Consider the following 72,089-nt stretch of genomic DNA (forward strand, 5'->3'; position numbering starts at 1 on the left):
GATTCAAAGTTAAAAAAAAGAACTGAGAGAACCAGAGACTAGAGAAGCAGCCGCCTTTGCTGGAAATTTCTCCCTCCCTATCAGACTGTGTTTTCTCAGCTCTGAGGGAGGCAAGCGTCTAGGTGGGCTGTACCATCAGGGAATCTGCTAGAAAGATTCACTAACCAGGAAGCTGAGAAAGAAACATAGAAGGATTACCAGCTGTAGGAGCTGTTTCTGCTGATTCTGGGGCAGCTTCAGTAGTAGCTAAAAGAGAAAATCCAAGGCACCATGTTAGTGCAGGTGAACACTTAAAGAACACTCATGGGCCACAAGCGGAGTGGGTACCGGGTCTCCTTTGTGCTCGAGTGAAGGTGCAGCAGCCCCGCCACAGGCACATCAGCATTTCTAAAGATGGAGCCCAAACCGGGCCGCATCTCTGAACCCCTTTCCCTCACCTGGGCGAGACCCTGGCTTTTTGACACTAATTGGAAGCATCTACCTGAGCTTCTCCAGGGGGGAGCCACCGACAGCCACTCAGGGGATCTGAAGCTACAATATAGGTCAGACGAGCGTTTGATGCCATTTTATTCAGAGTTTTTATCTTGAGACGTGACTTGTTTGATATATCAAACACTCATTCTTCAAATTAAAAAAAAAAAACAAAACTACTGTCTGTCAGTCCAGTGGTTAAGACTCTGCGCTCCCAAGGCAAGGGGCCTGGGTTTGGTCCCTGGTCAGGGAACTAGATCCCGCAAGCATGCCGCAACTGAGTTCACGCGCCACAACTAAGAAGTCTGTGTGCCGCAACTAACACCCAGCACAGCCAAATGAATAAATAAATATTAAAACAAACAAAAAAAATCCCAAACCGCTGAATGACAGAGTAGGATATATCCTCGCCCCGTCTTCATCTTCACATGTCCTCTGAGGGGGGAGTGGGTAGCTCCCGGCTGTGGAGAGATCTGGGAATGGGGTGGAGGGTCACAGATGCTTGTGGCATGCACATCTAGTGACAAAAGATAACAAAATCAAAGGGTGTATAAATGTTCATTCAGCTTTTCTCGAATGGCTACATAAAATTGCCCCTATTGGCAAGAAAGTCCCAGTTTTGGCCATCAACAAACGAGGAGGGTATTTACATACAGCTTTCTCTGAGAAATATCTTTATGAGAAATTTATGAGATTGACACACATAGAAAAATCCTTCCTGGAAATTAAACACCATCCCAGAGCAGGAGCAAAACGTCCTGGTTCCCACATATGTCTTCGCTCACAGGATCTCCTTTCTTAGGGTCAGGGTTAGCGGCTGTGATACTGGATACACTTGAGACCAGTGTGACCAGCGCCCTCGGTTGTCTGAATCTGACAGGTTCCTGGGACATGGGACTTTCTGTACTAAAACTGGGAAAATTCCAGGCAAACTGGGACAGGTCACTCGCCTGCCCTGGAACCCAAAGCCATCCAGGGTCGGCCTGCGTGGTGGACAGAGCTCTGCTGCTTGGGGAGGAACCCTGGTCTCAGGGAAGTTCAGGTACCTGAGCAGATGGCCCCGGCATCCTCGTGGTGTCCACAGTTGTGGACGGACAGGCCGAGGTGCTGGCACCGGCCCAGGCTGGTCTCACTGCCCGTGCACTGCACGTTGTCCAGGAAGATGGGGCCAGAGCCATCACCAAACAGACTGCTGCTCGGGGCCGCCAGCGCCACCCCGCAGCCCAGCTGCCGGCACAGCACCTGGACGGCGGGCAGGTCCCAGAGGTCGTCACACACCGTCCCCCAGGTGTCATTGTGGTGGATCTCCACGCGGCCCTCACACCTGCTCCTCCCGCTGGCCAGCCTCACCACAGGAAGATCTGCAGGAGCCCAGAGCCAGGTCGGCTTCAGAAGGTTCTTTCCATTCTCAAAGGAGTTGACTTTCCAGCTAGAGAATTCCACCCCAGTCTGCGTGCGCTTTGCATACATCCGGGGAAATGACATATGCAGATGAAAGGATAGGACTGCTTTTTATATCTGAAAGTTAGCACAGGTTCTACAATGATTCTCCTCACTGGGCAGTTTCTTTATGGGGACACAGGCCACATGCTGGCTTTGTAGAAGACACACACATGTAAAAACAACCTTCTGCCTTCATCCTCTTTGGGGTGTCATTTCTCACGTTGTTTCTCTCAAAATTAAACACAGTTCAGCTGAAGGCTTAGGATTCAGACTTGGCACATGCAGCCCAGATCTCTCAAAGTGCTGGTAGGCCAAAAATTTCATTTGGATTTTTGCGTACGCTCTTACAGAAAAACCCGAATGAACTTTTTGGCCAACCCAAAATATTACGAAATTCTCAGGACAAAATCATTTTCACTTTACTTGAATTTGAAAACTATAAGGCACTTATTGGAGAAGGATGGAGAAGGTCAGGGGTTAGGAGAGCAAGCAGAGGAAGACATGGTGTCACTGCTCAAGGATGTAAGGGATTTTGGCCAGTGGGCACTGACTCCTGAATTGTAAGCAGATGAAGCTGATCCTCAGATTCTGAGCCCCAGAGATTGGGGCTGGTCCACGGGGCCCCCTTTGAGAAGCACCCGCCAGAGCACCATGTGGCTTGGGGCCTTAATAAGGCCTCTCCCTGACACCACTGCGGGCGGGCGGGTGACTTGTTCTCCTTGAAAACATCCCTATGTGAGAGGAATCCACCCTTTAACCATCTTCCCTTAATGGGTAGTTTTGATTCCATATAGCACCAGGGCCGTGAGAACAAGGTTGGCTACATTTCTCTTGACCACAAATGGGGGGACCTCAGCCTAAGAAAAACAGGTACAAAATGTAAGAATGGAAACAGTACCTATTGGATGAAAAACACGTGGCTGTTCCCCAGGAGTCGAAGAAACTATACATATAAGAAAGAAAATATGTCACCACGAGTACCTTCCAAACAAGCACAATGAAATTTCATACTCAAGCACCATCCAAATCACACATATGAATTTCCTTTAAATAATCCCACCCAATCTCTAATCAAATACTTACCATTTAGAATATGATGGTAGGGACTTCCCTGGTGGCACAGTGGTTTAGAATCTGCCTGCCAATGCAGGGGACACAGGTTCGATCTCTAGTCAGGGGAGATCCCACAGGCCAAGGAGTAACTAAGCCCATGTGCCACAACTACAGAGCCTGAGCTCTAGAGCCCACAAGCCACAACTACTGGGCCCACTTGCCACAACTACTGAAGCCCACGTGCCTAGAGCCTGTGCTCCGCAACAAGAGAAGCCACTGCAATGAGAAGCCTGCGCACTGCAACGAAAAGTAGCCCCTGCTCACTGCAATTAGAGAAAGCCTGTGCACAGGAATGAACACCTAATGCAGCCTCCCCTCCACCCAAAAATATGACGGTAGCTCATAAATGTGTACACATCATTCTGATTAGGAATAAGAAAATGAAAGAAAACTGATGTTGAGATCATGAAGATGTGGCCCCAGAGGCCGGGGACAGCTTCCTAGAGCCACGGAGTTCAGAGGCAGCATCTTGGAGACCAGGTGGGGCTCCCAGGGGAGGAGCTGCTGCTGAATAGACCCAGCTGCCCAGGCCTCTGCGGCATGAACTGACACCCTGGGTCAAGAACTAGGGTCTCAAAGTCCCACTGAAATGCAGATCTCACATGCAGAAGGAATGACACATCAGTGTGCTGACACCCCGGACAGCCTTTCCTCTGGGTGCAGAGCACGGCGCCATGGGGATGGGGAGCAGCTCTGGGTCTTCACCTTCTAGGAGGGTGGAAAGGTCTGGAGCTCAGAGTGTCGTTGTCAAGGAAAGTTAAGGCTGGTAAGGGAGACCCAGTGTGGGGACCCGATGGCTAGTCACCAATCAGCAAGTAAAATGGATGTGAACGCACAGATACCTGGAGGCCCAGCAGCTGCAGAATCTGCAGAGATAAAGGAAACAGGAGGCTGGATTAATGGTAGAAACCAGGTTGGTGGAGTGGTTCAAAGATCACTGTCTCAGTTTACATGCTGCTCAACAAGCCTGGTAAACAATTGTTCTCAAGCAGCCAGGGCTGCCCCTCTGGGTTTTCACAGCCAGGTGCGGACGGTTTCACCTGGCTAAAAACTCTGAGCTAGTGATTCTGACAGAGTTTGCCTTAGTAACCAAAATGCCACCACCAACAACAAAATAATTAACATGTGTGCACATTTACGATGTGCCATGTCCTTGATTGTGTTTTACACAAAATGGCTCATTTAACTCTCCCAGCAGCTTTATGAGATAAGTACCATTATTTTGTTTATCTTACAACAATGAACACTTGCAGACACTGGAGTTGGATGGCGTCCTCCCATTTATTAAACAGCTGGCATATTTTTCAAAGTTAAAATAGAAATCTGCTATCCTGAACACGGGGGAAGGTTTAAGGCATGGAGGCATACCAGATTCTACGTGCAAATTCCAGGCTTGGCCTGGGCAGCCGCACACCTGCCCCAGAAGGCACCTGTGCTCACCTGAGCAGATGACGCCAGCGTCTTCGTGGTGCCCGCAGTTGTGGGTGAACCAGCCGCTGTGAGGGCACTGCCCCAGCGAGGACTCGCTGCCCGTGCAGTTGACATCATCCAGGAGGATGCTGCCTGCCCCGGGGCTGAAGCTGGCCCCCAGGAGGGCAGACACGGCTGGGCCACAGCCCAGCTGTCTGCAGACCACGTGGGCATCCTCGATGGACCAGCTGTCATCACACACGGTGCCCCAGGTGTCGGCATGGTAGATCTCCACTCGGCCCTCACACCGGCTCGACCCATCCGCCAGCCGCAGGCCTGGACCTTGGGGGACATTCCAAACAATGACCTCCATCCAGGCGCATCCACAGAGGCCACTGGAAGAGCCGGTATTTCCTGGAAATTGTGCACTGACCACGGATAATAACAGATCTACTCCCCCCTTCATTTCATTCTGTTTAATTTAATTTTTCCCTGGGTATTACTCTGTTTTTCAGGGTTACAACTCGTAAAGAAATGGTTTTGCTCCTTAGCCAGCTGGCCCAGAGCCCTGCCTCTTCTCTTTCACTGTGTGTTGTGAAGTCTTGGTTTCTGGCACTCACAGGGTTGGTTGGATTTTTCATGAGAAGCTATCACACACTAATTGGGGTGTGTGTGTGTGTGTGTGTGTAAGATTGTGTGTCCCGCGCACATTGATCAAGTGACAAGAACAATAATTCCCATCTACTTTATTCCCAGGATCAGGTGTCCCCACATGTGAAGATGCTCTGAGGAATATAAAGGGGAGTCATTACAGGCTGGTCCCCACGGTCAAAGGACAGTGTTACAAAAAAGAGTAGAGCCTGGATCCGCTCAGAACACAGCCAAGGGGAGCTCAGAGCAGGCCTGGGTGAGAGGTGGGGTCAGACAGGTACTCCCATCCCAGCCTTCCTGGGCGCCGGCTTCCAAACCAGTCCCCCCAAGACATTCTTGCATCTCACAGCTTCTTTCCTCTCACTTTCCAATCACAGCTATTCTAGGTGAACATGGACATCATCAGCCCTTCCTCCAGCAGCAACCATTTGTATGGCCTGAGGCTGCAGAAGAAGGTGCTTCCAGCAGGGACATTTTCTCCCACGGTAATGCCGGAGTTTTCCTGAGCTAAAACTCTACAAAGGGAAGGCACCTAAAGAGAGAGGAAAGATTACCTGTCGATGTGGACACCTCTGTTGGCTTTGGGAAAGATGCTAAGGACAGACAGAAAGTGAAAAAAAAAATTATACAACAACCTAATTAAGTGTCAAACATACTTAACTCTCAATCAGAGGTTGGTGGGTTCTCTGCCTTGTAGATTATCTAGTTTCTGATTCTAAGTTGATTCCCTTCCCAAGTCTTTTCTCTGTGGGGAGTACTCCTTCCATCACCCAACTGGTGTGTCTACAGGAATACAAGCCAACTCATATAAGCTCAAGAAAATCAAAGCATAAGGGATTGATAGATTTAAAAAAATAGGTATATTTAAAAGTCAACAAGCATGATTTGAGGATCACTGCTATTCAGTGTAACCTACTCTGCTGCTTCATTTGAAGTTTGGGGTCATTTCTCTTTTTTTTCTAACTCTTCTCCACATATTATATTTTATTCTTAAAAACCATGGAAAAGCAGCTGACCTACTTTGAAAGGTGACAACGATTGGGCCAGTCATAGAGTCAGGGAAAGACTAAAAAAGTGATTTCGGCTCCTTCATTCTTTACAGTTTTGGCCAGCAGAAGTCATAATACAGAGACAAATCCCCGCAGGCCCGTGGGAGAGGTGGAGGGAGAAGAGAGAAGATAATAGCTGACATCTGGCTGGGGTGCCCCACAGGGCAACACCACCCTTCCCACGCCACTCAGAGAGATCCACTGAGCCCCAGCACGGCTTTACAGGGCAATGCTCTTCTCCTCCTCCTTGGTCAGAGGAGGAAACTGAGGCATGAAGAGGTTCACAGACTTGCTCAAGGTCACAGCTATTAAAGGGGAAGCCAGGACAACACACCCAGGGCATCTGGTGCCTAAATCACAGTGCTACCACCCAGGGTGACTTTGCCAAGGCAAGTTATAGCTACTCAATTCAGAACAACTGCAATTACCGGAAGCTGGGTGACTCACAGCAGCCGATGGTGTCGAGTGAGGCAGGGAGGCTACGAGAAACATAAATCAAAAGTTGAGGGCAGGTTGGTTCCCTTACTTCTTCTTAAACCCAAGGGGTAGAATTGCTTACTCAAAACAGAAAGGTATATGTCTTGTTAGGGGAGAAACTGTCCCCAGTCTCAGGCATCTGAGAATGGTCCTGAGTTGTCATGGTTACAAGGTCCAGATGTCCTAGTTCACTTCTGTTCTGTTGCCAGAGACTGCAATGTCATTTCTGTGGAATTTTTTTTTGGGGGGGGTGCAGTGCAAACTGAGGTCACAGTGATGGTTGCCTTGCATGGAGCACCTATCTTGCCAGTTGGTTTAGTTTTGTAATTCTTCATAGGCGTGTGGGTCTTGGCTCCCAGGGCAAATGTCAGTCTGTAAAGGGCAGAACCACGTACGTCTCAAGGACATACACTGGCAAGGTCAGCACTGGGAAGGAGGAGATGGGCCATGGAGCTGGGCCAGGACCTTTCCATCACCTCTGTCCCATCCCCCACAGCTCTGGCCCAGGGCCCTGGCTCCAAACCTCCCTGCTCTGCAGGCCCCCAACCCTGCCCTCTGATGGCTTCAGCTCCTGCTTTGCTGAGAACATTGACTCTGCCCCTTCACTTCTCTCCTCCTCTCTGAACCTTCCAGCACTTCCACCCCCTGCTTGTCCTTTCATCCTGTCTCAGGTCGTTGCGGCCAGTCTAGCTGACAAACCAGTTTACTTCTTCCCAGCCAAACCCAGAAGGATATGGAGATAAAGGGGGGCTTTTGACTCCAACTACTGAATCTATCTGCAGAGACTCAACTGGGATAAAACTGAGGAATAAGAATCATGTGCTAGGAGATGGGTTCCCAGCTCTGTGACTTACAGAGGATCTCTAGTTATTTGTAAAACTTGGGCCAGGGGTGGGGGCAGTTGAACCAAAGAGATGGTTCCCAAAGGCATCACTCATCACTGGTGGACTGTGAGATAATCTGAGGTAGCTCGTCTGCTATTTTGAGTCACATATTCATTGCATTAAATTGTAAACATTTACATGTAGTTCGGTTCTGCTTCAGGATATTTTCAGCCATACGTGGGTGTGAATTGATTAGGTAGTTCATTGTGTAGTTTTAAACATTTTAACATTGTTGTATTGCCGTATTTATTTATTTATTAAGCTCTTTATTGGAATATATTTGCTTTACATTCTTGTACCAGCTTTTGAGGTACACCAAAGTGAATCAGCTATATTTATACATATATTCCCTTATCCCCTCCCTCCCGCGACTCTCACCCCCACTCCCTGTCCTGGCCCTCTAAGGCATCACCCATCATCAAGTTGATCTCCCTTTATTATACAGCAACTTCCCACTAGCTAGCTATTTTACAGTTGGTAATGTAATTATGTCTATGCTACTCTCTCACTTCCTCCGTATTTTCTATTCACCGCAAGTTATCCTAACTCTCCATTCATGGTGGTGATAGAAAGTTTCCTTGTAAAATGAATTTGTTTAAGTGAACGAAGAAGAGCTGATGTAAAGAAAAGTATTTGGAAAATTCTAGTGTGGGTAGTAGGTGCGTATGGCAGGAACAGTGCAGGGCTGGAGGGCTGGAGGTATGGAGACAGTGGTACAGGGACCGTGCAGGACTTCCTCGCGGCTCTAAGTTGGGTGAAGACTCATGGAGCAGGAATGTTATTTTGCCGCCCCCCCAGCATCAGGCCCACCTGAGCAGACAACGCCGGCATCCTCGTGGTGGCCACAGTTGTGGGAGAACCAGCCGCCGTGCAGACACTGCCACAGCCTGGCTTCGGTCCCCACGCACTCCACGTCGTCCAGGGCGATGGGGCCCAGGCCCCGGCCGAATCGCGCCCTTCCAGGGGCCGACACTGCCCCACCGCAGCCCAGCTGCCTGCACACCACCTCCGCGTCCTGCAGGTCCCAGCTGTCATCGCACACGGTCCCCCAGCTGCCGTTGAAGTGCAGCTCCACACGGCCCTCGCACCGCTGGCTGCCGTTGGCCAGTCTGAGCGCTACATCTGGGACACAGACACACCTGGGTCACTGCTCTGCCTTCGAGGAAGAGCTGGTCCTCTCCTCTGAGCTGACCAGGTTTCAAGGGCTCCTCTCTCATTCTGGGGAGGGAACTAAGGTGGGTTAAAGCACCTGCAAAGGTACTTTGGGTTTCATCTCTTAGGTTAATGTGATTTGCGGGGGGTGGAGGGTGGGGTGGTGTTTTTTAAAGCTCTTTCCCATACAGGACTGTCTACTTCACAGAGACCAGAGGAGGCCCCCAAGAACCCTGTGTGATGCAGGAAACACCAAGTGTGGGGACATTGCCTGTTGCTGCCCTTGGTCAGGAAGAGCATCCTTTAGGCAGCCGTTCCGAATGCAACAGGCTCAAAGACAAGTACTCCTCCCACACAGCGTCATGTGCTCTACCCGCAGAAGATACACATGGACACATGGTTTCACAGCAGCACTGGGTGTTCAACTGCTTTCTCTAGTCAGATCTGGGGGGTAAACTAAGGAGCTCGGGACCCCTTTCCCCGATCACAGAGTTGGCCGTCCACCCTCGCTGTCATTACCAACCACAGCCAGGGGCTAAGATGACCCGAGAACCTACCAGTATTGTTCTCGTCTTGCAGGAGAGACTCGTAGGTTGCATAAAAGCCGACGTTGGTGATGATGGTGTCGCTGTGGAAGACCACCGTCAGGCGATTTGCCGAGGAGGTAAACACTGGGGTTGTGCCGGAACAGAACCTCCCAAGTGAAAAAGATTTGCTCTCTGGGCCATCAAAGATTTCGATGAAGTCGTATGGACAGCCATAGAAGTTTTCCAATCTGTGAAGTCATGACAGCGTTCGGATCAATCCACTGGTTTTTACCCCAGGAAGCACTGCCCAGGTGGGTTCAGGAAGGGCTCTGGAAAAGCTGCCTGAAACCTACATCTCTTCACATGGGTCGGAGGAGACCGTGACCCTGTTAGTGCAGGCAGTACTGATTCTAAAAATCTTTTAATTTTTTAAAGTTTTGGGGCTTCCCTGGTGGTGCAGTGGTTAAGAATCCGCCTGTCAATGCAGGGGACACGGGTTCGAGCCCTGGGCCGGGAAGATCCCACATGCCATGGAGCAACTAAGCCCGTGTGCCACAACTACTGAGCCTGTGCTCTAGAGCCTGCACACCACAACTACTGAAGCTGACACGCCTAGAGCCCGTGCTCCTCAATAAGAGAAGCCACCGCAATGAGAAGCCTGTGCACCACAATGAAGAGTAGCCCCCGTTCACCACAACTTGGGAAAGCCCGCGTGCAGCAACGAAGACCCAGCACAGCTATAAATAAATAAATAACAAAAAGAAATCTTAAAAAAAATAAAAAATAAATATTATAAAGTTTTCATTCAGTTGTGTTTTCTGAATGTGCGTTATAGGCACAAGGAATACAGTTTAAGTGATACTGATGGGTACAGGGTGAAAAGCGACTTTCCTCCCACCTCTGATTAGTCCCCTACCCAGGAGCAGCCGCTATGAACAGCTTCTATTCATTTCCTTCCAGAGATAGTCCACGCACAAGTGTCAGCCCCTGCACTACAGGCCATGGTTTTCCTGCAGATCATTCTGTTCTACGCTACATGTGTGACAGCAATATACAGATGTACCAAAACCTACGTAACTGATCTCCTACTGCTGGGCAATGAGACTGTTTCTGATCTAGTGCTACTATAAGAATGGAACCAGGATTTTCCTCAGCGCTCATGAGACTTTATGGAAGTTGGGGGTTTTTTTGGGAGGGAGGGAGGTGATGTAGCAGGCAGTATAACCAAGCAAAGAAGATCGTAAAAGTAGGAGATATTTACTCACTTCATCACTTCGAAGGTAAGTTTGACATGAGCCCTGCTATCCACTTGTATGTCCCAGGCACACACCACATCTGTGGGGTATTTCTGGGGATACCAAGGGCTGGAGAAAGAGCCCGAGCTATCTGTGAGCAAACCGCCACAATGGAAATTTTCATCTGCAAGAAACAGTGAAGAAACTCCATCAGAAGAGGGCACCGACCTCCGCTGGTGTTTTTAGAGGGGTCAGGAGGGGGTGGGGTGAGAACAGACTACGGAGAACTTGTTCTAGGGCTGCTTTTGCCCGAAACTACAAAAAAAATTGCTTTGGAGGCTCTTGGAGTTTCCCATATTACTCTTCGTCAGATAAGATCATTACGTGTGTCCTTTCAAGTTTATAGGGTTCTTATGAGGAGAAATGATCGTGACATAAGGTTGAGACGGCTTTATGAACCTGTACGCACAGACAAGTCTGAACATGCGTTTTAATGAAAAGGATGCAAAGACCATGCAAACCAAAGGCTCCCTGCTCAGCACAGCATCGCTGTGGGGTCACAGAACCGCCTGTGCTAGAAGACCCCTCATTGTGTTATATCCAAATTCTAGCTGCATAAAGACCAAGAATACTTGAAGTATCCACTTTATGGCTGAAACATTGGATCTGAAGTGGGATTTTTAAAGGGTCCTCTGTGCCGGAGCTTCTCATATGTAGAAGGAAGAAGGAGCATTCATCTGGTTGCTGGAAGTGCTAAAACTGAAAACAAAGCAAATATAAAACCACGTGAAGCATTTAAATAAAGCTGAAGTACCTGTAAGGGAGCTGTCACCAGTGGAGCCTGTGAAAATAGAAAAAAAAAAAAAGATACTGTAAGCAAGGACTTTTGTTCAGAATACCCCTTTAAAACACTCAAAAATATCAACATGCAGAGCTGTGATTACTCTGTGCTGCAGTGGACAAAAATGACTGACGCCACAAGACTTTGGACGTTTGGACACCAAGTGTGCAGACAGGTGCAGTTTAATACAACTTATTTTACTATTACTTTTTTTTTTTTTTCACTTCGCTGTGCCAGGCCCTGAGATGCACATATGACAACGCGATCTTATTGAAGCCTCTTGCTGCCCAAGGAGGTAGGTACTATTACCTACAGTTTACAGAGGAAGAAACTGAGGCTCAGAGAGTTGGGATTCGGGGCTCACATCTCAGTCTTCTGACTCCAACGTCTGCACTTGGGGTACAGGGCAGACTTCCAAACTACAAGAGGGTGGCTGGAGTCTCAGCCATCTGGCACTTAGAAGTTTCGTCTTGCCTGGCCCATGCTGGAGCTCTTTGGCACAAGTGTGTCTGCAGTTTCCTTCACCATTTTTAAAGTGAATTTAAGGAGAGAGACATAGATCATTGTTTCAACTGAAACAGGTTTAAGGGAAAGGGGGAGTTTTTAGCTTGCTTCAGGCATGGCTAGATCCAGGGGCTCACGTGATATCCTCCCATGTGTCTGGCACTCAATTCTCTGTCCATCTCTCTTCTCCCCTCTGTGTGTTGACCTCTATTTAAGGCAAGAAGAATGGCCACAGGCAGCCCCAAGCCTCATCCCTATGGCTTGCAGTCCAAAAGGAAAAGGTGCTCTCTCTTCCTCTGTCTCTCCCTAACTCACTCACTCTCTATCTCCTCCTCTCTCTCATCATCGATACAGGAACCCAAAGAAGGATTTGGATTGGCTCTGCTTGAATCACATGTCCACCTCAGGGCCAATCACTGGGTCCGAGAGGAAGTGGCCATGGTGTTAGGATTGGCTCAGCCACGTGACAGACTCTCCCCGGTGGTGAGGAGGGTGGAAGACTGTGATTCATAGCCTCCAGGTACCACGGGGAGTGGGGGAGGCATTGGGTCCATCAAGGAAAGGATGCTGTGGTCAAAAACAATATATCCACCATCCTTAGAAAGATATGTTACAGGGATAACTAGTTTACAAGTTTTTAATGTACTTTTCAATTTGTTTCCCTGAGTACAGCTTTGCATCTGTAGAGCCCTAGGCATCCATTAGTCTGGGGGAGATTAGAATTTATTTCAGAAAATGAAAAGAGAAAGACAGAGGTGACGTTCAGCTTTTGACATTCAAAATGAGATGATGCTCCAGACCATAGCCTCGAGGAAGGATTTTTCCAGATTCCTCATCTTTTAGTTTATTAATTATTGTGCCGGACGACTCAGAACATGGAGCCTTCCCACGGGGTAGAGGGTCTGTTCCACCTACCGCAGGACCAATGGGCCACTTCTAAAGAGAGGATGTGGTGGAGAGAGAGTAGGAGAAATGCCAGCCCATTTTCTGACCTCAGGATTGTGAGAAGTGGGGGCAAAATGGAAAATCCTGCTCCTTTGAAGTTTCCCTACAACAGGCATCAATGGTCGTTATTTCTGAGCACAAACTATCTCCCTGGCACTGTGCAGGAGCTCATTCATTTAAAAAAATATCCCTATTAAACAAGAATTTCTATCAATCAGGATTCTTTTTTTTTTTAATGGGTTTTTAAAAATTTTATTTATTTATTTATTATTTTTTTGGGGGGTATGGGGATACGTGTATAAAAACAGATGATTGAACTTGGTGTCCCCCCCAAAAAATATTATTACTTTTTGATATAACTTCTTGAGGGCTGACCCTGGGATCCGATCCTATCCTATCCTATCCTATCCTATCCTATCCTATCCTATCCTATCCTATCCTATCCTATCCTATCCTATCCTATCCTATCCTATCATGGCACCTATAGCATAATCACCACTGCAGGCAGTTAGCCCTCGCTCACAGCAGATACTCATTGAGGGAACCCCAGTGGCCGAGAGATTACACTTCTGGTGAATCTGAATTTTCCTTCCCCCCGACATCTCTCCCCACCCTCTGCTACCCCCTCCAAGACCCACCAATTTGCCAACACTAATGAGCTACATTGCTCTTGTTAATTAACAAGAGGTAATTTAATTAGACTATGGCCCAATTACAGGATTAAACAGCAGCTAGTTTTCACTTATACCAGGGACCTGGCAACAGGTTGAAATGTTTGGAAGAGCCACACCTGCTGGTCCCACTGCTGGACGGCCATCAATACCTATTCCAAGACAGGAGAGAATAAGAACTGGATTGAGTAGGACAGCCACACGATTCACAAAAGGACATCAGGCATTTTTTTTGTTTGTTTTTAGGATCAAAGACCTAAGGTGGGCTGGTAGTTGTAGTTTGTGATGGTTTCTTTCCAGAAGGATTTGCCCTACTGCTTTTCCCCTTTCTTTGGAGAAGAAGGAGGCTGTCTTCTTTGGGGCCTCCCTCTACAAGCACGGCCGTGGCAAGATATGAGCCTCGGCCATGTGTCTCTTCAGGGGAACATCTTGGTGGAGGAAGATGACAGTGAGGGGCAGAGCAGGGGGAGGGGTGGGCTGGGGGCTGTCAGTGTCAGAGTGATGCCACTCAGGATGCCAGGAATGTAGGTGGACCCCGCAGGTCAGATTTAAAAAGCATCTCCTCTCTTAAAGGGAAAGGACGCAGATTAGATCTGACTTCCCTCCAAGGTCCATATTAGGATACCCACCAGTCTCCCTTTCGTCCTGCCGAATGGCACTGTACAGGGCAAGGAACCCTGTGTTAGTGATCGCGGCATCACTCCTGAACACTGCGGTCAAGATGTTTGAAGAGGAGCGGAATGTGAGTCCTGCCCCGGCACAAAATCTGCCCATGGAGAGTGAGGCCAACTGCTGTCCATCGAACACCTCGATGAAGTCGTAAGGGCACCCGTAGATGTCCTCTAATCTGAGGAGGTGAAGGCAGAGTTCAGCTCCCCAAGGAAGTCTGCAGAAATGTCTTACATAAAGTCAAATTTTGTGTCATATGCAGCCAGAAACTGCAGGCATCCTGCGCCTCCTTCCAACCACACATCTCACTAGTGGACTTGACCCCTCAGATACTGCCTGAGTCTGCCTTCCTGTCCCCCCTGTTGGGACTGGTCCCAGTCAGTCAGCCTCTCGTCGTGTGTCTCCTGGTCTATTTCAGCACCCCCCACCCCCGCCCCGGCCACAATTGGTATCTTGGCTTTTAGTGTGTCCCACCATCTTCCTTTTCTACCTTGAGTGTCTCCAGGATGTCCCCTCTTTATTCAAACTCTGCCACTCCCTAGGGTAATGGCAAGCATCCACTAGGGTCTCAATGAATAAAACTCTCAAAAAGACTCAGAGCAGGAAGAAATGGGGAAAGCCATAAAAGCGCCGAGGGCCTGTTGAGTAGGACTCTTCCCTCCAATGCCTCAAACTGCCTGGTTCAAACCAAATGTTTTCCTGGCATGTTTCATCTAACCTGGATGATCAGAGATGCTGTCCCTGGCATCCTATCTAAAGCTATCTTTGCCCCCTTCATTCTTTGCCTTGTTACCAAGTACGTATATATATTTTTCTTGATAGCACTTGTCCACGTATCACTAACTGAAACTGTCCACTGGTTATTGGTTATTCAAGCGTTCTTTGTCTCTCCATCTCGAATGCAAACTCCATGAGGGTGGAGATCTTGTCTTTTATAAACCCGTTCCTAGACCAGGGCCTGCAGAAAGTGGGCTCAGTTAATACACGTTAAAGAACATCAACATTTACCTAACATGATAAAAATGGAAGGTGTGCACGTCTGCATTTAAACAACAGTCAGTGGCCTTTGATGCATGCATTGTGTGTGTTCACTGCGTAATATACACAAGGGGCATGATGACATTGATACACAAACTACTGAATTTGAAAATCTGTTTTTTTGCAGAACACATCTGTTTCCATGAAATAAGAACCAAGTGCCTCAAAATAACTCATTTTTAAATTAAGAAGAAGTGATCACATTTGTGTGTAAGGTGACAACAGTGTGGCACTAACAGGTGACATGGCAGTGCACACCTTACATTTTCATCCTGGATTTCTCAGTCTCAGCACCATTGATACTGGGGATGGATAACTCTTTGCTGTGGGGAGGCTGTGTCATGAATTATAGGACACTTAATTGCTGGCCTCTACCCACTATATGACAATGGCGTTCCCTCAACTGAGACAGTAAAAAACATCTCCAGACACAACCAAATGTCCTGTGGGGAGGTACAGTCATTCCCAGTTGAGATTCACTGGCGCCAATAATAACTAACTTTATGTCATAAGAAATGAAAAGCAAATATCAATAAACTCAGACTTAAAAACATCAAAACACAGAAATCAGCAACTAAGTTCTGCCTCCAGGCCACACATTAAACAGTCCTTGACTTGTGTGCTCTGAAACTACAGCAGGAAATTTTTGTTGGAATACTAACCTTGAGATTGTGGGGACTGTGGGTCATTAGAGCTGTTTGTAATAACTGTTTTTCCAGAAGTGATAAAATGATACTCTGTATCCCAAAACACTAGAGCTGTGAAGTTCATAGCTTTGAAACATGTGGCACCAAATCTCACATTACTTTCAACAAATGTGTGTGCACTGAATGAATAATGTGTACACTTTCCTCATAATACACAAGGCTTTCTGATGTCAGCCACATCCTCCCCATTCTAAAGGAAACTCAGGCATCAGGTAAAACTAACTGCTGACCCACTGCATTTTTTTAAGGTTAATTTTTTATATAAATTTATTGATTGATTGATTGGCTGCATTGGGTCTTTGTTGCTGCGCGGGCTTTCTCTAGTTGCAGTGAGCAAGGGCTACTCTTCATTGTGGTGCATGGGCTTCCCATTGCGGTGGCTTCTCTTGCTGCAGAGCATGGGCTCTAGGCACCCTCGGGCTTCAGTAGTTGCGGCACACAAGCTCAATAGCTGTGGCTTGTGGGCTCTCGAGTGCAGGCTCAGTAGTTGTGGCGCATGGGCTTAGTTGCTCCACGACACGTGGGATCTTCCCGGACCAGGGCTCAAACCCACGTCCCCTGCACTGGCAGGCGGATTCTTAACCACTGCACCACCAGGGAAGTTCTGACCCACTGCAGTTGAAGGCAGCATTAACCATTCACACCCTTGACTGCTGTGGCCAATGAACGGAAAGCCGTGGCAGAGGTCTGGGACAGACTGTGTGATAATGACAGGAAGAGAGAGTGACTCAGATGTGACCCAGTGTAGAAAGAAGAAACCAGGGTTAAACATTATCAGGAAAAGTAGTATTTTCATAAGAAAATTACTCCTGTATATGCACGTGTATACGAATATATGTATGTATGTATACATGGATATAAATATGCATTACAATGGGATGAATGCCTTTAAAAATGGGTGAAGGTTGGCGAAAGAGTAGGAAGCACAATATATCTGGTATGAAGGATGAATGAACTGAGGGTATGTCATATGTAGAAGAAAAATCTTAGTAGGAACATGATGGAAGTTCTTGAAGAGAAGAGGAAGAGGATTTATTTTGTGTAGCACCAGAGGGAAGAAGAAAGATCAGAAAATGGTAACGAAGAAGAACAGATTAGGGTTCAGCCAGAGGAAGAGGCTGAGAGTAGAGGGGCAAGGTCCTCACATGTGGGTCACCCCAGCTGAGGCTTCCTCCAAGGCTGGTGTCAGGGATGCTCGTGGGGTCTTCTCCAATTGCACAGAAAATTGAGCTCAGTGATTATGAGACTTCTTAAGCTCAGATGACCAGACAATTTTCACCTAACATGTGGAAGGATTTGTCATGGGTGCTTAGACTGAATGTTTGTGTCTCCTCGAAATTCACATGTTGAAACCTAACGCTCAGTATGATAGTATTAGGAGGTGGGGCCTTTGGGAAATGATTAGGTTATGTGGGCAGAGCCCTCATAAAGAGGCCTGGGAAAGCTCCTGGTCCTTCCACTACGTGAAGTTATAGTGAAAGATGGCTGTCTATGAACTTGGGAGCAGGTCCTCACCAGACACTGGATCTGCTGGTATACTGATCTTGGGCTTTCCAGCCTGCAGAATTGCGAGACAATAAACTTCCATTGTTTATTAAGATACCTGGTCTATTATACTTTTGTTATAGCAGCTGAAATGACTCAGACACTTGGAAAGGTGACCTCTTGGGGGAAGCATGCTTTCAAATCCAATCTGGCCTTTGAAGCAGAGAGAGGCAAGGCTGCTTACCTCAGGCTGGGGATTGTCAGCTCTACGGTGAACTTCTCAGCCAGATGTATCACCCAGACACACTCCACGTCAGTGGGGTAGTTTGTCGGATACCAAGGACTGGAGAAGGAGCCCGACAGACCTGAAACAACTCCCCCACAAGAGTTACTTCCTCCTGTGAAAACATAAGAGAGACCTGTGGCTGCATTCTTCAGGCACACACCTTGCATTTTCCCAAGTACAGAATCTACAATTCCATCAAGCTCAAGAAGAGACACAAAATGGGAAGGGATCATGCTAGTGTAGACATAGCTGTGGCTTGACTGGTGTGTGGCTGTACCCCTGAGAGGGAGTGAGGGAGGAGGAAAGATGTATGACGGGTAGGCAGGACCCTAAAGTTGTCGGTGAGCCTGGAAATGGGTTGGATTTGTACGTGGCAGGTGTGGGGTGTCCAGTGACACTTCACTGATGCTCTTCGCGGCTTCCTGTCATGCAAACCAGCTCAATTGAGATGTAGACAATACACCCACTGGAGGGCCGTGTCCCACCACTTCCTTCCCCTCATGCAGCCAGGACAGCAGATGTCTATTCTACTTTTATGAACTATCACCGTGATTCCATCCTTTACAGGTTATACTTTTTTTATTTTTTAATATTTTTTTGTTTATGTATTCATTTTTATTTATTTGTTTTTGGCTGCATTGGGTCTTCATTGCTCTGCACGGGCTTTCTCTAGTTGTGTTGAGAGGAGGCTACTCTTCGTTGCAGTGCGTGGGCTTCTCTTGTTGTGGAGCACGGGCTCTAGCTGCACAGGCTTCAGTAGATGTGTCATGTGGGCTCAGTAGTTGTGGCTTGAGGGCTCTAGAGGGCAGGCTCAGTAGTTGTGGCACATGGGCTTAGTTGTTTGTGGGCATGTGGGATCTTCCTGGACCAGGGATTGAACCCGTATCCCCTGCATTGGCAGGCAGATTCTTAACCACTGCACCAGCAGGGAAGGCCCCAGGTTATACTTTCAATGGAAGAGAGTTACCTTGTGGGACAAGCACTTGGGGAATGGCAGTTGCAAAAATCAAAACTAAAGAAAATCAGGAAAGAGCTTAGCACAGTAAAATCACCTTATATCAATACCTAAGTGCAAATGAATGAGGCTGCTACTACTCTTGAGTCTTAATGGTGTGGACACATCTGTTCCTCTTTTCTCCTTGATCTGAGATATAGTCCCTCCCCTTCTTTCAGTGATTCACCAGGAAATCACAGTCACATGATTTGTTTTCTCTTCTGTGCTGCGGTCCACCAACCCAAGGGCTGTCCTGAGACTGACCAATCATGAGATGTCACCTACAATAACATCACTGGGCTTATGAGCATGCCATTGTGCCTGTAGAAATTTATCAGGTGCAAAAATACAGAGGGACAAGACCCGGAAAGCTGAGAGCCATGGTGGGGAAAGGTAGGTTGGACAAGTATTTCAATGATGTAAGACTGTCCCATTCCCATAGGCCCGCCTCTGCAGTGCACACCAGAAGGGAAACCTACAAGTGATGGCGACTTCCACCTAGGATGCCCTTGAAACCTGGACTGGAGTGGTAAGAGCCCCCCAACAAGTGTCCCTCCAAATGCACCATAGTTGTGCCAGCCCAGGATAGGGACAGCTGCAGCCACCTTGCCTGCCCCCCAAACACTGTAAGGAGCACCCCTGACCCTGACCTTCCCCAACCCAGGCCACCACTGAGGGCAGAGGGTGGCACCAGTCACTGGGTAAGGCTGGGGGGAGGATGCGTGGGGCCCAGGGTACCAGTGAGCAGGGAAGCAGGCAGCTGAGAACTTGTCCTGGAGAGGCAGGCGGATGCAGGAGGCAGGACCATACATGCTCTGATACAGCTGGAATCTTGAGTTGAGAGGTCACTGGTGCACATTGACTTTGAGCAGGTTATCTGAAGCTGTATCTTTCTCTCCTCCAGCTGTGTGGCTAAGCCAGGAGGCCCACAGAAAAGCCCCCAATGTTTTCACTTCCCCAGTCTGCTCTAGACCCACTGGGTGAGTTTGACATTCAATGCATCTCTGTTTACTTGCATACTTTCAGTTTCTAATTCGTATCCTTGAGAGGTAAACCTTTCCACCTTCTCTCCTCTCCGTATCAACCCTCTTCTCAGCTGCTGTGATGGAACCACCCTCTTTCAGTCCCCTGCTGCCCCTCCTTGATCAGCTGTCCAGAGAGGAGAGTTTCACATGCCATTTCAGTTGGGAAATGTGACTCTTAGCTCACTGACCAAGCCCTGGGTTCTCAGCCCTGGCTGCATGTTGGAATCACACAGGAAGCTTTAAATATCACTGATGACTGGGTGTGAACCCCAAGTTTCTGATGTGACTGTTCTGGGGTGCAGCTTGGACACTGGAAATTTTAAAAGCTCCCTGGGTGATTCCAGTATCTAGGTCACTGTCTACTTGTGTCTGGGTCCAGAGAGAGGTTAGATTCCTTAATGACTTTGCAGAGATATTGGAAATTCAGTGTCAGACCTACCTGGGGGTGCGGGAATCACATCTCCAGCCCAGTACACTGCATCTGCATGCATTAAAAAAGAGGTAAATTGAGGAAATCTAAGTTACATTTTATGAAAACTAGTGGTGGTTTTCTAGTGTGGGTAGGTCCCAAACAGGCAGACTTCATGTTACATAAGCAAGAACAGGGCATGTTTAGACTCTGGAGAGGCAGCTCCAAACCTGGGAGAGGCTGCAGAGAACAGGACGTGACAACTGTGTGGCCCTGGAGTGTGTGTACCTGGTGCTGCTCTGTGTACACCTTCCACCCATCCCTGAGATGCTGAAAGATCAGAAAGAACCTGCCGCAGGAGGGGAGGTACCTGAGCAGATGACGCCAGCATCCTCACGGTGACCACAGTTGTGGTCTGACCTGTTGGAGCTGGGGCACTGGCCAAGGTGGTTCTCGCTTCCTGAACACTGAATGTTGTCCAGAAGGATGTCTCCAGACCCCGGGCCGAAGTGGGCCTTTCCAGGGGCGGCAACGGCCCATCCACACCCCAGCTGTCGGCACACGACCTCGGCTTCGTTCAGGTCCCACAGGTCATCACACACGGTACCCCAGGCCCCCTCGTGGAGGATCTCCAGGCGTCCTGAGCACCGTCCAGAACCACCCACCAGCTGCAGCTTTGGTTCATCTTCTAAACAAAGGAGGACTTTATTTTTGAGTTTAGGGAGTTTTAAATAAGAAGGATTTCTAGCTCCCATATTTGTGGCTAAGGCAAATAAATGCAAGAATGAAGCCTTAAGGCTGTCTTGATTCTGTAATACGTTGGGCTGAAGGGCTTAAGAGTGAGACAGAGGTGGGCTGGGATCTTAGCTCTACCACTCCCCGGCTGTGTAAACTTTGACATGTTACTTCATCTCCCTGTGCCTCAGTTTCCACATCTGTAATATGGGGCTTCTATGTATCTCAGAGGTGACAAGTAAACAAGAGTGTGAATATAAAGCACAGTGCTCAGCCCCAGCACACCTTGGGTTCTGTAGATCTTGCTGTGTGGTTCTCTGTGCCACAAAGCTGGGTTCCTGGGGAAATGGGTTCCCAGCTGCTTCTTTGGACATGTCTTGGGTAAGTGCTTGGATAAGTGTAGATTTAGTCCCCTGAAGGAAGCTGGCCATGAGGGTGTCAAGGACTTCATAAAGCCCAAAGGGAATGGCTTTTTCTAGGCTGATGGGCTGTGGCCAGCTGGAATCACCTGCTGTCTCCTGGGAGAGCCTTCCCTTACTGTGTCCACAGGCTCTGCCACACTGGCCTTCTTTCAGTTTCTCCAACATGTCCAAATCATTTCTCACTGAGAGCAGCCCTTGCACTGCTCTTCTCTCTGCTTAGAACGCCCCCTTCATGGTCACTCATCACATATCACCTCCTCAGCAAGGCTGTCCGTCCTCATTCAATCCACAGTAGCACCTCCTCCACCGCAGGCCCTCCCTTCTATCCCACCAGGCTCTGTAGTCCCAGCCTTATCACTACCCCCAAATCATCCTGTTTATTTACTTGTGTCTTGCATCTTGACCCTCCCCCACTCACCCACATCCACCCTACTGTAAACTCCAGGGGGAAGGGCACTGTACTGTTTTCTCTGTCCCCAGCGCTTATAACTGGGCCTGGCATGTAGTAGGACCTTAGTAAAGATTATTGGATGAGTAAATGATGATCTTGGGTCAATGAATGGTCTGGATTTCAAATGTTGGGCCTTACTTAGCCTCCCCAGGGCAAGATCTCAAACACGCCTCTGAAGGTCAAATATATAAGGAATTCCCTTACTCAGAAACAAACACCCCCCCAGCCTCAAAATACAACCAGGGAGCCTCTACCCAAATTCCTAGTGACCTGAGTTACTGGGGCCCCACAATTGGAAGGTAAGTATGCTTCTTTGGGAGCAAACTGGACCTTGTTCTGGAATGATGGGCTACAGGGTCCATCCATTAAGGAGTCCCCAAGCTTCTTATTTGGGTAAGTCTAGGGTACAATGCAGGCAAGTTGTAAAGTGAGCCAGCCGGTGGAGGGAGAAGGATTCTCCAGCTTGACTTTTAGATTTCAGCACCCTGGACAGTTCCTAGGCTGCAGCAGGGCCGAATGTTGCCTTGCAGAGGAGCCGCCTGACCGCTCACATACGCACTGCGCGTCACAGCTTTTTTCAATCACCCATGAGCCCCTCTTAGTGGAAAAATTTAGCAGCGCTGCAGCAGGGCTTATGTGGCTCAGTGTGTGTGTGTGTGTGTATGTGTGGTTTGGGGCGGGGATGCTTTTAAAACTGAATCCCACGCCTCTGCTAATAGGGGAATCCTTTAAATTAGAAAATTATTGTCTTTTCAAGGCCAAAAACCTATTTGAAGCTTCTTACCTGACTCTTTTTTGCCCTGCGGAATCGCATTGAACAGAGCATAAAAGCCAGTGTTGGTGATCATGGAATCACTTCGGAACACCACAGTCATGATGTTGGAGGAGGAGAAAAACATCACAGCCACTGACTCACAGAATTTCCCCATGGACAGCGAGGCAATCCTGGGGCCGTCGAAGATTTCAACTGAGTCGTATGAGCATCCAAGGATGTCTTCCAGTCTGGGGGAATCACAGTGGAGGGTTAGTGGCAGGTTAGGGCTTCCTAAATCTTTTTTTTTTTTAAATTAATTAATTAATTTATTATTTTTTTTGGGGTACACCAAGTTCAATCATCTGTTTTTATACACATATCCCCGTATTTCCTCCCTTCCTTGACTCCCCCCCCCTCGAGTCCCCCCCACCCTCCCCGCCCCAGTCCTCTAAGGCATCTTCCATCCTCGAGTAGGGCTTCCTAAATCTTAAAGCTTGAAAAGTATGACAATCACAGGATTAAATATTTGGATTATACTTTAAACTGCATATTAACATATAAAATTTTCAGATGCCTTATTAGCAGAACTCTTGAATGTGTGAGGCTTATCGTTACAATTTAGTAATAGAAATTTAAAAATCATAATGGTTTTGGCCAATCACAACTTACATGGAACATTAGGAAATGCAAATATACACTGGAAATAAAGTCTGAACAGTAAAATCAACCCAGCGATCAGCATGTAACCAACATCACAGCCCAATTTTTCTACCTCTGTATTTCACAACACTTTCCATACCCAAATTCTTGGGGAGCAAAAACTTGATTTTAAAGTAAAAATAATGCCAGCCTGTAGAACAGTATTTGAACTTTGGTAATTATTCAAAGGGATGTGTATGAGGACTGAGTTTGAAGAAATGGATAACTGATAACATGACAGGCTTTAGAGGTGTGGGTTCAAGGTTCTCACTTCATTGTGGGCTGTGTCCTCAGGGTTCTTGTCAACAAAGGTACCATGTTTGTAGGATATTCTTCGGCATAAGACACATCTGACTCCACGGACCAAGCAACAATCCAGTGCATGCTAAAGGGGGCTTTTCATAGCATTTCAGTATTGCTGTGTTTGTAGCATGATGTGTGTCATAGACAACAAGAAGAAGGGCTTTGTACAGACTCTGCTTATGGAATCGTATACTGGTGAAGAGCTGGGACTCTGACATTCAGTGGACCTAGAAGGTTGGCCTTGGGCCAGTAAGTAACCTCTTTGAGCCTCAGCTACTTAGTCTTTAATTGGGATGACAAGGACATCTATCTTAGGGCTATAGTGATGCTGGAACATGACAGAGCATACAAAACACACAGTACAGAGCTTGAACACACTAAAAAAAGTCAGCTGTTATTTTATGACCTGATGATAAAAAAATGGCAGTGACTTAGAAGATTCTATTCTCTTTACATCAGAGATGAGGCAATGACTCTATCATCCCCTTTCACTTTATGGCAACATTTAGAGGATGCAGGGCTCAAGGCTGGAGTAGTTGGCTAATGTGTGTGTACGGAAAGCCTCTTACTGCTTGCTTAAAATTCAGATTAAAGAAAAAGAAAGTCTAAGAAGATACATATTGGTACCCAGTTTACAATGAGGGCAAAGCTGGTAAGGAGGATTTCTTAAGAAAATCAAAAGAAAAACCATCATAGCAATCTTAGGTCAAATATGTTAATAAAACCACTTATTGAATTTTTCAAGGCAATATCCTTATTTAGGTAGATTCTTCTCTTTAAAAGGTTGTTTTCTTACTTCAAAGTTGGAATCATGAGTTCTATGCGGAATTTTTTATCCACATGGATCTCCCAAACACACTGAATGTCTGTTGGGTAGTTTTCCGGATACATTGGACTGGAAAATGAGCCAGAGAGACTAGAAATGACCCCTCCACAAGAGTTACTTCCTCCTGAAACAACAGGAAAAAAGATGTCATGATGCATCTTCATGGTATCACTCGTATGATCCCACTAAACGACCAGCTCACACCCAGCGGCCTGGTGGAGTCAAGCTGCAGTCAGAATAGATCTTTAGCCTAAACATCTCCTGGGAACAAGAGTCCATTCAATCTAATTCTGATGGGTCAAAAAGGATTAATGTGGGGACTTCCCTGGTGGTGCAGTGGTTAAGAATCCGCCTGCCAATGCAGGGGACATGGGTGCAATCCCTGGTCCAGGAAGATCCCATATGCCATGGAGCAACTAAGCCCGAGCCACAACTACTGAGCCTGCAAGCCACAACTATTGAAGCCCATGTGCCTAGAGCCGTGTTCCGCAACAAAAGAAGCCACCGCAATGAGAAGCCCATGCACTGCAACAAAGGGTAGTCCCCACTTGCTGTAAGTAGAGAAAGCCAGTGTGCAGCAACAAAGACCTAACACAGCCAAAAATAAGTAAATAAATAAATAAGTAAATAAATTTTTTAAAAAAGTATTAATGCTTGAACGCTCCCTGCCTTTCCCCCTCCCCTATCATCTGACGAAGAAAATATTATTTTTGTCTTATTTACTCTCTCCCTGCTCTTTCTAAAGTGGAAGGATTCTTGCTTGCTGGGAGAGAGACAGAGCAGATCAACATGAGGGTTTGGGAAAGAGAGACAGAGATGGAGGCTGGATGTGCCTGGGGAAGGGGTGAGTTTGAGGAGGGTTGGGTCTGAGGAATTGGAGACAAAGGGAATGGGGGCGAGGTGGGCTGGTTTGGGAGGTTGTGACTGGGACCTCCCTTTAACTACTTTTTCATCACTTTTTGTGGGTAGATTGTGTTTCCTTCAACTCAATATCTACTGAGACTGGAACTTACTGGTCTTGGATATATAAGAATTAAACAAGTAAAATCTAATTTTTCCATACTCATTGTCATATTAATATAGATTGATATAAATTGATGTACACACACAAACGTATACTTAAAGCAGGATGCCACACAAAAAAGTAGAAAACTTAAAACTGTCAAATTATTTTAGAGGAAATTTGAAAACATAATGCTTTACTGACCTTGTGCCCAAATTATGAAGATGCTTAACTTTCTTCTTTCTGTTCTCCCCTGACCACCCTGTAATCCTCCTGGAATTGCACAGACTCCTGGTCTTTCCCGTGATGGATGGCGGGAAGTGGTGGGGGGTACAGTCATCTCAGAGCGCTAGTGTTGACTGTGTTTGTAGGTTACAATACCTGAAGCTTGTCAGACTGACACCGAAACCCCTGGGAGGTGGTTTCCTGACGCCTCTACACATGGTGGGGGGTGATGAGCTGGTGCCCGCCGTGGATGCATGCCACTGGACCATGCCCAGAGGAGGCAGGCTGAGCACAGCCAGATGGACTGAGCCACATTCTCTTCAAGTCCCTTGTCACCCTCCTGCCTACTCTGACCTGGGCAAATCCACACGCCCCCTTCCCAGACTGCTCCTTTAGTTAAAAAGTCAGCACTTACAATTTTATACAAAACTTACTGTTTCCCTTCATTATATATGGATGTTGGTATTTATTCTGCTACCTCTCTTCAGTTATTTTCATTGAAAACATACTTCTTAGCAGACTCACAGATATAGAGAACACACTAATGGTCATCAGTGGGGAGAGGGAAGCAGGGAGGGGCAACATAAGGGTAGTCGAGTAAGAGGTACAAACTATTAGGTAAAAAATAAGCTACAAGGATATATGTACAACATGGGGAACATAGCCTATATTGTATAATAACTATAAATGGAGTATAACCTTTAAAAATCATAAATCACTATATGGTACACCTGTAACATAATATTCTGCATCAACTATACTTCAATAAAAATTTTAAAAAAACATAAAACAACAACAACAAAACAGTCAGCTTTTACAGGCTTTAGAAGTACTAATGCCTCAGTGAGGCTGCAGTGAGGACCATGGGGCTCCTCCGGCTGAGTCCTGGCTGCCTCGCCTTCTTGTGGAAAGGGCTGCAGCAGGATGGGCTTGGGCAGCAGAGAAGCAGCCCCTCACCCACACCATGCCAGCCTCTTTGTGCCTCGCCCTGGGCACACTGCCCAGCATCTCCTATGATGGTTCTATTGGCATGGAGTTACCATGTCGATTTAAAGCAAGCAGCTACCTGTTACATGATCCTGAGAAGATGTGGAAAGACCTAGAAGGAAAAAAAGGGAGATAATGATGAAATCCAGGGGAAAAATAGTCTCATCTACTAAGGTAGCAAAATGTAAAGGGTTTCCTTAGAAATGTCCACGAACTTAGTGCAAATTGAGAAAAGTCTGAAGGTGCTGAGTGATGATTCTCTACGGTTCTGTGGCAGGTTAAAGAAGGAAGGCCACAGATTCTTGGACATGCCTCTTGTCACGAGGTGGGGTCTGGGTCTCCTCCCATGAACCTGGGTGGGCTCTGTGACAGCTCTGACCAGCAGAGTATGGCAGAAGTGATCTGTGCCTTAAAACACCGGCAGCTTCCATTTCTTGTCTCTGGGGACGTTGGCTTGCTCGTGGAGCCCTGAGCCACCCTGTAAGAAGTCTGATTACCTGCAGAGACCTCGTGAAGGGGCCTCGAGACCACCTGGAAAGGACAATGGCCCTAGGCTGAGCCCATCCATCCAGCTGTCCCTGCCAGGATCCCAGACATGTGAGTGCAGCTGTCCTTGACTCCCCAGACCAGCCACTTGGTGACCCTGTGCAACGCTATGTGGAGCGGAAGACTCTCCCAGCCAAGCTCTGCCCCAATTCCTGACACACAAAGCCATGACATATGACTGAGTGGCTGTTGTTCTAAACCACTACGTTTTAGAGTAGCAACAGACGACCAGGATGGCTCCTTCCGTGCAATACGGTCTTCCACATTTCCCCATCATCCAGGTAATTTTCAGCCTAGCTGAATTACATAAATGAGAAAACTACAGATGAGCCTTTCTTTGAATCTCCACTGCCCCTGACCCCAACACTGTCTCTTTAACTTTAGATGGCCTTTCCCCTCTCACTCATGACCCCAACACATAAAGCTGGCTGTCCCCTCAGGAACGCTCAGAACACATCAAGGTCTTCTCTGGGCAAGTGACCGAGACAAGTGCATCTGCCAATGACTCATGACCGGTGGTGTTTTCTGAGCTGTGTAAGGACAGCCAAGTGCATTCAAAGGGTGAGAGATGGGGCTTGAAGATTCCAATTCTACTACTTTCTGAGTTATCCTGGGCAGGCTTCTTGATCTCTCTAATCCTCCACTGTAAGGATTAAATAAGTTAACTAATGTGGAAAACCTAGCATCATGCCTGCTGCTGTGCAGATGCTTAGAAATGTCTGTTGCAACGAAACAAAATGCCTTTTCATTTACCTTCAGCATCATTTCAGAATTTACATTATGTGTTGTCTGATTTTTCTAATCTTTGGTTTTTATTACAGAAGAACATCATTGAATCATTAACTTGAAAGATTTCTGAAAACAGGCAAAAGATTCCCAAGAGTATGTACTTTTGTATTATAATCAGACTGATTAGTGTCAAAGCTTGATGCGACCATTAACTTGCTGAGTGATCCCAGGAAAGTTGCTTAACCTCTACGCATATTTGTATTTCTGTAAAATACAACATAAGATGCCTTCTGCAGGATTGCCCTGAAGATTAGCAGTAACATGAGCTAAATGCCTCCCCTTCTTTGTGTTAGTCTTGCCTGGTCTTTGTGTAGTTGGGGCCAATCAACAGGTGTGGTAAATGAGATTGGTGGTCAAGAGCCTTGACAGCTTGGGTTCAAATCCACTGGCTACCCCTGGGTACATGACTAACCTTCTATATCTCAGTTTACCTATCTGGAAAATGGGAATAATCAAAGTGCTTACTTTAAGAGGTACTGTTGGGATTAAATGAGTTATACATGTATTGATATATAAGGGCTCAGAACAGTGCCTGAAAGCATTTATGAGTATTTGATGTTATTATTACTGTTATTATAAAGTTGCCTGGACTAGAAAAAAATATGGACATACCTGGAGGTGTGGGAGGAGACAAGTCTTCCGAATCTGAATGCAGAAAGAAAGGTAACAGGTCACTCTCTTTAGTGAATCCAAAGTGTGGAAGAGGTGGGGTAACAAGGGTGCAGGTGGGGATGAAGGGGAGAGGACCGTGGCCCTTTTGGGCACAGGACCCAGAGCACTGCATCCTGGGTAACTCCAGCCCTCCTCTGGCAGAGTCCTTGGCCTCGGAGGGTGGGGTACAGCAGCTGGGTCAGCTCTGCCCAGGGCTGGTCATTGGTTGCCAGGGCTGGATTATCCATGGCCCCTCTTATGCAGAATCACCTGGACTACTTGTTAAGATGCAGATTCCAGAGCCCCTGTCCAAACCGAGTTCACTGTAATCTCTGGGGGCGGGCCCTGGATTCTGCATGGCGAGGTCCCGGGGGTGCTGGTTCACGCTAACATTCGAGATCTCTCATGTGCAACCCGTGTGCAACCTGGGGGCTGCCCGGGGGCAGGGTGTTTGCCTGAGCCCAGGGCCTGGCGCAGAGCAGACGGTCAAGGACTGGTTGAGGACAGAATGAGCGGATGGACAGATGGATGAAAACTCCACCTGGGATGCATAGTGTCAAAATGTCTTCAACCACATCTGAAATTACTGGCCTGAGAGGGGAGAGGATACCTGAGCAGATGACACCAGCATCCTCGTGGTGGCCGCAGTTGTGCTCCGACCAGCCCGAGTGGGCGCACTGGCCCAGGTAGTGCTCCACCGCGGCGCACTGCAGGTTGTCCAGGAAGATGGCCCCAGAGCCCGGGCCGAAGTGGGCCTTCCCGGGGGCGGACACGGCCCGGCCGCACCCCAGCTGCCGGCACACGACCTCGGCTTCGTTCAGGTCCCACAGGTCGTCGCACACGGTGCCCCAGGCCCCCTGGTGCAGGACCTCTACGCGTCCTGAGCACCGTCCCGAGCCGCCCACCAGTCGCAGCTCCGGCCAGTCCCCTGCAGACAGAGATGGGGCCTGTGAGTCCCCAGGAGACTCGCCCGAGGTCCCCCAGCACCAGGCTTGAGGCCAGCAGGACGATGGGGGTGTGGAGGGACGTGCCCTGTCTTGAGCCTTCAGGCCTGTCCCTCACGTTTCTCATGTGTTTCTGAGTTGCATGCAGGTAGTGGGGTCTTCAGCCAGTGTAATTGCATTTCAACAGTATTTGAAGTAAAATTGACTGCCTTTCATGTTACGCTCTGATGATACAGTGCAAACCAAAGAGACATGGCTCCTGCTTAGGGAGCCTACAGTGTACTTGTTAGTTAAACATAGACACTAGTGTCACGCACTCTCTCACTAGCACCCACTAGCATAACGCAAGGCAGTGGAGAGAAAGAACAGGACGTTCTGAAGAGAATAATGGGGGAGGGGCCTGAAGACTCCTTTTAAAACACTGAGAAGGAGTCCGTCAGGGGAGGAGTCGGGGAAAGACCTTTGAGTAACAGGGGGAAGCTTTTGCAAAAAGACCTTGAAATGACATTTCACTCCTGAACTTATGTATATCTAACACACGCGCGCACACACACACACACACACACGTCATCACATGTAAAAATATCAAAAGTAGTAATTCTAAATAACACTTTCGAATGGCATCTCAATGACGTGAAAATATTGGCAGCTTAGACAAAGAATGAACTAAGAGCCCGACAAAAAATCAAGAATACCTGATATTTAATTCCCATCCAAAAAAAGTGTAACCGGGGCTTTGTTGGTAGCACAGTGGTTAAGAATCCGCCTACCAATGCAGGGGACATGGGTTCGGGACATGGGTTCAAGCCCTGGGCCAAGAAGATCCCACATGAAGCCCATTTGCCGCAACTACTGAAGCCCAAGTGCCATAGAGCCTGTGAGCCACAACTAACAAGCCCATGTGCTGAAACTACTGAAGCCCATGTGCCTAGAGACCGTGCTCCCCAACAAAGAGTATCCCCCACTCCTCACAACTAGAGAAAGCCCGTGTCCAGCAACAAAGACCCAACGCAGCCAATAAATAAAAATTAATTAATTAATTAAAAAAACGGCATGACCTACCTGGGCTGCTGCTAAATGAATCTCCCGCATCTGTTTATGTAGAGAATAAATGTCAGTCTTTTTCTGAAATCATGACTTTTGTAACTAAAGGCAAAGCTTTTAATTGCATCGTCATAAGTGATTATTAATCTGATATGGGAAAAACGAGCCCCTGTAAATAACATAGCACTGGGAGAACCAGATTCAGTTATGGACGTGAGGAAGCTTCTTGCGGGTTTTTGGTCTGCTATTGCACTATGAGAAAACGCTCAGATTGAAGGGCCCGTTTGGGATGATGTGACCTAGACTATTGATTCTGTAACAGATGAGCTGCATAGTGAGGGCATCTCAGATCTGGACTTTCTCCAGAACATGGAAACTTGGGAATAACATGCTCCTCATGAGGCTGTAACTGGGTTGGATGTGCCACGGATAACAAGATACCACCAAGCAAACAGATGGGCGAGTGAACGCACCAGCACACAGCCAGTGTTTTAAAACATGTGCCTCCAGTTAAAAGTCCAGGTAGCAGGTGCTGAATACAGCCCAGCTCCTTCTCACGTGGCAAGTCTATGGAACACGTACCATTTCTAGTTCTGGCTACTGATTCTCTCAAATCACACCAGGTATGATAGCTGTTAGTGTACCAGAGACATCTCATTATTGGAAAGGGTTATTACTAGACCTTCCAGAGGTGACTCACTCACTCCCAGCTGTTTACACATAAGTAAACCTAAAGTCTTTCAAAAAGTTGTCACAAGACAATGAAAATTAGCCATTTTAGTTGACTGATTTCTCTGGTGTTATGTGACTGAATGAGGAAAATGGTAATAAAAAGTGCCAGAGATGCAGTCCTTTGTCAGGTACTGATACTCTGCAGGTGCTGCCCAGAAGACGGCTCAAAGCAACTCCGTCAGCAATCCTGCAAAGAAGCAAAGCAGTCTCCTCACTTTACAGGTGAAGAAACTGAGGCTCCAAGAGTTTGCGTAGACCGAATGCTGTCTGAGTGTTATCACCAGTTCCAAGATCCAGACTTAAGTCTGCCCAGCTCCGCAATCTTCCTTAGCTTTACTACATCAGCTGCCCCTTTAAACGAAAGACCTTTAGAAAAATTCCTTAAAAATCCCCGTAATTAAACATGTTCTTTGCACATGTCTGTATTCAGTAAACCACACATTCCTTTGGTAATTCATACTCCCAAATCAGAAAATTTTAAGATTTTATTCTGGGAATCGGTTAAAATCTTATCTATTTAACCAACTTAGAAGGGATAAAGCAAACATCAAATGCTACATCTTTGAGGATCCAGTCTTCGTCCCTAGCTGACTCTGAATTCTAACAGGGTGGTCCTGAGACACCCTGGGACTGGTGGTGACCGCTGGGAAGAGGAGAGGATACCTGAGCAGATGACACCAGCATCCTCGTGGTGGCCGCAGTTGTGCTCCGACCAGCCCGAGTGGGCGCACTGGCCCAGGTAGCGCTCCACCGCGGCGCACTGCAGGTTATCCAGGAAGATGGCCCCAGAGCCCGGGCCGAAGTGGGCCTTCCCGAGGGCGGACACGGCCCGGCCGCACCCCAGCTGCCGGCACACGACCTCGGCTTCGTTCAGGTCCCACAGGTCGTCGCACACGGTGCCCCAGGCCCCCTGGTGCAGGACCTCCACGCGTCCTGAGCACCGTCCTGAGCCACCCACTAGTCGCAGCTCCGGCCAGACCCCTGCGGATGGAGACCTGGTGACCGTGGCCTCTGGGCGCACTGCTCACTCCCCTGTGCTGGCTGAGCTCTCCACCCCCACACTACTGTTAGGGCAGGAGAACTTGGTAAAAGGTCAGCCAACTAGTCAACCTCCTAGTTGGAGGTCAATGTCATTAAAATTGTCAAAACAACACTTAGCCTAAAACGTCCAACAAATGAATATCTAATGGGCCAAAGCTGTAAGCCAATCTGTGTTGGCTATATAGCTTGCATGTGATTTGTGATTTTGTGAAGTACTTTTGTGTGAATGTGTTCACCTTCACCTTCATAATACGAGGGTGGGTCAAAAATTATCCGCACTCTGGCTGTAGAATTTATAGAAGTTTTAATATTAACAAACTGCGGATAATTTTTGACTCACCCCCGTAATTAAGAAAGGTAAGCAGAAGAGTATCGGTGTGGCAGTTTTATCTACAAGGACACTGATAGTTGGAGAAGCAAAGTGATTTACCCCTAAACCCACATCTGGTGAGCAGCTGATCTAAATTCAGTTCTCCTGATTCCAAAGTTCACTCTTCTTTTTCTCTGCTATTCTATCTCACTGCTCTGGAATGGCTTTGACACTCTACTCACTTTAAAATAGCCTATCAGTGATGCAGATGTGAGGTTAGCTATGAGTAGGGCAGGCCATATAAAGAAAAGGTAGAGTCCTACTAGAAGGCACATATACGCTGCTCAGGCTTTGACGACTCTGAAAAGCACTGAAAAAGTGAACTTTTCTCACCCTGGGATGCTAGAGCCAAAAGACCCCAAGAGTTCTGAATGGCCCTGAAAAGTCTGCACAGGGCCAGCTGGCCCACTGCAAATAGACGAACCACTTGTAGTCAGTCCAGCTCTTGCCCACAGATGCAGATGTAAACGCAGGCACCCCAAGGAAAGGACAGCTGGTGAGGGATGGGTGCGTTCCCCGGCTTACCTGGTCTTGCTGTTACCATCCTGGGTGTTGCTGTTGGGATTGCTGTGGATACAAGAAGACACCCTTAGACAAAAAGGGAGGACACGGACAAGTCGAGATGGCCGCATTCAGAGGTCAGTCTCCACTAAATGTCAGAATTCTGGCTCATTCGTTCTTCCATCATCTTCATACTATGTGACCTCTGCAGTCGAATTCTTGTTACGTGTGAGTCTCGATGTTGGCCGGGGGTGTGAAACCCAATGGAAATGATATCCCCTCCTCTGCCTAGCCATGGAAATTTGGCGTTTACATTGTGCCACTTGGTGCTAAAATGCACTCACAGTCACTGTTCTTCTGGGGAGAACAGCTGTTCCTTCCACAAGCTTCTGCTTCTTTTGCTGTTGTTATTAACTTTCCCTAAATGTGCAGTGTCTGATTAGACGCATTTCATTGCCTTTGGTAAAAACAAGGAATTAGGAAATCAAACGGACAATGTCATTGTACAGTGACCCAGTGGTTGATGTGTGTGACTTGGTTCCACTAAGAACGGTCATCATCTTTGTGCAAATTGTGTGCGGACAGAATCTCTCAGCTGAGGTGGATGTATACAGGAAATTAGGAAACATATATAAGAGAGATCAGACTATGACAGTAAAAGCACCACGAGTGGGGAGAAAGGAGTAAACATGAATGAGGACTACGGATCAAGTAACAACAGAAAACATGACTCACTGATTAGATGTGGGGGCCGTGAAACAGGCTCTGCAAACACAAGGGAACCATCGTCAGTAACTGTTTAATGCTGATTACGGTGACTTCCCCGGATCCATTCTGTGACACAGAGCATCTCCTCTGTGTTTCACAGCATCTTCCCCGAGCTCGCTCAGGGTGTCCCCCTGGCACCTGCTAAGATGACAAGACACTGTTGTGAACGGCATCTTGGACAAGGTGGATGCTGGAACTCTCCGCCAGCTCAGTCTCTTTTCTCTGAGTGGTAAACAGTGCAGGACCAATCACTGGGTGACTTCGGGACTATTACTGAACCTCTCAGGTGTCAGTTTCCTCATCTATGGAAGGCGAGGGCTCGTGGGTTTGGACGAGCATTAAAAGAGGTACACACGTAAAGTGCTCAAAATACTGCCTGCATAAAACGGGCGGCTCATCAATGTCGGCTGCTGTTTCAATTGCTAATGTTGTTATCACCTGACTGAGTACACGGAGCTTCATCAGACACTTGGCTTAGCTTCTGTCTGCCCTCCAACCACACGCCCGATTCATCGCATCTCCACGCTCACACTGTCCTCTCTCCTGCCGTGTCCTCTCCCTATTTCTCTGCTCACAGCCTAGCCAGTCTAAGGCTGTTTCCTACATTTTCCTTAATACTTGTAGCTTGGTTTTTCTCTCTTTCCTAATGTCTTTTGCTGAAATGTATGCATGTGTTAATTAGTATATTCTAGTATATTCTATATGTTTGCCTTGATTTATTGTGTCCTATTCGTCCACTAATTGTGTCACATGTGTTTGTCCTGAACTCCCTCTAGGTTGTATGTGAGACTCCCCTTGGCTGGGATCACACTTTCTTCTGTAGACACCCACCTAGTACTAGATTCACAGTAACTTCAGAAGTGGCTTCCTCATGGGCTGCCTGGAACCTACGTGCATCACTAGGTTGAGTGCTTTACTTGCATCATTTCTGGCAACCCTCACAAGGAACTTAGGAAGTACAGCTCTCTTATTATCCCCATTACACAGGGACGGGACTGAGGCATGGAGAGGTCAAGTCTCTTGCCTGAGGTCCCAGAATCCCCAGATAGTCCAGCTCCAGATCTCTTGCTCTTAACCACCATTCTTACTTTTGGTTTCGGAATAATAATACGCCATGAAGTTCTTCCCAATGTTGTTGAAGCTTCGGTGGTACACGAGGGTCATTGAGCTGGAGGAGGATGAGTAGGTGAGGTAGGTACCAGAGCAGGTCTTCCCCAGGGACTTTGCCGAGGATGGAGGGCCGTCCAGGATTTCAAAATATTCGTTGGTGCAGTCAAGGCTGGGGAAGCAAACATCGATGGGTGTCTCAGTCTCTCCACCAGCAGATCTTAGAGGTATGCTGTGAGGCAGACTCTATTTCATTGTTATCAAGAGGCTGGGGACAGATCAAAAGGCTGTCATCATTCAAACATAGTATAAATTCCTTTTATTCCCCTTTTCTCTCCGAGATCCACTGCCTTAGGGGATGGGATTGTAACTAGAAAGGGGAGAGGAGTCTGGAGCACTAGGTATACACTTGCTGAGACCCTGAGCAGCCCAAGACTGCAGGGTACCTGGAAGCCTGGGGCCAAGGGCAGGGCCAGCCATCGGAAGTCGCTAGGATGTGGCTCCAGGGTCCAAACAACCTACCTATAAGCTTTAGGCAGCCAACCTGCCGAGAGGGAGGTGCACTACCAAATCTGCTCAGCCTGCTTTGTGGAAGTCATCTGACTTTGTTGTTCTTTATTATGAAGTTTTGTCCAGAATGTGGGAATCAGAAAACCATTTTCACGCCTTAGCCCGATGAGGCGTCTGTTCCAAATCATATATATTTTTTGGCTGCACTGTATGGCATGCAGGATCTTAGTTCCCTGACCAGGGACTGAACCTGCATCCCCTGCACTGGGAGCTCAGAGTCTTAACCACTGGACCACCAGGGAAATCCCTCCAAGTCATATTTTGATGAAGAAAACTTCAAGAGCAATAAATAATTTAAGTTGTTCCTGAAGGTTAATTTCCGTAAGACTTTCATCTATGAATGACATCAACTGTGAGAGTTTACAATATTAAAACCTAAATTTTCCTAATTTATTAGGTCTGAAGGTTCTGTGCAATCTGCATCTTTAACCAGCAAGCTGAAATACATACACACATACTCTTAATCTCACCCCCCCGACACACAAACACACACCTCTATGCAAAGCATATAAGGTGAATTTCATTTTAATTACACATTTATGGAAGCCCCCCAAAATCAATCACATTTCTATATATTAGTAACAAACATGCAGAAAACAAAATTATGAACAGGGTATCATTTATAATCACTTCAAAAAAAGAAACACATACATACACATCTAACAAAACATGTATAAGATCTGTATGCTAAAAATGACAAATAGCTAATACAAAAAGTAACAGCAAATGCTAGCTAGGCTATGGAGAAAGGGAATCTCTCACATTGGGTCTCTCATATGGTGCTGGTGAGAATGTAAAATGGTAGTCACTCTGGAAAAGAGTTTGACATGTTCTTAAAAAGCGAAACATGTACTTGCCATATAACCTAGCAATTGACTCTTGGTCATTCATCCCAGAGAAATGACAACTTATGTTCATGCAAAAACCTGTACATAAATGTTCATAGAAGCTTTACATATAATGGCAAAACTGGAAACAACCCACATGTCCTTCAGTGGAGGAAACGGTTAAACAAGCTCTGGTCTCTACATGATGGAATACTTCTAGGCCATAAAAATGACAGCCTGGATGGATCTCAAGGGTATTAAACTGAGTGAGAAAACTGAATCTCAAAAGAATACAGACGGTAGGATCCCACAGATGTAACATTCTCAAAATGACAAAACTATAGAGATGGAGAACAGATTAGTGGCTGCCAGGGACGGTGGTTGTAAATATGAAAGATAAAGAAATCATTCCTTTGTGATAGTGGAACACCACCTGCTTCTAGACTGTGGTGATGGTTTCATGAATCTATACATGGGATAAATTGCACAGAACTACATACACACACACAAGTGCAAGTAAAAAAATGGTGAAAACTGCATAAGTCTGTATTCTAGCTAACAGTATTATACCTAATGTCAGGTTTGTGCTTTTGATATTATTCTACAATTATATAAGATGCCACCAATGGGGAAAGTGGGGTGAGAGAGATTAAGAGTATATGTGTTATTTTTGTCATTTCTTGGGTGTCTGTAATTATTTCAAAATAGAAACTTAAAAAAGACATGAAGGACTCTTTTAGTTGCAATAATCAACCAAGGGAGTAAATGCTTGGAATTTTAAACTACTCGGTGTACTTAAAGTACTTTTGACTTACTTAAGGTACGGAAATGCCAGTAGTATGTGATCAGATGTGTTCGCCTTGATTTCCCACACACATGTGATGTTGTTGTGCATTTCATTCCGAGGGGGATTCCTAATCGCTCCAGATGAGTTAGTAATGATGCGGCCACACTGAGATTTTTCTAAAAGCAGAGAGATATTTTAGAATTTCAGTTTTTTTCACTGTTGAGTTCACTAATTTTACAGTTGACATTCTTTTCCTTTCCTTTTTTTTCCTCAAAAGGTTTTATTGGGCATTGCTTTGTTGGGTACGTCTTAGGACACAACAGGGGCTCATCTAAAAATTCTTGTAAACTTAGGAAATCAGGGCATGAAGGTGACAATTCTGTAGCATCTCTCGCTATTCTTGAGAATTTTACCACTGGCACGTGCCTGCTGGGCAGAGTGGTTATCCAGAATCAGCCTGAACCTTTCCCTCAGTTACTCCCTGCTGCTGGGTCCTACAGTTTTGATTTTGTCAGGTTATCAGCAGTAATGAATAAACCACTTCCTTTTTACAATTAAGGCTGAGCTTATGTGGAACCTCTATGTATATAGAGATGGCGGTGTTCCACCCACCATCACTTGTAATTTATTAAAGTTCACTATTGAAAATCCACTACTAAGTGGAAAGTAGTGGCTCTGAGTCATCCACCCTCTCCAACACTGATTTGTTCTGTGTCCACTTGTCCATCCACCCGTCCATTTGATTCTCCATCTGCTTGTCTGTTTATGTATCCATCTGTCCAATATTTAGTCCAAAATTAAAGGCAACGGATGTGGCAATGGCTTTCGCCACTAGATTACCTGGTTGTGTAAAAAGTAGACCTACGTTCAATTAGCTCTGGTCACCTAGCTGTAGCTCTTCCCTAGAAGGACCAGCTAGGTTCTCCAGGCATTACATGATTTTACCCCTTTATCTCCAAATGGTGGTAAGAAAATTTCAGTGGAGCTTCTGGAAGCCCAAGATAGAGGCAAGAACAGAGGAAGGAGAAATGGAAGATGAGAAAGAAAGGACAGAGAAGGAGACAGATAGAGAAGGAGAAAGGGCAGAGAAGGTGTGCATCAAAGTGGAAGAACTCTGAAGTGAATGTTGCTGTGCTAATGGGAGTGCTGTCCATGCTGGGAGACTGAGAAGGCTGGCATCTTTTGATTATCTGGGCTTCCTTCTTTGGCTAACAGAAACGGAACTGGAACCATAAATTCACTGGCCTTCGTTATTGGACACTTCACTCAGAACGCAGGCTCAGAGGGGTGACCTAGACAGGGCAGGAGTCATTTGCTTGATTTCCCTGAAGAATCACTTTAGGGCCTGAGCTAGAGGACAATGATCAGGGCAGCCAAGGACACCCCGGTCTCACCTGTAACCAATGTCTCTGCCGTGGCATCCAAAGGGCTATCTGTCAAACACAGAAAGGACACGGGACTGTCAGCTGGCACCGAGGTCCACACACCCACACAAGGAGCCTCCAGGGAGCTGGTAACAGATACACTGTCAGGGCCCCTCCCAGAACTACTGAGTCAGTCTCTGGGGTGAGGCCAGAGCACTGGGGTGGCAGTGGGGTGGGGCAGGGGTGATAATGCGCGGGAGGGAAGATGCACTGGTCCAGATGTGTCCAGACTTTGATGCACTTATTCTCTTATCAGACATGTAAATCAGATATTTTTAAATTTGGGAGTTTACGAAAACTAAAGATGTGAAATTCTGGCTCCTGTAGCCAATTTCCGTGACCTCAGTGTCAGTAGTCATGGGGCTTCCATGTAAGAACAGGAAGAGGCACCAACTGACGGACTCCTTTGATCTGGTGCTGTTCAGAGACGGTACGGAGGCTGTGGCTCCTCCTTCCTGCCCCCAACATCGCTCCAGCCAGTGACACCTGGCCCAGAACTTCCTATTGGAGATTCTCTCCGAGGACCAATCCTCTCCCACCTGCTGAAGTTGACAGCCCAGGAGGGGATGTGACAGCAGCTTTACTAGACCTTGTCCACTCAGCTCTGGTCATGACACCCTCTGGTGGGGAGCTGGCCAAGGGCAAAGCATCAAGGGACCAGGTGGTTTGAGGAAGGAGAAAGGGCCCAGGGGTGGGAAACTCCAGGGGTTGATGCTGAGGGCATGTGGGAAAACCAACAGCAAGGAAGCTCTGTGGGGCCAGGGCTGCACCTGGAAGCAGGCAGAGGCAAGGAGGGGATAGGAATGAAATTGGACCTTGACTTTGGCCAGGTCTGGCCCACAAGCCACCTGTCCCTGGGCAGGAAGTGTCCTTAACTGCCTCTCATAGTTAACCACCCCCTACCCACATCTCACTGCCAGCCCCTCACAACCCCAAGGTGCTGTGCAGAAGTTAGAGAAATTCCAAATCTGCTTCCTGAGTGTGAGATGCAGTGCGCTGAAGAGGCAGAAAGTGAGGCGGGAGCAAATGATGTCTAAGGGGCTCTCCGTCTCTCCCCCGGGACAATCAGTGACTTTACATCTCTCAGCCGCCCCACCGGCTTGGAGAATAAGACCCATCCAGTTTCTAGCAGAACTTCTTCCCCCAGGTTTTGACAAACTGCACATGTAAACATCACCTTCCTGACCTGGTAGGGCTGCCACTGAGTACTCAGCATCTGTAAGTGGGAGAGATTAAAATATCTGCCGTCAGTGGACAACGTCCTGCTTTATTTTCAATTGTGATTTTTACACTGTCTTTCGAAAAGGACTTCCTCGGAAAGGGCCAGGCTGGGCTCTGCCGGGGGAGGGAGCGGGGGTTACCTGAACAGATCACACCGGCATCTTCCCCGTGATCACAGTTGTGGGCAAACCAGCCACCGTGGGAGCAGTCCTCCAGGTGGACTTCATCCCCCCTGCAGTGCACGTTGTCAAGGAGGATCTTCCCAGAACCTTCCCCAAAGTGCGCCTCTCCTGGGGCCGACGTGGCCGAGCCGCACCCCAGCTGCCTGCAGACGATGTCTGCTTCCAGCAGGTCCCAGAGGTCATCACACACCGTCCCCCAGGCTCCCTGGTAGAAAAGCTCTACGCGGCCGTTGCAGCTCCCGCGGCCGCCCACCAGCCGCACGGGGGCCCAGCCTCCTGGGGAGGAAATGGGGTCTCGGGTGACAGCTGCTCCCTCTGCCTGCTGATGACGGACTGCCTTCTGCCACCCTGGCTTTCCTTATTTTCCACGGCTCTGCAACCCACACCCTTCATGCTCCCAAGAGGACTCCCTGCCGTTCCCCAGACGTGCGGCTCTAAGGAGCCTATGACGGCATCCTTATCCACCCACATCCTATTTAAGACGGCTTGTCCGGGGTGGATTCTCCTCTGCCTTCTAACCTTGCTCCTTACCATGTGACCTTGCAGCTCCTCCCAAGGGACTGAACCTATTTTCCTACCCCTCCACCCTGGACTGGGGGCCTGAGATTTGCTGGGGCCAACAGCATGTGGCAGAAGTGACGTGCGGAGCGGAGACCTCACGACAGGCTCCATGGGAGCTCTGAGACAGTCACGTGAATAAGCCTGGGTAGCCTGCTGGGCAATGAAAGACACGTGACCTTGTCACCTGTGTCCCTTCAGAAGACATAATACAAACAGAAACAGCCTTACTGGGAGGTGCAGAAGCAGGTGGGTTTTGGGCCACTGATGTCACCGGTGATGTGAGAAGTAGGTTCTCATAGGCTGTGGACGGGAACAAAGGAAGGAGTGACGTCAGGGAAGAGTCAGACCATTGGGAGAAGGTGCACGGCTGCTTCGGGGGGGTACCTGCCCCCTCCCAGGATTCAGCAGGAATAATGACGACACTGCACGCTGAGGCCAGTGACCTCCTGCCCCCAAGACCCCCACTTAGGATGGAATTTGGCGTTACTGCCTGTTGACAAGCTAACATGGGCCCCAAGGCCACTAGCAAAAGCCAAGATTGTAGACAGTTATCCCCAAGCGGCCTGCTGTAGGGGGCTATTGGTTGGACAGCACCTCTCTCAGCTGCTGTCCCAGCGGTGTGGCGGCCCGCCGGAACAAAGCAAGGAAAGTCACACAGTGGGTCCTGGGCGGGGGTGGGGGGGGCGGGCAGGGGGAAGGGCATCGGATCGCCAATGCTTGAGGAAGCCTTTGGGGCCGAGGGAACTGTTCTGTATCGTGCACACAACTGTGCGCAGCCACCAAAGGTCATCAAACTGGGACTGGTGGAGACTGAGGGCCAAGGTCATTTAGCTGGAGAGGAACCAGCTGGGATCAGTTTCTGACAGCTCAGGGCCCTTCCCAGCCCCCCACATCACCTCCTTTAAGTCAGCATGTGACCAAAAGGAAGGAACCATGGCTGTGTGAGTGCCTGACAGGTGCCAGGAATCTTTAGGCATTGACGAATCCATGACCTTATTCGATTCTCTGTATTATTCCGAGTTTAGTGAACAGAAATCGCGATGAAATGGGATGCAGAGATGATGTAACTTGGCTGAAGCTGCCTGACGGGGATCATATGTTTTGTCTGCCTCTTCCATCAGGGAGCAAACCCCATGAAAGAGGGGACCAGGGGTTTGATCACTGCTGTGGCCCCAGTGCTTTACTGGAACAGAATTTGGCACATGGTTGAATGAACAGATAAGTGAAAGAACGAAGATGGAAATCAAACCAGGATCTGACTCTAAACCTCACGATCTTCTTACATCACGTGGAGTCTAGTAGAGGACCCCGGACGTAACGCGGGTCCTACCTGTAGGCAGAGCAGCTGTGGACTCAGCACCTGTAGTGTGAAGAGAGACCGTGCATGTTATCCCACCTTAATGGGTGAATGTTTACTGGGAACGTTCTACATGTAGGGAGCAGCGGGAGGCAGAAAGAGAGGGAGAGGCCCTGCCCTCGAGGAGCCTGGCCTTTTGTGGGGATTTGGGACACGAGACCAGGCGGCAAATGCTGACTGTCCCAGGAGCGCTTCAGAGGGCAGGGCTCCCCGGGGGCCTCAGCGGCTGAGGACATGCGGCTCGGGATGGGCAGGTACAGCCTGACAGCTCGTCATTCCCAGAGGTGTTATTCCAGCCACCAGCGGGACAGGATCAGTACAGATGGGGGCACTGTGGGGCAGAGAGTCACCCAGAGGGGACACACAGGTGTGGGGAGGTCACCAGGCCCAGACGTCAAGGGGCTGAAATACCAGCTGACAAATTTGGCCCATCGCCCAGAGGTCACAAATGCAAAAGTATCCGAGGGCTGCGGGGGTGGAGTAAACAAGGGACTTGAGTGGTGGGAGCCGTGTGAACGGAAAAGCTGTTCCATGTCCACGGGGGCAGGTCTTTCTCAGATCCAGCTGGTTGATGTAATAAAAGAATTTGCTGCTTTGGACCTGAACTTCTGCTTTTATTTTTTCCCCACAAAATGTAAGAATTTGGATTTTTATGCCAAATGCTCTGATTTGGCCGAATTCAAAGTCAGCTTGAATTTCCAAGCCAAACAGGCCACTTCTGAGCTGGGATCTAGCCTGTGAGCCATATTTAGCAATCACTGAGGTCAAGGGGTTGGTCAGGTGGATGCATAACCTTGGAAGGAGCCAAGGGGCCTGCTTGGTCCACTGACATCCTGAGACTGGGCTGTGGGCTGTGTGTGTGTGTGTGTGTGTGCGCGTGTGTGTGTGTGCACGTGCGTGTGTGTGCGTGTGTGTGAGAGAGAGAGAGGAAGAGAGAAGGGGTGAGTAGGGAGGGGATAGGAGAAGCCCTCTAAATGAGGACTGACAGCCAGCCCCTCACCTGTGCAGACGACACCAGTGTCCTCCAGGTGCCCGCAGTTGTGGCCCGCCTCGCCCCTGTGCACGCACTGCCCCAGGTGGCTCTCGCTCCCCGTGCACTGCACGTCATCCAGCAAGATCTTCCCGGAGCCTGCTCCAAAGTGGGCCCCTGTGGGGGCGGCTGCGGCCTGGCCACACTGCAGCTGGCGGCACACCACGGTGGCCTCAGCCAGGTCCCAGAGGTCGTCACACACGGTCCCCCACGTGCCCTTGACGAGAACCTCCACGCGGCCGGAGCACCTCCCTGGGCCGTCCACCAGTCTCACGTCCATCCAGGCTCCTGAGGAGGCACGGCAGGAGGGACACTGGGGGACTGGCCCTGCTGTCTCTGGAAGGCTTCCCTCATCTTTTGAATCCCTAGGTGGTCGTATCCCCATTTTATAATTGCGCACGATCACACAGTCCTCATGCACCCAGACAGTAAGGAGAACCAGAATAATCCTCAGTTTCAAAGTCAATGAGACTTTACTCTCTCCCTCTTTCCAAAAGGTGAAACCCTCTTTAAGGAGCTGCCAGAATTCCTAGGTTCTCCTAGGAAGCTATGTTATTCCCATACCAGGGACAGGGACAGAAATATGAGATGTCAGTGTATCTAATGAAATAGGAAACAGGGCTATCCATAGGCAGATCACACCTAAATGGACCCCTTGTCATCCAGAACTACATTAGTCTTAGAGCTACGTGGTCCCTTTGCTCCCATAAGTCTTTCGTAATGGCTTTACTATGTAAAGAACACTGAGGACAGGAACTAAAATTTATTGTTTGGGAGTTTACTGCCAGAGCCTCAGGGAATCACTTAACTTAAGCATTTCTCTCTTACTCTTTACAACAACCCCATGTGGTAGGGGATGGGTTCCCATTTTACAGATGAAGAAACTGAGACTCAGAAAGGTGAAGAAAATTGCTCTGAATCCCATAGCTTGTCAGTGGGCTGTCTCCACTTTAGCTATGCTTGCGGTTTCTCTCCAGCTTGGAGAAATGCCTCTCCCACACTATCCATCAGCCCTTACTTTCTCAGGAATTGCCTCTTGTACCTGCAGGTGGAGGTGTGAAGGCCTCGGGGGCTGTGGCCAGTGAAGGCTCTGAGAAGTCACCAACTAGAAGGAACAACAAAACTAGGTCACCAGCAGTCGGTGGAGTGAAAAGAATAAAGCAGACACATTGCTGGAAGGACTCATTATAAGACCCTCTGAGGTTTCTTGCTTTCTTTTGATTCACCTAAGTCAGTTACCATTACCATGAAACAAGACTGTTTAATTTTTTATTCATCTATTCTATGTTCATGGCAAACTTATCCTTAAATCCTTGGCTCGGTAGAAATAAATCTTTAAAAAAAAAGGAGATGAATTTAAGAACATTATATTTAAGAAAGCCTAAAGGAAATGAAGGCAGTTTCTACAAATTAATTATGCTGTGAGCCATCATTTATTAAAAAATATTCAATGCAAAGAGAGACAGAATGCATGTGTTTCAAAGGCTTAGGAGTCAGTCAGAAGCTAGAATAAGTGTACAAGTGATTGTAATACAAAGTGGATTATAAGGGATGTCAACAAAAAAGATACAGGTACAGGGGATATGTGTCCTTGTGGAGGCCAGAGGCGGCTACCTGGAGAAAGGGAGCAGCCAGACCATGACAGGACTTCAACAGGTCAAGGTCCGGGGGAGTTCATTTCAGGCAGCACAGGTACTGACGCACAGCAACCTCAAATTTACATATTCGGGGAGATGAGGTGCTACGTTATTTTAATTTGATTAGAATATCGTGGTAGCATATGCGTGAATCCCAAATACCTGGATTTCACATTTCCTTACTCGTATTAGTCAGAAAATTTCCAAGCGGATGGTACGTGAAGAAAAGGGGATTTGGGTCGAGTGTATTTCAGAAGCATGTCAACCCGTAACTTCTTCTGGGGATTTTATAGGGTTAATTGTATTGATATGTTAAAGGTTCCTAGACATCCTGTAGTAAAGAAACTTGTTTAATTTGTTTAATGCAATGCTTCTTAATCATGGGACCACAGAATCTGTGTGTGTGTGTGTGTGTGTGTGTGTGTGTGTATGTGATTCATCTTAACATCTGGCTAACCTAGTGGTTTTGAGAGCATCTTCACAGAAACATCTTTATTTGACTACCTCAAAGATCCTGGTAGGGGCTGGAGACTTCTAGAAATGTTCGTTATTAAATTTCCATTTTTGTTCTTCTTTCTAGAAAGGTGAAGTAACTTGTAAACTTGAATATATAGAATATAAAGTTTCACTGTAAACTCAAAAAAGCTGTATTTTTTATACCTATTGGTGTTTGCTCTTCCCAAAAGGTGATGGGGGCAACTGTTATTTCAGAAGCTACTGTAAAAAGAAAACATCAATTAGTGATGAATATACAAAACATATGAATAGAAACAAAACCAGGGCTGAGTAAAGGGAGAGCTAGCTATCTAGCCCTCCAAACCAACCTCTAGTGTCTCTTTGTGAAATATAAGAAGCCAGTTCTAAAGGGCTTAGTGAATTTCCAGCTTAAAGACATGTTTGTCTGGGATCTAACTCTTGTTTACCTCACATTATGTACAAATGAACATCAGTTTCCTGATCTATAAAACTGGAAATCAGATCTGATAATGAATAGGAATGAGGTTTATAAACTAAGAAGTGAATAAATGTTAAAAATTACCATAATTTTCCCAATTCAATAAATATTTCATTATTTTGGGGAAAATTAACTCAACTAACCACAAAAATAAATATTGAAATAGGAAAAATTTTAAATGCCTTTTATAAGACCACCAAAAAACCATGGAATTCTTATGGATAAGTCTGGTAAGTATGCGCAAAATTTGTACATGGAAAAATGCAAAATCCTGCTGAGATAAAGACCTCAGTAAATGAAGAAATACACTGTGTTGATGGATCGGAAGACTCAATATTGTTAAGGTGCCAATTTTCCCCAACTTTATACAAGAGTCAATCCAAATTAAAAATCCTAGCAGACAGTTTTTGTAGAAATTGATACATTGATGCTAAAATATTGTATTTCTTAAAGGCAAAAAAACCTAGGTTAGCCAAAACGATTTTGAAAAAGAAGAAAAAACAAAGTTGGAGCACTCACACTATCCAATTTCAAGACTTACGCTAAAGCTGCAGTAATCAAGACGATGTGTTATGGGCATAACAAGAGTCATATAAATCAGTGGAACAAAGAGGGGGGTTTAGAAATAGGCCAGGTATTAATGGTTATTTTATTTTTGACAAAAGTGCCAAGGTATTTCAGTGGGGTTAGAAGAATCTTTTCAACAAACAGTGTTGGAATGATTAGACATCTCTATGAAAAAAAAAATCCTTTGAACCACACCTTAAACCATATAAAAAATCAACAAAAAATGGATCATAAAGATAAATGAAAAACCTGAAACTATGAAACTTCTAGGAGAAAATCTGTGAGACCTTTGGTTAAGTGAAGATTTCTTAGATAAAACCCAAAAGTATAATTCATTAAAGAAAACATTTTGGTAAACTGGAGTTCATTAAAATTTAAATTTCCTGTTCTTCAAAAAACACTGTTAATACCCCCCCCAAAAAATAATTAATAAATAAATAAAATAAAAAAAAAACACTGTTAAGAAAATGAAAAGATAGGTCATAGACTGAGAAAAAATATTCACAAAACACATATCTGAGAAGGTACTTGTTTCCAGAATATATCAATATACTGATATAAAGATCTGTCTTAGCACACAATAAGAAAAACAACCCAGTTAAAAATAAAAAGAATAAAATAAAATAGAGTAAAAGATTTGAACAGACACTTCACCAAAGAAGAGATGCAAATGAGCACACGAAAATGTCAGTATCATTAGTCATTAGGGAAAAGCAAATCAAAACCACAAAGAGGTGTCATCATCTCATTACAGCAGAGACTATAACCACCAAACAAAACCCAGAAAACCCGAAGTGCTGATAAGGATGTGAAGCAGCTGTAGCCCTCGAGGGCTGCTGGTGGGACTGCAAAATGGTACAGCAACTTACACATGTTTTTAGCAGCTTAGTTAATAATAGTAAAAAAAGTGGAAATAAACTCAATAACCATCAAGTGGTAAATGAATAAATTTTGGTACATCCACGCAGTGGAATACTACTCAGCGATAAAAAAGAATGGATGTATGATACATGGAACTAAGCGGATGAATCTCAAAAGTATTACGCTTAGCAAGGAAGCCTGACACAAAATGCTGTCTTCATTTGTTATGTAACATTCCGGGAATGGCAAGCCTACAGGAACGGAAATCCTATCAGTGGTTGCCAGGACCTGGGGGTGAGGAGAGGGGACTGACCACAAAGGGACACAAGGGTGCTCTTTAACACAATGGAAATGTTCTGCATTTTAACGGTGGTAATGGTTACACAACTGTAACCATTTATCAAAATTCTCTGCACTACATGATGATTCTTACTGTAGATATATTATATCTTAATAAGTCTGACTTTTTAAAAAGAGGTAATTCTTACTGCAGGCAACCTATAGACTAGAATGTTGGGAGCCTGTAGGCAGAGAAGCCAGTTAGGAGGAATCTGAGTTCACCCAGGCAGGAAGAGCTGATGAGGACTGGATGAGGACAGGGGCTGACAATGAAGAGGAGGCCATGAATGCAACTTCAGCCTCCTAGCTTTCAACAAAAAATTATTCACCCATAGAGCCCTGTTTATTTGCATGGTACTAGATAGCCAAATGTTTGCAGATACCTTAATGATTTCCTTAAATGTTCTTGTTTGGATGCTTAACATGGAACACACATAACCATGAAACGCGTAAACTGAAAACAGCCAGGGAAGTGACTCAAAAATAAAAAAGTTCAACTTACCAGATGGACTAGTTTCTGCGGATGATGGTGATGGTGGTGGCGTTGGTAACAGTGATGCTGACAATGACGGCACGGATGATGACAAGGGTGATGGTGACGAGGGTGACGGCGATGGTGAGGGTGACGATGAGGAGGAGGGGGAGGAAGGTGATAATTCTGCTTCTGCTTATTAGGATAAGAAAGATTCCTTCTTTGTTTTGCCTTCAAACAGTGGTTCTCTAAGTGTGGTCCCCAGACCAGCAGCGTAACCTTCCCCGACTTGCTGGAAATGCAGATTCTCAGGCCCCACCCCAATGAATCAGAAACCCCGGGGGTGTGGCCCAGCAATCTGTGTCTCAATAAGCCCTCTGGGCAGTTCTGAAGCTCGTAAAAGTTAAAAAAGAAAAAAAGGTGGCCTTAGGATAAAAAGAAATGCTTGAAATGGCCCCGTGTTTATTTCTAGTGGCAGAAGTACTCTACAATCACATAAGTGGGTTTGAATTTTCAAGTGATGTTGTTTCTTTGCCTATTAGGAAGGGTCAGGTCTCACAGACGCCAGGGGGATGATTTTCTGATCTAATCACTCTGGAAAATGAATGGCAGTTTTCTCCCAAATAAGTGATTTGCGATGATGGGTGGCCATAGCCATTGAAAACTACATCCTAAAGTCTATGACCGTTAATAACACTCCTTCGGTGGCCCTGGAAGCCTGCAGCTGCCTGGTAATGTAGTTCTGATTGGGGACGACTCCTGCGCTGGGTGACAGGGTAGTTGGCTACATCCTAATTCCCTTTTTACTGATGTTTCACTTCAGTGTTGAGCTCTCCACCAAGCCACCCCTAAACGGTGGCTGGGATCTGCCCTCTGGCAGCTGCCCAGAAGAGGCGCCGAGCAAGCCAGGATGAGCAGGCTCAACACTGCACACCCGTGTTCTGAGTTCTGTCTGTCACAGTGGGTTGAACGATAGACTGGGAAACCTTTTAGGCTTCACGAGATACTGACCAAGCAAACCAGCCTCTGTAAATTGCTTAAAGCCTGATTTAACACAGTTGTTTTCATCCCATTTCTATCCTACAGAATAAATATTAGCCAGGCAGAATCAGGAGTTAGCAGAATGGGACACAGAAACAGCCCAAATCAGCCTTACCTGGAGGGGAGGGGGCTGGCTTTAGAGAACCGTGTGTGACGGGGAGACCACCAGCCCTCCCGGGAGGAAGCCCCTGCCTCACTGCTCATTTTCTGTTGTAACCCACTCTGCCCCAAGTCGTTTAGACCTCTCACCTGAGCAGATGGCTCCGGCGTCCTCCTCGTGACCACAGCTGCTAGTGAACAAGGTGTCGTGGGCACACAGGGCCAGGTGGCTCTCCTCGCCGCTGCAGTGCACGTTGTCCAGGAGAATCTTCCCGAAGCCTGGGCCAAAGTGGGCACCGGGGGGCGCAGACACCGCCCGGCCGCACCCAAGCTCCCTGCACACAACTTGTACTTCCTTCAGACCCCAGCCGACACCACACACCGTCCCCCAGGTACCCTGGTAGGAAACCTCCACCCTCCCAGAGCATCTCCCCGTGCCGTTGACCAGCCTCAGCGTGGGCAAGGCTCCTGCAGAAAAGAAAGTCGAGGTAAGTTTGTGAAACTTGCCTACTGAACTCACCCTCTTTGGCCGGCTCGTCAATGAAAGGGAATTTTCTGATTATTCCACACGTGTAGGCGCATTCCAGGAAAGAACTGCCTACTAATGACACTCCTGTGTGATGTGTTCTTTATCAATCACGCAACCAAGCAGGTTAGATGGCAGAATATGTATTTGGTGCTTTAGGACTTGACATCAGCAGGACAGACGTGAAAAATTAGGAAAATGTATTTCCATCAGTGGGGAAATTACAATAAATGGTTTATTCAAAAAACGTAACACTATAACAGTTAAAAGCAGTGAGATGTATATGTGTGTATTTTTATATATGTACGTACATCAGTGTGGATGAATCTCAAAAATGTACAGCGAGTAAAGAATAAAAGGTGCTAAATGATATTTAGGGACTAATATAACTTGTGTGAAAGAAAAACACAAAGTAACGTGTATTGAGATCACAATTCAATTTCGTGAGAATATTAAAAATGAACTCTAAAGATGCACACAGAATTCAAGACAGTGTTTCTCTCTGAGAAAAGAGAGAACAGAAACTGGGCTTGGGGAATTTGGGGAACTTTAAATTTACCTATGATGTGTTATTTCTTGATATGACTGGAACACCAATACAATAAAACGTAAGCATCTGTCATGTGCAGGTAAAGGGGACGCGGTCATTTACTTTCTTATTCTCTGCATTTCTGAACTTGAAAATGTCTCTCTAGAAAGTGAGGGTGATTGGGTGCTGAAGCCATGAGGGAGGCCCAGCGAAGCATTCGTCCCAGTCCTGGAGGCCGTGACGCTTCTTCCTCTCACTATGGTCTTTCCCTGAGCACCTCCGAGGCCTCTGACCTTGCAGCTCCCCGGGGTCCTTCCCCGGTTGTGATAACCGCCCCCCGCCCCAGGGTTCACGAGCGCAGTGGTACTTCCTGCTGGGAAGGTTCCTGACCTGATGCGATGGGCCAAGGAAGACTTGCTCTGTGACCTGAAGATGGCGAGTCGACCACAGGTGGGACTAGAACAACAGGGAGATGGGGATCAGGACCGAAACGTCTCTTTCTGAGATGAGACAGCAGAGCACTTCGGAAAAGGACACATCCAGCAGCCGGCAAAGAGCCATCAGCTGTGCCACATCTTACCAGAACCTCTGGACCTGCCACATGCTCATAACAAAGGACCTGTTTCTAATGGGGGTGCAGTCAAGTTTGGGATGCCGACAGAAAGCTCCTAAATGAGATTCTGCTGCCCCCAAATGCCTCGTCCCCTTTGAACCCTCCATCAACTCCAGGTTCTGCATAATGGTCCTCAGCAGTAGTAAATAAATCATGGAAGAATGGGGCAAAAGTTTTAAGAATTGTGGTATTCACATGATGTGGTTATCTTGCACGATCTCACAGGGGATGCTGTATAATCTAGTGACACGACCATCTATGTACTGCCCATCTGGACGCTAAGGCTGTGTATCTATAAGACTAGTGATGAAATCACTGCTCTACCTGATATGATAGTCGGTAACTTTTCATTATCTGCTGAGCCTGAAAAATAAAAATAATTGTTAGAATTTGCTTCATTAGTTGCTCACATGTGAAATCCTAATGCTTCTTTCTGAGGAGGAATATGAGTACAAGCAGGGGCTACCGGCATTTTCCAGAGTGATGCCCGTGTCTCTTGAGCAGAGGGACTTGCCTCCACTACGCACCGTCTAGCAGGACTGTTCTTAACCAAGACCAAAGCTCCCCCACTAGCGGTCAGACAGCCCGTCCACACATGCACCGCTTACACATTCATTCACTGGTTCACCAAACTTTCCCTGGGTGCCTCTAACATGCCAAGCACTGTGACAGGTGCTAGAGATACAGCGATGAGAAAGGCAGATAAAATTCTTGTCCTCTGGAGCTTACAATCTGGTTCTGAAGGTGACACTGGGCACCACATTGTTCCTAGATCCCTTGGAAGTGAATTTTCCCCAGCCCTGAGCTGCAGCTCATCCTCCCTATGGGCTTAAAATGCCCAAAGTGCACATACAATGTATCACACCCATTTTTTGTTGTTTTAACTCACAGCTTATTGGCCTACCTGACGATGCGGCTGAGTGGTTGACATCTTCTAGGGTGGCGGAAGTTGAGAGAGCTGTTGGGAAAGCAACAATACAAGGGAAATGACTCTTGATATTTAATACCGAATGGAAAGAGAAGGACTTTTTCACCTGCTTTTTTTCTCATTTACAGGAGAAGAATTCAATTACCTGTACGTAAGCTCATTCAATACAGAGCATTTTAAAAGGAACCAGCAGCCTTGAAAACATTACGCCCAACACAGAAGGCCACATATTGTACAATTCCATTTATAGCAACTATCCAGATGAGGTCCAGCCACAGAGATAGAAAGCAAATTGGTGGTTGCCAAGCCCTGGTGGGGGAGGAACACTGATGAAATGGCAGCGGGTATTCGCAAAGTTCGGAAATGCTGCACCCTCTTCACCCAGCCTAGCAGCCACGGGGCAGAATCCCCTCTCCCTTGAAGGGCGCTTTGCACAGGGCACACCTCAAGGCCCAGAAGCCCACGCTCACGGTGCCTGCCTGTGCACCAGGCTCTTACACTAATGCACCGATTTAATCCTCGTGACAGCTCCTAGAAATACACAATTATCACCCCCATGCTTCAGATGAGGAAATGGAAGCACAAAGAGGTAAAGAAAGCTGGTGAGGTCACACAGCTGGGAGGCAGGAGAGAGGGGCTCTGAACACAGCTGCCCAGCAGCTGGCTCTGAGCACTGTCCTGCCAAGTGCGTGGAATATGCCCCTCAGGTTTCAGAAGAATCCCCAGTCACTTAGACAGGAGGTGGGAGAATTTACTGTGTTCACTCCCTCTCTCGTGAACACTTGGAAGTGGATGCAAATTTTCAAACTGGGATCAGTGGGGTGGTATTCACTTACCCAAGCATTTACTTATGTGCTCATTTAACAAGCACTGAGTGCCCACCAGACAGCAGACACTGTTCTTAAGACTGTGCACGTGCACGCGCGTGCGTGTGTGTGGGGGGGGGGCGGGGGAGGGTGGTTCGGGACAATGTCAAGGATGAGAAAGATATGGATTCTGCTCCTAGAAGCTGAGGATGTCATTGGAGAAGCGAGTGGCCACCCACACAGCTGTACAGGAAAGCAGTAAGAGCTAAACGTGAGGACAGACAAAGAGCTGTGGGACCCAGGAGCGGGAACCGTTGCCACCAGCCTGGGACGGGGAGGACTGGACGAGGCGTTCTGGGGGCTGGGGCTGCTGTTTCAATGGGCGCCCTACAGGCAAACGACATGTAACTGCAAGAGGAAGAAAATAAATGCAGGCCTGGCTCAGAGCTTAGCCCATCTCTTTACTCACAGCTACCTTTGTCTCCAAGGGATCCTCAGAGTTCTGAGCAGACCACATGCCTAGTCAGTGTTTCACAGTTAATAGGATTTTAATGCGGTTTAGACAGAGAAAATAGTTCAGAGGTTAAGCTCCGGGCTCTGAAGTGCGACTGTTTGTGTTATCATTCCACTGACCTTGGGGACAGCATGTAACCTGAGTATGAATTTCCAGTTCAGAGAATGGAGATTACAGAAGTTTCCTTATCCGGCTGCCGGGGGAAGATTAGATAAGAAAATCCGCAAGGGGCATTCAGCACAGGGAAGGACATGGAAAAAGGGAATGCCACCCAACAGACATGCAGCATGAGACACACAGGCAATTTAAAATTTTCTGGCAGCCGTATTTTAAAAAGTAAAGAGAAACAGGTGAAATTAATTTCAATAACGTACCGTATTTAATACAGTATATCTGAAATATCATTTCAACATGCCATCAATATAAAAAATGTTAATGAAGCAGTTTTACATTTTTCCTTTGGTACCAAGTCTTAGAAAGATCCAAGGTGTATCTGACATGCTCAGTGGGTCTCGGCCCTGCCAAGCCACATGGACATGCAGGTACATGCCCTCGCTGAAGACCTCCACCAGCACCATCAGAAGAAGAATCATGTGATGGTATAACTGAAGCGTCAGCCACACAGATGATGGAGTGAAGATAGCCTTGACTAGCACAATAAGATAAAATGATCTGTCACATGACTGCTGCTCACCACGACTAGGAAGAGGTGTCCCCTCTTCATGTGACTCAGGAAAATAATGAAATCTTTCCAGGTTGGGCAATTCCAAGACTTTAGATGAGATGCTGACTTATTTCTTAAATTCAAAAGACATGAGGTGACTCTTTAGGAATCTCCCTTTCTCTTTCTGTAACACACCTACACAGACACATACAGACATACACACAATTCTACCTCTTTCCCTCCCTTGCATTTGTGAAGACGTGAAACAAGAAATCTCGTGTTATGATGTTTTTGACGGTAAAATTATAGATAATCAAACAGAAAGTGAAGCTGCACACGTGAAATCCAGACCCTCTCAGGGTTCTCCTATCCCTTCTTCCCGTCCGATCTCAGACAGAACATCAGAAGGGCCTGGGGATGGCGGCAGAACCACCAGCTATGGTGACAGTGCAATGCAGGAGCGACTAGAACTCTGGCAATTGTGGTGGCGGGGGGGCGGGGCTGGTGGGGGGAGTCCTACCTGGTGATGTTGAACGAGCTGCAGTAGTTACAGGCGTCAGTGGAGTTGCAATGGCAGCAGGCAGCACTGTAATAAAGAAACGCTTGTTGACAGTAAGTCACTGTTTGCAGTGACTTGAGAGAAATGTGGCCGGCCATGGGCCAGGGGCCAGGGGCTGATTTCACAAGGTGTAATTCTGCCTCAGTGCTGAAGTGACCACTGTGAAGTGACAGAAATGCTAGACCACTTCTCAGCCACTGATCCTCAGTCCTATTGGATTCAACCACCCTCATCCTCTCTCTCTCTGTCTCAGATTTGATGTCCAAGTGCAGGTACTTGGTGTTTTTTGACAAGAATTATGTGTTTTGGGCTTTAATATTCTCCCTAAGAGTTGGCTTGGTGTCTGGACCATCAGGACCCCCTGGAAGTTCATTCATTGTTCTGCTTATTTTATTCCTCTGCCTGTGTCATTACTGACGTGTGTGCGTCAGAGGTGTCGCCCTAGCATGAAGCCTCTTCAGGGCCCCACAGTACCCCTGCTCCCTCCTGCCGTCCAGACCTGACTCCACACTGCATCCAACCATGGGAGTGTGTCACAATACCCATGAGGACCACTGAGAGAAGGCACATCCAGTGGGTGGACCACCTTTGCTTATCTCTTTGTATTGACTTGGGAGATGCCTGGCCCCTTCTGTCACACCTGTCTTTTCTCTGCTGCTGTCTGGGTCCCCATATTTCAATGTATGTCCTGAGTGAGGTGTCCATTTCTGAGATACTGAGCAGTAGCAACTACAGACTTGTATTTAATAAATAAGTGTAAGAGGCAGAATACTGTCCCCCCACAGAGGTCTACGTCCTAATCCCAGAACCCGTGAACACTCTGTGTTACCTGGCAGAGGGGAATTAAGGCTGCAGTTGGAATGAAGGTTGCTAATCAGCTGCCTTAAGACAGGAACACTGTCCTGGGTTATAGGCGGGCCTGATGTAATCATAAGTGTCTTTAAAAGTGGAAACGGAAGGCAGAAGAAGAGAGTCAGACGGAAATTTGAAGACACTACTCTGCTGGCTTTGAAGGTGGAGGGAGGGGGCCATGAGCTAAAGAATGCAGGCAGCCTGTAGAAACTGGAAAAGGCAAGGAAACGGGCCCTTCTTTAGATCTTCGGGAATGAACACAGCCTGGCTGACCCCTGGATTTTAGCTCAGTGAGACCCCTTTTCCACTTCTAACCTCAAGAACTGCAAAATAATAAATTTGTGTTGTGTAAGCCACTAGGTTTACGGCAATGTTATAGCAGCAATAGGAAACTCATACAATAAGCAAATATTACATGTGATCGAATGATGCTTCCTCCAAAGAAAATCTGGAACACATCATTTATAGAAATTGAGGGATTTTGAATTTTCTCAGAGAAGTTGCCAAAACAAAGCTTAAAAATGATTACAAAACTACTGTGTTCAAAATAGTTTCTAGTATTTTTTCAAAACAATGGCATTGTTATCTTTTTTTTTTTTGAAGTTAGTGAACTCCCTGGGGCAACACTCTGAAAATTACCCCACACAAGCTCCATCATAAAGGGCAGGTTACAATGAGTCACTCAACAAAATAACTCAACAGCAACCCTTTCATTCATTTTTCTCCTGTATTTGGACAGGTAATCAGAAACATCCCAGGGAAGACAGCACAAAAATGTTCTCTTACCTGACAATATGGTTTCTGAATTTCCACCACCTACTGGGTACAAATAAATGGAAATATTTTGTATTTAATTAAATTGAATAACTTCTACCTAGCCTACTTACTGATTTTTAACCAATCTGTAATGCGACAGGTCAAAAATACGAAATGTGAAAGACAGTGAACTCCCAGTGAAATGCAGTCCCTTGAACATAATAGGCTCTCAGAAGTACTTGCTGATTTGATTGATCTGAAGAGACTGTAGAGGAAACAGCTTTAACCCAAGACACTGGCTCCACAGAATGTCCACCCACCGAGGGCGGGCCAGTCACTGCTGGAACTGAATGACAGAATGAAATAACTCTGCAGGTACAGAGGACCTAGAACAGTGCCTCGAGTGTCATTGACTATAAAGTCTGCTCTTGCTAGTCCATGTACATGATCTCGTTTAACCCAAAAGGAGCACTGCCATGTAGGCATTTTAATCCTTTCTTTTAAAAAAAGAGAGTGAGTGGCTTGCCCAAGGCCACGCTAAATAAACGGCAGAGTGGAACTCAAACTTGGACCTTCTGCTGCCAAATCTATCGTCTTTCCCTCATCCCAGAGCTCACCTGGGCTAAGACACACCAGTCTTAAACATGCTCCCACTGGGTTTACCAGTTGCACGACTTACCAGTTTCCTAGAATGCCAATAAATTGAAGATTCATGTACAAAATATATAATATGTCCTCCCCTCCCAATCTGGCTCAGCAATTCCAACCAAAAACCAAAAAAAACTTTTAGTTTTAAGTCAAAAGGAAAATTTGCATCAAATAAGGACTAATACTGCAAATTCAACACGGAAATACTTCCTACCTTGCGGCAACTGCAGTGATTCGTCAGCATTCTTTTCAGAGACAGGAGTCGAGACTTCATTGGCTGTTAGGATGTAAAATATTCATTCTGAGCTCATACAGTGGGGAAGGATATAGGCTGGACAGTTGCATAAGCTACACAAATAATTCACCAAGACTTTCCCTTAACATGGTGTTAGCAGTAATGCTTTTAATAGCGATTCTATTGGCAAAATGAAAATATCAATACTAGAGAATAACTTACAACCCTCATGACTGAAATGAAAATAAAGCTAACTCTTGTGGAGGGAAGAAAGTGGCCCAAAGGCATTTTCAACTTACTGGTGGGATCATCTTAAGGGCCCAGGAATGTGGAAATGGCAAATAATGATAGCTGAAAATGGCAATCCAATCCCTCCCACCATTTATTCCACTTTTTCCCTTATGATCTACCTATTACCTGCCCAGGTGGCTTACAGAATGAAAAACGTCAGGTCAATAAAACAAAAGCATGAATTTATTACCCAGTGCAGACTTTAAATACTCAGACTCTGTTAATACGTGGAGAAAGAAAAGATCGTTTTAGGAAAGGACCATTGTTTCTAGAGATGCGTCAATTTAAAATGAATTTTAAAATGAAAGAATATGAGTCCCAGAAATAAAAATGCTGACTCTCTCTGCCTTAGTTCAGATGACTTTAATTAACTACCAAATGCATACACGTGTAGGAGTGCCATGTGTCTAGTCACACAGGTCCCGCCCAGGTGTGGCCGTGCCAGGTCTCCGCTGCAGACTGTGCAAATCTCCAAACAGGAGGCAAACACTCATGACACACATGACACTGGTGGAACTCAGTGGCTTGACAGAATGGACTGCTTGTATGGAGTTCTAAACCAACAACCCAACTAACAGATCAAAACAAAGGCAAATCAAAGGGAAAAAAAGAAACAAAAAGTAAATGATAACACTCACTCACACACACACACACACACACACACACCCACCCACCCTACCAATATGTGAGCTGTCTGAATGGACTTTAGAAACTTATTAACTGTCACATGGATACAGGCTTTCTGGTTAAACACAATTGGAATCTTTAGCAAATAACCAACTTCACTGCTCTAGACCCACTAAGTCATTTCCTTTATTTCTCAACTGGCACACACATTCATGTCTTCAGCCTTAGTAGCATGGTAAGTATCAGTCACGTGTTTGGTGGAAATTCATTTGTATGTCTAGACCAGTAGTCCTCAATCAGTGGCAATTTCCCCTAGCCCCACCTCGGGGGACACTTGACAATGTCTGAAGACATTTCTGGTTGTCACAGCTGCGGGGGTGTCATTCAGAGGGTGGAGGTCAGGGATACTGCTAAACAGCCTACAATGTGCAGGGCAGCCTCCACCACAAAAAACTATGTGGCCCCAAACATCAATCGTGCTAAGGCTGAGAAGCCCTGGGCTAGAATGTTCACAACAATTACTTATTGGTCAAAGACTTGTGATTAGCAATACATGGCCTGGACTCACAATCAACAGGACAAAACTCAGTACTGTTCTAATTTCTAACCTCCTGGTTTCTTCACCTTCATTTGACTGCAAACCTTTTAGTGGGAAAAACTTTATCTTGTAATTCCCCACAGTGACCCACAGAAACAGAACACACACAGTGAATGACTAATGTCACTGCTGCCTGATAGTGTCTTGTCACCAGTCACTTTGAAATCCAGTCCTCATTTCCACCTTGATATTGGTGGAAACACCGATATCCTCCACTATTTTTCTCTGTATAAAATCCATTTCAACACCTTTTCGCTAGGATATTTGTGCACTCAAGTTGAAGCCCTCAACTTACAAATGCCTCTTTACTTTGGGCTCATACAAGTGGTCAGAGATGGTCTATGATTACACAGGTGCAAGCACTGCTAATGGGATTAGTGGAAATGCCGTCTGGATGATGCGATGTGCACTCTTAGAGGGAGAGGTGACCATTACCTGAGCAGACGACACTGGCCTCTTCTTCAGGACCGCAATTATGCAGGAACCAGCCAGCGTGGGGACACTGTCCCAGAAAACTCTCTCTTCCTGTACAGTCTACATCATCCAGCAGAAACTCGCCTTCCCCTTCCCCAAAGTGGGCCTTCGCTGGGGCTGCGAGGGCGCGCCCACAGCTCAGCTGCCGGCACACCACCTCGGCCTCGTTCATGTCCCATTGGTCATCACAAACCCTGCCCCATTGTCCGTTGTAGAAAACTTCCACACGTCCAGAACATCTGCCTGACCCATTCACTAGCTGCAACTGTGGCCAGTCTTTCAAAAATACAAAAAAATTGCATGTTAGAAGGAAGAACAGACTCTGCATCAACCTATTTGCTTAGCTGTTTGACAAGGATTTACTGAACACACGTTGGGTCCCAGCAGATAGCACTGCGGATACGACGGTTCACAGAACAGACCCGGTCTTTCCCAGGACAGAGTTTGGGGTCTATTTTGAGGAGACTGGAGGAGGCAGTCGCATTAATCCAACATTAAGTTTAAACTTACAACTCTGCAAAGTGCTAAGAAGCAAATGGGAGACGTTCATAATGTTTCCAGAGCATAAGGGGGGTGGGGTTCCAGGATATCTTTTCTAAGGAGTGATGATGGACCTGAGGTTTGGAGGAAGAGTAGGACGGAGTTAAGTAGACAAAGAGGGACGGGGCGGAGGCAGAGCCTTCCTCGGTGCGCTGAAAAAAGGCAGAGGTTTATGAGTGAGGGGAATGCAGAGAAAGCCCCAGATGAAACTGTTCTGTTTGATCGTATTTATAAGGTTGGAGACCTATTCACCTTTTAGAAGCACATGACCCACCAAACCACATCAAACAAGGAGTTAGAGAAGCTTGACTCACCACCAGGAAATGGCTTCAGGGTCTCATCATCTAAGAAGTAGAGAGAAAGAAATGAGGTGTCACTACCAAGAAAACAGCCCACCCAGGTTTCTTTGGGAGCATTGCACGTATGTGATGGCCCCGTGGAGGAGAGCTTGAGCTAAAGGCATGCTTCCGGGAATATATTCGGGAGCTACTTTCTGATTGCTGGCGAGTGAGAAATTGCTAGTACATCTGGGCGGCTCAGAGCCACTCACACGCTGCTCTCTGAAACTGGATCATTTGTGCAAACATGCCTTCTGCCAGAAAGGCAAAAGGATCAAGCGCTCATAGAATTGTTTTCTCCAGCCCCTCACAAAGGGGTTTCTAAGGAAGAAAGGTGTTGAAAGGCTCAGGTTAACAAAAAAGGGTGAGCTTTTCTTCATTCATTTCTGAATTTGCAAAACAGCTCCTGAGCACACACAAAGTCACAGGCGTCTGAAGTTAGGATTTTCGTTAGTCTGATTTTAGTTCAATTAAATCTCTGAATGATGATTGATTAAATAATATTCATATCCCCACTCCATAGTTTTCTAAAATGCATCCAGGCAACAAGAACCAAGCAGCGTGGGGAGAAAATGTATTATGCATGGTTAAAAGCCAGGAAGCTACTGCTTTTTTCTTTCCCTTTTTGTCTTCTGCCCCTCCCCCACCTCCTGCAATGGGTTATGTTGGCAACTATAATCAGAGGATTGGGGGCATTTGTGGGTGTTCTGTTAAAGATAAACTGAAATGTGATTCTTACCGAAGGCTTCTGAAGTTTCATATCCGTAGTCTATGAGAAAGAAAAGAGAGTTGCATGTACCTTGAATCTATTAGAGATGATAAAAATTCCGGAAGGCCCTGCACTTGTTGGATGGCTCAGCTGTTGTCCCACTGCTGTGACCACAGTGAAACAGTTCAGCCTGGAATTAGTGTTTTACATGGTTACTCCAAAAGGGAATCCTGGAAGGAAAGACCTTTTGACTATTTTCAATATTTGTTGAAATACAAATACTGTACTATTATTATTTTTGGCTGTGCCACACTGATGAGGGAATTGAAACTTCCATACTTGTAATTGCTTACTCTCTTCTATCTTGCAAAGGCCTGCTCGCCACTCTCAGTTAAACAGTAAAATGAATTACTAAGAGTGATCAGATAAGGGAAGAATGTCTCGCTCTCAGGCACCCACCCCAAGCCTTTGTTTGAGACCCTTTGCACATAGACTTGTTAAGTGACCATTAACTTCAACCTGCAACCAATGTGAGAATGCAAATTGTGACCTTAGTCCTGATAGGAATGGAATGTCCGGCTCCTACAAGCTCCTGTTAGGAACCCCACCATGTGTGTAACCCATGGCAACTCCCCTCGCTCTGTAATTGCCTGTGACCTATAATAAATTGTAGCCAATCAGTGTGTACCAATTATAGCTGTATGTTTTAACCTATATAAGGCGAAGACTCCCCTGAAACGGGGCCCCAGAATTTTGGAGCGTTCACTCGTCTGGGTCCGCCAGCTCAATAAACCTGAGTTCTCCAACTCTCTGAGTGTTGTGCTTGGTTTCTCGTGGGATTGGTTGTTTTCTGCAACAACACGGCATGTGGGATGTTAGTTCCCCAACCAGGGATCAAACCTGTGCCCCCTGCAATGGAAACTCGGAGCCCTAACCACTGGACAGCCAGGGAAGTCCCTGAAATACAAACATTTTAATTCAAACTTCATACTCAGGAATAACCCAGTATATCCAACTAAGGCTTTTTTTTTCTGTTTCTCAACCTGAGATTGGGGTTGCAGACACCCTCAGACTAAACAGGTGCATCTTCACCAGGGACCAGTGCTACTGGATTTACAGTATTCAAGACACTATTTTCATACTAAAATAAATGTGGTTTTGTTATAATTGGGAAGTAAAACCCCATGTGACTTTTTAAGATAAAAGGATTTCAAAGAAGAGTCTACACTTGGGGCAGGTAACCCTGGGCCGTGCTCTGGGGAGCATTTGTTTGAGAAACACGGGAACTGGTTATTCCAGTAACACTGGTTCTCTCACTCACACTCTCAGTCACTCAGTTCCCCAATTAACATACACTGACCCTCTCTCAACATCACCAGAGGGAAGAGCGCCTCAGGAAACGGAAGAGGGTAGTGTGAGTATCATTGACAGGGGAAGGTGGGTCTGGAGGCTCTGGTTTAAATAAATTAGGGCAGCTGCATCTGGGGAGCCTGCCAGGCCGTGGGGCGTGTGAGTGTGCAGGGGGTGCGGGGCCACGTGAAGTAGGTGAGAAGGGTGAGGTTACCGGCAGAGCATCAAAGACAACTCACAACATCTGTAGATTTTGTTTAGGTTCAGCGCACTTTTTCCGGAATGTAGGCATATTCAGTGGAGGGGACTGAGCACCTGATGTGCAGTCCGGAGGCCTGAATGTTTGCCATGTGACTTTGGTCGAGGTACATGACCTTGACCTAACCTTACCCCTGAACCTCAGTTTCCTAATTTGTAAAACAGGGATCATAAAACAAGCCCACCTGAATTGGTAAGGTTGGTGAAGGACAGTGGTGGGAAGGTGTCTAGAAAATTGGGAAGTGTTACGTGATGGATGGGATTGACGCCTCGAGGCAGCCTCTCAGGCAAAACCGTTCAAGAGATTCAGTGTACTTGGACTTGGAATATACAGCACGCTAACATCACAATAAAGATTCAGTAAGCCTGTCAAAATATATTGGAAAGAAATTATTCCTCTCCCCAGAAAAACGACAGAGTTAAACTTAATCATCTTTAATCAGCAAAGAGGGCAGAGGACATTACTGGAAAAATAACTGGACAGAGGCTGACACGTGAGGAAGGAGCTGTAGGTAAGTTTGCTTCATTAGTAAAGAAATTATTAATTAATTATTAACCATCAATTAATATCAATTAAGTCCCTATTAAAATGAACAAATTCAACTGCATGTGCCTGATTGTAAAGCAAGGTTTCTTAACCTCAGCATTACTGACATTTTGGCCTGGAAAGTTCTTTGTGGTGAGGGCTGCCCTGCAACCTGTAGGATGTGTAGTAGCATCCCGGGCTTCCACCCATAAGATATTAGCAGCTCCCCCAGCTGCGACGATCAAAAATGTCTCCAGACATTGCCAAGTAATCCTAACAAAATCACCCCTGGTTGAGAACAACTGTTCAAAGTTACACTTACCAACTGTAAAATAGATAACCAGTGGGAAGTTGCTGTATAACAAAGGGAGATCAACTCGATGATGGATGATGCCTTAGAGGGCCAGGACGTGGAGGGTGGGGGGTGAGTCGAGGGAGGGAGGAAATATGGGGATATGTGTATAAATACAGCTGATTGACTTTGGTGTACCTCAAAAACTGGTACAAGAGTGTAAAGCAATTATATTCCAATTAAAAAAAAAAAGTGCTTTTAAATTCCCCCTAAGTAAGAGACTTAAATGACCTGCTAACTGGACTATTCTCAGGAGCCCTCCCCCACCTCCCCACGGTGCTTGGCCCCGAGGACATGCTGCTGAAGAGACTAGCAGAGTCCTCTTTCCACTGGCCCAGGCCGCCTGGAGCACCCAGACGAGCCAAAGGCGACTTATGCCCATTCTGAAGACTTATAGGAAAGGCCCTGGAAAGTGTCTGACTGTGAGGTGGGTGACAGGAGTTCAGGAGGTTGGAGGGACTAGAACTGCCTTTACCCTGCAGGCTGGTGAGAGGCCTTGGGAATGACGGTTTAATGGACCAGAACTCTCCTTCGCCCCCTTAACCTCCCTCCACCCCCAGGACAGAGCCGCCTGCAGTGGGAAACGTTCCAGCAGGGCAGGGTCTGGTTTCAGCCGTCACTAACAGAGATGAGTCTCCTGCTTCATGACAGAAGCTGGCAGATGGAATAGTCCAAAAATCATTCCCATGGGACCGGGACGTTGTGTCCACTGCCGGGTCGCCAAGCCTCCCGCAGTGATATCTGTTGAATGAACGAGTGCTTGGCTCTTGGGCGCTTGATGACGGCTCAGATCCTGCTTCCTGGCTCAACCGATTTTGGGGGAATGAGCTAGGGAGTGGGGAGTAATCTCCTGTGATTCTACGCGAGCCACAGCTGCGGAGCAAGGAGGCGGCTTCCTCTTGCTCCTGACTCCAGACTTTGCCCCATTGCCCAAAGTCCGTTTATCAGGGACACGGCTGCTTGGTCTCCAGGAGGTAGACTTCCTCCAAAAGCAGGCACAGCATCATTGGTACCCTGCTTCTCGGGCTACGGAATGACAGGTGAGTGGATCAGAATTAGAGGTAACTTCACTTACAGCGGTGCTGAGGGAGAAGGAGGGAAGCCATTGCTATGCTTGTTATTATTATTATTCCCACTGTGTTAGACAAAGGCTAAATGATGTGCAAAAAGCCACCTTAAGAGGGCATGGGGGACTTCCCTGGTGGCGCAGTGGATAAGAATCCACCTGCCAATACAGGGGACACGGGTTCGATCCCTGGTCCAGGAAGATCCCACATGCCGCCGAACAACTAAGCCCGTGAGCCACAACTACTGAGCCTGCACGCCACAACTACTGAAGCCCGAGCACCTACAGCCTATGCTCCACAAGAGAAGCCACTGCAAAGAGAAGCCACTGCAACGAGAAGCTCGCGCACCACAACGAAGAGTAGCCCCTGCTTGCCACAACTTGAGAAAGCCCAGGCACAGCAACAAGGACCCAATACAGCTAAAAATGAAAAATAAAAAAATTAAAAAAAAAGAGGGAAGGAGAGCAATTATAAGAGAGGAATATGGATCAAGGAGGCCAGCTACACCTGCAGCCCACAGCCCCCTTGCTCAGAAGGGCCCTGTGCGTGCTTTAATGCTCTACTGTCTTGAAATTCTCTATACTTTTTGAAAAAGGAGACCCACATTTTTATTTTGCACTGGGACCCATAATTACTGCAACTGGACTAAGTCTTTTCACTTCAAACCTAGAATCCTTTCCTAGAATGATTACCTTCGTCTTCTCAAATAGACACAAGAACACTGGGGTTAGATGTAGGGTGCCCAGGTGAGTCAGGGAGCAATCGAGGAAACGGTTGGAAAAAATGAAAAATCCACTCTCAGAAAAGAGAGACATTTGCGCGAGCAGATGACACCAGCATCTTCCCTGTGCCCGCAGTTGTGGGTGAACCAGCCGGCTAGGGAGCACTGCGCCAGGGGGGACTTCTTTCCTGAACACTGAACAGCGTCCAGAAGGATGGGGCCGGAGCCCCGGCCAAAGCGCGCCTCTCCGGGGGCCCGAGACGGCCGCCCCGCAGCCCCGCTGCTTGCACACCACATGCGCTTCACTCTCGTCCCACAGGTCGTCACACACCGTGCACCACACGCCTTCAAAATACACCTCGACATGGCCAGAGCACCTTCCCAAACCTTACAGGAGCTGCACGGCAAGCTTCGGGAGAAAGGCAGCCCCCCAGCCTCCACCAAAGCGTTGGTGAATGGAGTCTGCATCTTCCTCACCGCCGTCATCACCAGACAACAGCTACTGTTTATCAAGTGCCATCTGGGGTCGGGGCACTGTGCAACGGACATCTCACGACTACCTTATCGGAGGTTACTGTCCCCATTTTACCAGGGCGCAAACTGCTGCAAAATCTTCCTGGAGCTCCCAGAGGGGCAGAATCAGAACCCTAGCTCATCCCGATAACTCTAGGCGGGTCCTCCATCAGATCACTGTAGGGCCCTCCTCTTTGGGTGGGGTCGTCCACCCGACCGGTTTAGGCCGGCGTCGTGGAGGGACTTCCGGCTATGCTTTGTTCTTTTCAAAAGCACTCCCTGCTGGATTCTCCCACCCGCTCTGGCAAGAATGACTACATTTAAGAAGACAGAAACTCTCTGGCTCAGGGCTCCTTAATATTTTAGCTTAAGAAATATCTCCCGATTCTTGGATGCTCTGCACTGAGTCACTGTCAGCGTGGAGCCGAGGGTTTCGGAGAGAGTCACGTGCACAATAGATGCACGAGCTGTGCTTTACTCAGGCCCCGCCCCCGCCCCGCCCCCGGCCCCGCCCCGCCCCTGGCTGCGCATCACCGCGAGAGGCTACCGCCCTCTCCCATCAACTTGTACCCGCCTTTCACCTCTCCGAGTACTTTGCAGGGAGCATCTCGCTGGCTCCCCAACATTCCCAGGGGCAGGTAGGGTGGGGCCTCAGATTGCCCAGCGCACCCTGGACTCTGGGTTTGCTTCTCAGCTCGGCCACTCACTAGCTGTGCGGCACTGTGTGGGCCCCTAACCTCTCTCCTCATCAGCAAAGTGGGGATGTTGATAACAGTACTTGGAGATTAATGGACCACAGACATATAAAGGGTGAGGCACAGAAGAGCACCGAGGAGCTGCAATTTTTATTATCTCCTCTTTACGCACGAGTAATTAGAGAGATGAAGAGACTGATACAAGTTCCCACGGCCGGCTCCTGACGGAGAGCCCGCAGCAGATTCGACTCCCCAGTGGCCGTGGAGCAGCGCTTCTCAAAGTGGGGCGCTCACACAGTCCCCATCATTCGAATCTCTGGGGAGGCGGACCCCTGGAGCGCACCCCACATCTGGGAGTGAGGTCCGTGGTTTTGCACATTCAACAAGCTCTTGGGGCAATTATCGTATACCCCAATATTTAAGAGCATCTGAAATAGAGACCCGTAAGTGAGTCTTTAATGTGTAAGAACCGTGAAGTTAAGATCCGAGGGCATCCCTGTCTTATTAAGCAGAAGTAAAAATGAAGTGTCTTTATTTCCGGGGATGAACGCCTGCCCCGCTGGGTAGGGACCGCCCATCCTCAGGGGCTTCCCAGCTTCTCCACACCTCCTGCCCTGCAGGCGCCACCCGCCCTCGCCCCCTGTTCCTCCAGGGCATCATCTGGCTCTAACTCACCATCTCTCAGCTCTGTAGGTGTGCCTGGCATGGAGCTCCTCTTAGAAAGTCTCTTCAGCAGCTTTTCTCTGGGTCCTCTGACATTCCCCTTGGAACAAACTGAGAAGCATGAGCCGTGTTAGAACCCGAGTGTTCAGAACAGGGAGAGAGAAAATTACCTCCCTGCAGAGGCCTGGCATCAGACAGCAGCTTCCTGGGCCCCACTCCAAACCCACTGACTCACAGGCTCAGCAGAGCCAGACCTGGGAATCTGAATTTTTAACAATCCAAGTGATTCCATTGTGCAGCCAAGTTGGGAAATCACTTTTCCTTGAGCTCTTGCCTTGGGGTGTAGCCAGTCTTATAGCTATTCCTTTCAAACAGATAAGTGTTTCTGCCAGCTATTCCAACTTTTTGTCAACCAGTATATTTTATTACACATCTTTAGCTATGTGTAGTTAATCTTGAGGCATTTTCTTTAATTAAGCTTTACATGTAAACGCAGTCATGCTTTTTAGTTTTCATTAGATGTTTTCCAATATCTCCTGAGTTTGTCTTTTTACAACAGTTATTTCCCTTTTTTAGTTTTTTATTTATTTTCCTATTTGCATTTTCAATATAGATTTCTCTGTTGGTGGGGTTGTTTAATTAATATTAGTTAATTAATTTCCCATGTTTCGACTTGTAAAGGTAACTTCTGTAAGGGATGAGATATTTGCTGCTCAATGTAAACAAAGCAGTGTTTTTTTCCTGGTTCCCAACTCCTTCTGGTTAGGTACAATAACTTTGGTTTTGACCAAACAAATAGGGAATATCCTCCAAAGTTGTCTCTTTGATAGATTTTTTGCGCTGTGAGCCTCTCTACCTTTCAGCTCCCACCTGTTTCTTTCAACCATGCTGTGTAGACACACCCAGGGAGGAAGGCCATGATGCCGTCGGGTCTGAGTAGATTCACAGCCGTCCATTTAAACTGGACACGTCTTTTGGGGAAGACCTGCTGTGCTTTGTCAGTGGATAGAGTTCTGGGGCCATACAGAGACATACAGAGCCTGGTACTTGTGGCTGGAAGAACATCTATATTCACTAGACCAGACAGGATATAACCCAGTGACTAGATTCATGGTCTGGGCTGCAAGACCGAGGAGAGGTCTCCCCGTGGGGAGGGGAGACTTCTGGAAGTCAACTAAGTTGGTGTTAATAATAGTTAACACTTATTCAGCACCTACTATGTGCTTGTCATGAGTCTGAGAAATTTCCATGTCTTATTGGCTTGAAATGACTTGAAAACAACTCTACTGTTTCTGTTCCCATTGAACAGATTAGGCAGTTGAAGCACAAAGAATTCAAATAACTTTCCCAGACCCCACAGCTAATAAGAGGCAAAGCAGGGATTCGGGTTCCAGAATCTGGACATTTAGCCACTGAGTGACCCAGCCTTTCATGCTCCTGGGCACTCCCGCTTCTCACTTTGACTCTTCTTTTCCTCGCACACCTCCTATCTCCCACCACCATGTCAGGTCATTTCTTCCATTTACCTTTTCCTTGATATCAATTTCCTTATGTCTACACAAATCTTTCACTTTCCAAAGCACTTTCTACACCCATTGTCTCATTATATAATCAAAGAAATCCTGTGATTGTGCTGGTCAAGCCCAGCCAGGTGACCTGGATTACAGATAGTCATTCAAAAAAAAAAAAAAACAGCACAATCTCTACAGCTGCCGTACAAACCCACTCCAGCCACTTGAATTAGGGTTTTTAAAAATACTTCGTGTGTGAACTACCATAATCAGTTTTTTAAAAAGCTGATTTCCATAATTCAATCTCTCCAGACCACGAGGAGCCTAACATATCACACACACAGGAGTCCGGCTCCTCCAGGAACACGGGGAGTGATGGAGGGGCTTAGGCTGCAGGTTGGATGGATAGAGCTCATAGCAGCTTGGAGGATGGACTGAATGGAGATGGAGCTGGAGACAAGGAGGCCAATCACGAGGCTGTTGGAGCTGCCTTGGAAGGACATCTCAAGAAGGTAAATGAAGCAGTGGAGGGAATAGAATAGAGGGCATGGAGCAGCATTGGGGTTGGACTCTATAAAACGCTTGTGGAGCTATTGAGTGTGAAGCAGGCCACGAGGGAGTCAAAGGGGACTTCTGCTGCACATGTCTCCCTGTAAGACAGCCAGTCCCTGAGGGTGGGAAGTCTGGCTTCTCTGTCTTGGCCATGGAACGCTAACACTTAGCGCCAGGCTACTGCACAGTTGCCATGGTAACTGTTAGCTGAGCACCTCCTTTGCTGGTCTCCTTAAACCACACGTATGTGCACCTTTGGATAACAAAATTCATTCTGAACTTTCCTTTCCTCTGCAGTGGCTTCTGATCCAAGTGGGCAGCAGCTCAAGATGTTATAGTGCAGATAAGCCTCATTTGCCCTTTGCCACATATGGGAAATCCAGGGAGGATGCTCCTGTGGGTGGGTAGGTGGGAGGAGGGGGACGGGACCGCTTTGTCCCGGGTCGTATTTCAATCCTGTTACTCAGATACATTTCCTAGGGCTGTGGACTGGGTAAGTGGTCCACCCGGTTGGAAATAAGAAATGTAACAACTGGAATATTGAGACAGAGCTAGGAAGGTAGATCGGAACAGGTCATGAAGGGCTTTGAATGCCAGGCCAAGGGCCTTAGACTTGGCTTTGTAGGCAACAGAAGCTGTTGGAGGTTTTGAAGAAAGGAGTGAGGTAGTCAGGTTTTTGAAGGGAGGAGTATTAGGAAGATCAGACCCAAAGTGATGTGTGGGGTGGATTCAAAGGCGGGGGAGACTAGAAGTGGGAGATTTCTTGAGTTAGCAGGGGAGAGAATGGGGCCCTGGGACAGGTGGTGGCAACGGGAGGAAGAGACTAAGAAAGGGTGTCAAGGGCATTTTGGAGGAAGCAGTAATGGGACTGGTCAGCGAAGGGCTGGAGGAAGGGGTGAATGAGGAGGTGTCACAGCAAAGGATTCTGAGTCCAGTGACAGACCTGGAGAGGCGGTGATGGTGGGGCTGAGCCGGGGTGGGGTTCACTGCGGTGCCTGCGGGCGGGGGGAAGGCGAGCCGGAGGGTCAGCGTGTGCTCAGCGTGACTGGCTTGGAAGGTGATTTGGAAAGTTGTATGATTAGAAACCCTAGCTGAAGTCAGAAACCAGATTAGTTCACGGAGGAAAAGGTGCAGAGAGAAGGCTGAGGACTTCAGGGAGATGAAGGAGCAGAGCTGTCCAGAGGAGGCACAACCGAGGAACGAGGCAGGGGAGGCAAAGGAGGCTGTGTCACAGGGCCCAGGAGGAGCAAGGATCTGCACTGAAGGGCTGACCGGACGGAGGCCTCTGGATGAGCAAGTAGAGGCCAGTAGAAGTTCCCCTTAACAAGAACAGCCTTGGGACTTCCCTGGCCGTCCAGTGGTTAAGACTTCGCCTTCTAATGCAGGGGATGCGGGTTTGATCCCTGGCCAGGGAGCTAAGATCCCACATGCCTTGCAGCCAAAAAAACCAAAACATAAGAAAACAGAAGCAATATTGTAACAAATTCGATAAAGACGTTTCAAAAAATGGTCCACCTCAAAATAAAAATCTTTGAAAAATAAAGAGAACAGCCTCAGACAGGAGCTGGTGGTGAAGCCAGAGCGGGAAGTGTGGAGGTGAGAAGAGAAGGTCATGGCCAACGTGGCTAAAAGTGGCAGTGAGGAAAAGGAGTCTCCGTGAGTGGCTGAGGCAGGAAGCTTTAAACCCAACCGGTATCCTTTGATAGGGAAAACGGACATGTTCTCAATCTTCTTTTTTTTTTTTTTTTTTTTTAAATTTTATTTCTTTATTTTTTGGCTGCTTTGGGTCTTCGTTGACTGCTTGTGGTGGCTTCTCTTGTTGTGGAGCACGGGCCCTAGGGGCACTGCTTCAGTAGTTGTGGCACACAGGCTCAGTAGCTGTGGCACATGGGCTTAGTTGCTCCACGGCATGTGGGATCTTCCTGGACCAGGGCTTGAACCCATGTCCCCTGCATTGGCAGGCGGATTCTTAACCACTGCGCCACCAGGGAAGTCCCATGTTCTCAATCTTGAATGAAGTGCAGTGCGACACAGCCCTGAAGCATCCAGGCCTGAAGCCACCCTTCCTCCTGGGAGCTGCCCCAGACCCTCTGCAGGAAGGCCCAGTGATATGGCAGGTGCTGCCCTGTCCAAGGCGGGCAGCAGGCCTGAAGTGTTTGGGTCTGCTTGGCTTGGAGTGTCTGGGAGGGGGTATTTGCGGGATGGAGCCAGGATGAGGGGAAGATTTAAGACCAGATTTAAGACTAGAGCCAGGAGCTATTGGGTGGCCTAGTAAGAAAGGGGATGGTATTGGGGACAGGGGGCGAGGACAGACAGAACTTCCTGTGGGCTGGGAACAAGGAGGAAGGGGGGGATGAAGCAAGTCGGTATTGGGTGTGTATGTGTGTGTGAGTGAGTGTGTGTGAGTGTGTGACTGTGTGTGTGCTGCCAGGGGAGGCAGGGGTTGGCCCTCAGGGCGGTCGGCCTGGCCGGCAGCGGAGGGCAGTGTGGTATCTGCTGAAAGTCTGACCTGGGTGAATGAGAGAGCAGGGCCGCTGTGGCAGCTGACTGATCTGACACCACCATTTCCATCCTGGCCGCACTGCCAGGGATGGGAGCCCAGGGTCTGAGGAGCAGCAGGGGCAGGGCTGAGTGCATGGGCGGGGCCTGTGGGGGAGAGAAGAGGAGGTTGTGGTCAGAGTGTCCATTGGAGGAACAGCAGTTGCAGCACTGAGGCTGGTGGGATTGTAACTTGATCGTCGTGTGGTTTTCCGGACTATTTTAACTATTTAACTTGGATTGTGTGGATCAGGTAAATTCAACACCAGGGAACAATCACATTTTCAGAAATAACCCTTCTTTCTCAGGTGGTCAACAATTTGCCCTTTGTCCTCACATTTTCCATGTGAATCGCCCTAATATCTACCGAGTTCCGGTGGGCTGGTGGGTTGCCGTTCCCCAAATCCCTCCTGATATCAAGGAGGCCTGCAGTGAACTGCAGTTGTATTCTGAGTGGTTGTTCCTGGAAGGTCTCACTGGCCCCGTTGTCCGCCAGACTCTTGTGCAATCCACACGAGGAGCCTGTTAAAGCCTGTAAGGCTGCATCAGGTCACTAATCCCTGCACTCCTGGAGGCTCCGGAGCACTTCCTATAAACGGTAGGGTGATGTACACATCCTGGGGGAGAGGATAAGCCAGGCAAAAGGACCGGAGAAGGGGGCACAGATAAAGGAGGAGCCAGAGAGTCTGAGGGAAAGTGACTCCGGTGTAACTATACTTGTAGATCGTGTCTATGAGATCCACAGAGCCACTCAGATATCCTTAGATTTGAAGCAAAGCAGGGGAAACAGCCCCATAATCCTGTTGGCTTTATTTTGAGAAGATCCGGTGAGCAGACATCAGTAGAACTTATAGACATGATTTGCAAGGGTTCTCGCTCATTGTTCATTTATTTATTCAGATGATGTATGGAGAGCCTCTATTGTGTCAGGAACTGAGCTAAGAAATGGGCCCATAAATGTAACAATGTGTGCCCTCAGTGGGGCAAATAGTGCTGGCATTTGGTGGTAAGTTTTCAAATTTCAAGGAAAGCAAGATAAGGTAGAGGAAAACGAGAGCTGGATATTGTTGTAACTGCGTTATCAAAGCGACCAGTTCAATGTAATAAATAGCCCTCATTTTGGCTGATTTTTCCATTGATACTTGGCTTTTCAATGTGATGGGAGGAGGGGGTGGGGCCAGAACTGAGGCTGATCTTTGTCCCCAGAGACCCATTCTTTGTTGTTCTGAACATATTATTAAGTAGTTATTGGGATGTAGTCTTAAGAGAATCACTGAGTTTTAGGGCGGCATTTTTTCCAGGTCTCAGGAATCATTAAACTT

At 47.2% G+C, this 72,089-nt stretch overlaps 1 protein-coding gene across 1 annotated transcript; it reads right to left on the minus strand.

Moving 5' to 3' along the window:
- Window positions 1–6,356: 6,356 nt before the first annotated feature.
- On the minus strand, window positions 6,357–58,606 carry LOC130854166 (deleted in malignant brain tumors 1 protein-like). The gene is given in 20 exon segments (XM_057736929.1): window positions 6,357–6,442; window positions 8,309–8,614; window positions 13,684–13,742; window positions 13,999–14,220; window positions 17,517–17,670; window positions 20,357–20,674; window positions 22,379–22,596; window positions 24,147–24,300; window positions 26,471–26,503; window positions 28,339–28,371; window positions 28,988–29,305; window positions 31,719–32,078; window positions 34,866–35,056; window positions 35,407–35,428; window positions 38,463–38,501; window positions 39,854–40,165; window positions 43,021–43,131; window positions 43,886–43,948; window positions 48,965–49,093; window positions 58,396–58,606. Coding segments are annotated over 20 exon segments (3,339 nt in total).
- Window positions 58,607–72,089: the final 13,483 nt, after the last annotated feature.

This window comes from Hippopotamus amphibius, chromosome 5, assembly GCF_030028045.1.
Source record: "Hippopotamus amphibius kiboko isolate mHipAmp2 chromosome 5, mHipAmp2.hap2, whole genome shotgun sequence".
Taxonomy (NCBI): Eukaryota; Metazoa; Chordata; class Mammalia; order Artiodactyla; family Hippopotamidae; genus Hippopotamus; species Hippopotamus amphibius.